At 40.4% G+C, this 72,089-nt stretch overlaps 2 protein-coding genes across 5 annotated transcripts in view; both read right to left on the bottom strand.

The window, feature by feature from the left end:
• sin3b (SIN3 transcription regulator family member B) overlaps positions 1 to 11,791 on the bottom strand; it is a 67,335-nt gene extending 55,544 nt beyond the window's left edge. For 2 of the 4 annotated variants that reach the window (XM_061883173.1, XM_061883174.1), the window contains exons 1-3: positions 11,311 to 11,791; positions 7,678 to 7,784; positions 1,298 to 1,354 (exon numbers count right to left, since the gene is read on the bottom strand). In XM_061883173.1, the coding sequence (XP_061739157.1) occupies positions 1,298 to 1,354; positions 7,678 to 7,784; positions 11,311 to 11,421 (275 nt within the window). In that variant the 5' untranslated portion in view covers positions 11,422 to 11,791. Of the gene's footprint in view, positions 1 to 1,100; positions 1,232 to 1,297; positions 1,355 to 7,677; positions 7,785 to 11,310 lie in introns of those variants that run through there. The other 2 variants (XM_061883175.1, XM_061883176.1) reach the window with 2 other exon arrangements.
• A 14,245-nt stretch (positions 11,792 to 26,036) lies between these two features.
• haus5 (HAUS augmin-like complex, subunit 5) lies at positions 26,037 to 64,029 on the bottom strand. The gene is made up of 19 exons (XM_061883172.1): positions 63,696 to 64,029; positions 63,558 to 63,620; positions 58,973 to 59,005; positions 56,890 to 56,914; positions 56,685 to 56,817; positions 56,445 to 56,604; positions 53,057 to 53,153; positions 50,284 to 50,375; positions 50,128 to 50,182; positions 46,805 to 46,929; positions 46,651 to 46,732; positions 46,430 to 46,584; positions 39,507 to 39,669; positions 39,362 to 39,442; positions 39,151 to 39,296; positions 35,617 to 35,713; positions 35,268 to 35,406; positions 29,400 to 29,532; positions 26,037 to 26,272 (listed from the first exon to the last, which is right to left on the bottom strand). The coding sequence occupies exons 1-19, from the start codon at positions 63,797 to 63,799 to the stop codon at positions 26,173 to 26,175; spliced, it is 1,983 nt and encodes a 660-aa protein (XP_061739156.1). The 5' UTR covers positions 63,800 to 64,029; the 3' UTR covers positions 26,037 to 26,172.
• Positions 64,030 to 72,089: the final 8,060 nt, after the last annotated feature.

Below are 72,089 nucleotides of genomic sequence, written 5' to 3'. Positions count from 1 at the left end.
ACACATTATGCAGTAACACATTATGTTCTATTATTTTGTATAAAATTATGAGGGACAAGCAGTAGAAAATTGACGACAAGGATTATTAATCTACTTGTTCATTTACTGTTAATATCTGGTTATTTTCTGTTTTAACATGTTCTATCTACACTTCTGTTCAAATGTATTAAACACTTATTCTTCTGTTGTTGGGATACTTTAAATTAGTTTTGAGTGATACCAAAAACCTGGGTAAGGATCCGATACAAAGTAGTTACAGGATCAGACACTGGTCGTACTTAAAGTCCTCATGTGTCCTGGGACATAGTTCATGGGTTTATAAACAAGAACAGAAAAGGCAAAATATTTTGTCACTGCAGTATCGACTATATACGGCTCTTGTACTTGGTATCGGTACAGCCGATGTCTGTATAGATCCACCCTTTTGTTTACATTAAGGAGCGCTAACTTGTTATCCGTGAGCTATTGTATCCTCCTTCGGTGTGTAGTGAAGCATGTTTTGCTATTCCTCGTCCTGCATTGACAATGGTACTTGTAAGAATTGTAGTTAATTTTTTCGCCATGGAGGTGAGGATTAGTAGCTAAAACACTGTGGATGGACGTTAGCCGCTAAGACTCTGCAGTGTATCGCTTCACCTTTATCGTTAGTTACAAGTCAAAGTACGTCCATTCTCACTCTTCCGTCTACAGCTGTTGCTGCTTGTAAGTGCTCCGTGTTTGTGTTGACTCACACGCCCCCCCTGCTTATATTAGCAAAAATGTCACCACGGTGCGACCATTATGTCCGTGGAAAAAAAGTACTGGTATTCTTTAAAGGCATTTTAGTAACTTGTTTAAATCATTAGTATTGGGCTACAGCTTGTATGGCAGTATACATTTAATACCCACTGAAAATTAGTCAACAAATGGTCTAAATAGCTAAACAACCCAAGATAACAGTGTCAAGCGTAATGGTGGCAGCATCATGGTGTGGGGCTGTATGAGTGCTGTGAGCACAGCGAAGCTGTAGTTCATATGAAATTTAACACGTTTTGTGACATTCTAAAGATCTTTTGGGAAAATACGACGTTTTGCAACATTAATAACCAGCCTAAACACACCTTTGAGAAGACAAGTGCCTTGCTGAGGAAGCTGAAGGTGTGGCCAAGAATGAGCACCTGTGGGGTATCCCCAGGCGGAAGGAAGGTGGATGTCCAGTGTCCACACAAACACACATTCTTTACAAAGTCATACAGTACTTGTCTATCCGTTTTGGCCTCTTGTCTACACGCAAAATTAATAACGAGCCTAAACACACCTTTGAGAAGACATGTGCCTTGCTGAGGAAGCTGAAGGTGAGGCCAAGAATGAGCACCTGTTGGGTGGAAGGAAGGTAGATGTCCAGTGTCCACACAAACACACATTCTTTACAAAGTCATACTTGTCAATGCGCTTTCGGCCTCTTGTCCACACACAAACGCATACTTTAGTCCTTACAAGATGCACATTTTTGAAAACGTTGGACAGGTAGAAGGGTTTCAAAACTTTGTCCTCAGCTCATGGTCGGGTTAAACTGAGAGTTATGTCTTGTCTTTGCCTGATAGTCATTTTTGTAGTACAATGGTAAAAAGACACTGGCTTGCTGTCTTTCAACACACTAGAGCAGTGGTTCTCAACCTTTTTTCATTGATGTACCCCCTTGTAAATATTTTTTTAATTCAAGTACCCCTTAATCAGAGCAAAGCATTTATGGTTGGGGAAAAAAGAGATAAAGAAGTAAAATACATGTCATCAGTTTCTGATTTATTAAATTGTATAACAGTGTAAAAATAATTAAAAACATGTTAAAAAATAAACAAGTGAATCAATTATAAATAAAGATTTCTACACATAGAAGTAATCATCAACTTAAAGTGTCCTCTTTGGGGATTGTACCGGTAATAGAGATCCTTCTGGATTCATCAACTTATTTCAAACCATTTCTTCACAATAAAAGAAAACTTTAACACCAATATTAATGGAACATGTCCACAAAAAAATCTAGCTGTCAACACTGAATATTGCATTGTTGCATTTCTTTTCACAGTTTATGAACTTACATTCATATTTTCTTGAAGTATTATTCCAACCATCCATCCATTTTCTACCGCTTATTCCCCTTTTTTCAGGGTTGCGGGGGCGCTGGCGCCTATCTCAGCTACAATCGGGCGGAAGGCGGGTTACACCCTGGACAAGTCGCAGGGCCAACACAGATAGACAGACAACATTCACACTCACATTCACACACTAGGGCCAATTTAGTGTTGCCAATCAACCTATCCCCAGGTGCATGTCTTTGGAGGTGGGAGGAAGCCGGAGTACCCGGAGGGAACCCACGCATTCACGGGGAGAACATGCAAACTCCACACAGAAAGATCCCGAGCCTGGATTTGAACCCAGGACTGCAGGAGCTTCGTATTGTGAGGCAGACGCACTAACCCCTCTTCCACCGTGAAGCCCGAAGTATTATTCAATAAATATATTTATAAAGGATTTTTGAATTGTTGCTATTTTTAAAATATTTTTAAAAAAATCTCACATACCCCTTGGGATACCTTCAAGTACCCCCAGGGGTACGCGTACCCCCATTTGAGAACCACTGCACTAGAGGACGCGTCGCACATTTAAACATAAACACACTGCGACTTTCACTATATATTGACAAAACTAGTCATCAAATTGAGCTTTGAAGGACATTTGCTGAAGGACACACTGTTGGAGAAGATGGACTTCCAGCAGACGGGAGTCATGTGGAAGGAGCTCACTTTAATACATCGCCAGTGCGCCTAATAATCCGGTGTGCCCTCTGCTCAGGAAAATACAGTATTGTTAAAATGTTGGTGACTGTTCTATTCAGTATCCAGTAGGGCTGGGCGACAGATCGATATACTCGCTTTATCGCAGGTTTGTCTCTGAGCGATATAGAAAATGACTATATTGTGATATTGGAGTCTACGTTCTCACACAGTTGCTTTTAGCTGCGGGCATTAAACTGAATGCATTTCTCCCTCTCTTGTGTCTCCTTCTCACAGAGACTGAAAACAAGCGCACCTTCTTACATGTGTCACGCGTGCAACGTCACACGCCCTCCCCGAGCAGAGAGGTAGCGACATGGGTGACATTAGCTGTGATGCTAGCGGTGTGTTGCGAGTGGTAATAAGAGAGAAAGAAAGCGCGAATCTGGTAGAAAATGGAGGAAAAATTAATTCCCAAGAAAAAACAGCAGGCGGTGCATCGTCTGGCGGTGGTTTGGCTTCAAGCGGGAAGATGCTCAACAGTTATCCGGCAGAAGCGTTGCTACAAAAAGTAGTAACACTGCTAATTTGTAACATCATTTGAAAAGTCACCCGCTAGAGAATGAAGAGTGCTTCACACTGTGCATGTCAACATCTCCGTTCGGTGCCACACCCACAAAATGCCAAAGCAACTATTTCCACATCCACACTGTAGGACATATACTATATCTTCCGAGGATGTCGTAGTCGTAATGGTTTGTACAGTCCTTTGAGACATTTGTGATTTAGGGCTATACAAATAAACATTGATTGATTGATTGATTTGCTATGCAGCTCATTTTTATGTGACACTTATTGAAATATCTGGTGACATCATGCACAAAAGTGCACTTTATTTGTGTTTAAACTATTGTAGTGGCGTTCTGTACAAAAAGTGCACTTGAATTTAGTGTTGTTTTGATATGTCAGCTTGGTGACATCATGCACAAAAGTGCACTTTATTTGTGTTTAAACTATTGTAGTGGCGTTCTGCACAAAAAGTGCACTTTATTTAGTGTTGTTTTGATATGTCAGCTTGGTGACATCATGCACAAAAGTGCACTTTATTTGTGTTAAACTATTATAGTGGCGTTCTGTACAAAAAGTGCACTTTTATTTAGTGTTGTTTTGATATGTCAGCTTGGTGATATCATGCAAAAAAGTGCACACATAGCTTGTTTTAAAATGTCTCTGACAATCTTGCACTTTCTGTTTTGGAAATGACATGAATGTTTGTGCCACTGCTTAATAATTGTTTAATAAATAGACTTTTAGTTGTGATTTCCCTCTCTGCATGAAAGTTTAAAAGTAGCATATACAAACCCTGTTTCCATATGTTTTGGGAAAATTGTGTTAAATGTAAATATAAATGGATTACAATTATTTGCAAATTATTTTCAACCCATATTCAGTTGAATATGCTTCACGGTGGCAGAGGGGTTAGTGCGTCTGCCTCACAATACGAAGGTCCTGCAGTCCTGGGTTCAAATCCAGCCTCGGGATCTTTCTGTGTGGAGTTTGCATGTTCTCCCCGTGACTGCGTGGGTTCCCTCCGGGTACTCCGGCTTCCTCCCACTTCCAAAGACATGCACCTGGGGATAGGTTGATTGGCAACACTAAATTGGCCCTAGTGTGTGAATGTGAGTGTGAATGTTGTCTGTCTATCTCTGTTGGCCCTGCGATGAGGTGGCGACTTGTCCAGGGTGTACCCCGCCTTCCGCCCGATTGTAGCTGAGATAGGCGCCAGCGCCCCCCGCGACCCCGAAAGGGAATAAGCGGTAGAAAATGGATGGATGGATGGATGCTACAAAGAAAACATATTTGAAGTTAAAACTGAGAAACATTTATTTTTTCTTCAAATAGTCATTAACTTTAGATTTTGATGCCAGCAACACGTGACAAAGAAGTTGGTAAAGGTGGCAATAAATACTGATAAAGTTGAGAAACGCTCATCAAACACTTATTTGGAACATCCCACAGGTATTCAGGCTAATTGGGAACAGGTGGGTGCCATGATTGGGTATAAAAGCAGCTTCCATGAAATGCTAAGTAATTCACAAACAAGGATGGGGCGAGGGTCACCAATTTGTAAGCAAATTGTCAAACAGTTTTAGAACAACATTTCTCAACGAGCTATTGCAAGGAATTTAGGGATTTTACCATCTACGGTCCGTAAAATCATCAAAAGGTTCAGAGAATATGGAGAAATCACTGCACGTAAGCGATGATATTACGGACCTTTGACGCCCTCAGGCGGTACTGCATCACAAACCCACATAAGTGTGTAAAGAATATCACAACATGGGTTCAGGAACACTTCATAAAACCACTGTCAGTAACTACAGTTGGTTGCTACATCTGTAAGTGCAAGTTAAAACTCTACTATGCAAAGCCAAACCCATTTATCAACAATATCCTGAAACGCTGCCGGCTTTGCTGGGCCCGAGCTCATCTAAAATGGACTGATGCAAAGTGGTAAAGTGTTTTGTGGTCTGACGAGTCCACATTTCAAATTATATTTGGAAACTGTGGACGTGGTGTCCTCCGGAACAAAGAGGAAAATAACCATCCGGATTGTTATAGGCGCAAAGTTCAAAAGCCATGATGGTATGGGGGTGTATTAGTGCCCAAGGCATGGGTAACTTACACATCTGTGAAAGCACCATTAATGCTGAAAGGTCCATACAGGTTTTAGAGCAAAATATGCTGCCATCCAAGCAACATTATCATGGACGCCCCTGCTTATTTCAGCAAAACAATGCCAAGCCACGTGTTACAACAGCGTGGATTTGTAGTAAAAGAGTGCGGGTACTTTCCTGGCCCGCCTGCAGTCAAGACATGTCTCCTATCGAAAATTTGTGGCGCATTATGAAGCGTAAAATACAACAGCGAAGACCCCGGACTGTTGAACGACTGAAGCTCTACATAAAACAAGAATGGGAAAGAATTCCACTTTCAAAGCTTCAACAATTAGTTTCCTCAGTTCCCAAACATTTATTGAGTGTTAAAATAAAATGTGATGTAACACAGTGGTGAACATGCCCTTTCCCAACTACTTTGGCACGTGTTGCAGCCATGAAATTCTAAGTTAATTATTATTTGCAAAAAAAAAATAAAGTTTATGAGTTTGAACATTAAATATCTTGTCTTTGTAGTGCATTCAATTGATTTTGGGTTGAAAGGGATTTGCAAATCATTGTATTCCGTTTATATTTACATCCAACACAATTTACCAACTCATATGGAAACGGGGTTTGTATTAATGCAGTATGAAGAAGAATGTTTTAATGTAGACACATAGAATCATCATACTGCTGTGATTATATGCATCAAGTGTTCATTCAAGGCTAAGACAAAATATCCACATATATATCGTGCATCGCAATATGGCCTAAAAATATCGAGATATTAAGAAAAAGACCATATCGCCCAGCCCTACTATTCAGTATTATTTAACTTTTTTGGGCGAAAAAAAATAAAAGAACTGAATCGATTTCAAATCACTGAATTGTTTTGGAATATAAAATTGAAATTATGATTCGCATCGCGTCATTGTTCAAACCAGTAGTATTGTCTCTTGTGAGGGAATGCTGTCATAAAAAGGGTTGCTTAATTTTTTGGTGGAAGCCCCCTGTAACGTTAAAGGGGAACATTATCACAATTTCAAAAGGGTTAAAAACAATAAAAATCAGTTCCCAGTGGCTTGTTGTATTTTTTGAAGTTTTTTTCAAAATTTTACCGGTCTCGGAATATCCCTAAATAAAGCTTTAAAGTGCCTTATTTTCGGCTCTCTGCGAAGACACTGGCCATCTCCCTGTGACGTCACACATTGCTGCCAATGTAAACAAACAATGGGACTACCACAGCAAGATATAGTGACATTAGCCCGGATTCAAACTCGGATTTCAGCGACTTAAGCGATTCAACAGATTACGCATGTATTGAAACAGATGGTTGGAGTATGAAAATATTGAAGAAGAAACTGAAGCTATTGAGCGAATAGCTATTGACGCTATTCATAGCCATAGCATGGCCAAATAGCTGCGTTAGCATCGCCGGTAAAATGTGCGGACCAAACGATCAGGACTTTCGCATCTTTTGACACTGGAGCAACTTAAAACTGTCGATCGGTAAGTGTTTTTTTCGCATTAAATGTGGGTCGAAAGAAACGTAATATAGTTGCAAATGCATCTACAGGTTATCTATACATCTCTGTGCCATGTCTGCTTTAGCACCGCCGGTAAATAGCATGTTAGCATCGATTAGCGTAGCATGTTAGCATCGATTAGCTGGCAGTCAACATCAACAAAACTCACCTTTGTGATTTTGTTGACTATCGTTGCAAATGCATTTGCAGGTTATCCATACATCTCTGTGCCATGTCTGTCTTAGCATCGCCAGTAAAATGTGGAGACACTCCAGCACATTCAGTGGGGGTCTGGTGGCAGACACTTTGGCATCTTCGGGCCAGTGGTGCAACTTGAATCCCTCCCTGTTAGTGTTGTTACACCCTCCGACAACACACTGTCGAGGCATGATGTCTCCAAGGTTCCAAAAAATAGTCAAAAAAACGGAAAATAACAGAGCTGAGAGCCGGTGTTTGTAATGTGTTGAAAATGAAAATGGTGGGTGTGTTACCTCGGCGACGTCACATTCTGACGTCATCGCTTCCAGCGCGATAAACAGAAAGGCGTTTAATTCGACAAAATTCACCCACTTAGAGTTCGGAAATCGGTTTAAAGAAAATAGATGGTCTTTTTTCTGCACCATCAAGGTATATATTGACGCTTACATAGGTCTGGTGATAATGTTCCCCTTTAAGCGAGGTGCAATCGTCTGTTTTTAGCTCAAGCATCTGCAACACAGTTAGCACATAAAGAAATACCTCTGCGACTTGAACTCCTTCATGATGTCGAGGAACTTGTTGTATATGCCGGGGTCGTTGGCGAAGCGGATCTTGACCTGGTCCAGGTATGACAAGGCATCTTCCACCTGCAAGGGCAAACATGTGGAGCATGAAAAGCCTGCATGCAGAGGATGCTGAATCAGCCGTGGTGTCGTTCAAAAGCACACATTCTCAGCTAACCGCGTCCATTGTCCCCCACTTAATAGCTCTGTCAACAAACGCTCAAGTTAGCAGCTGTGTACCGTTAGTAAATACGTCAACAAATGCGTGGGGATTGAGAGACGCTCACTGCTCTTTTTTGGCCACACATTGGGGATGGGTGAGAGTAATGCAGTGTTCTTCAACCTTTTTTGCATTGAAAAATCCGGAGGAACACCACCAGCAGAAATCACTAAAAAACGAAACTCAGTTGACAAAAAGGCGTTGTTTCAATTTTTGGATATGATTTTAAAGCTTAATCAAACATGCATCACTATAGCTCTTGTCTCAAACTAGGTGTAATGTCACCACCTGTCACATCACACCCTGACTTATTTTCACTTTTTTTGCGGTTTTCCTGTGTGTAGTGTTTTACATCTTGTCTTGCGCTCCTAAATTGGTGGCTTTTTCTCTTTTTTTGGTATTTTCCTGTAGCAGTTTCATGTCTTCCTTTTAGCGATGCCTTCTTTGCTCCACAGTAAGTCTTTGCTGTAGTCCAGCATTCTGTTTTTGTTGACTTTGCAGCCAGTTCAGTTTTAGTTTTGTCCTGCATAACCTTCCCTAAGCTTCAATGCCTTTTGTTAGGGGCACTTACCTTTTGTCTATTTTTTGTTTGAGCATTAGATACCTTTTTGCCTCCACCCTGCCTCCGACATCTACGAAGCAATTATCTACCGGCCACCACCTACTGATATGGAAGAGAATTACAGGGTTGCTCTGCCAAGCTCTAGAGCAGTGTTTTTCAACCTTTTTTGAGCCAAGGCACATTTTTTGCATTGGAAAAACCCAGAGGCACACTACCAGCAGAAATCACTAAAAAACGAAACTCAGTTGTAAGTAAAAAGTCGTCGTCGCAATTGTTGGATATGACTTTAAAGCATAACCATGCATGCATCACTATAGCTCTTGTCTCAAAGTAGGTGTACTGTCACCACCTGTCAAATCACGCACTAACTTATTTTGTATTTTCTGCGTTTTTCCTGTGTTTAGTGTTTTACTTCTTGTCTTGCGCTCCTATTTTTTGGGATATTTTCCTGTAGCAGTTTTATGTCTTCCTTTGAGCGATATTTCCCGTATCTACTTTGTTTTAGCAATCAAGAACATTTCAGTTGTATTTACCCTGTGATGAGGTGGCGACTTGTCCAGGGTGTACACCGCTTCCGCCCGATTGTAGCTGAGATAGGCTCCAGCACCCCCCGTGACCCCAAAGGGAATAACCGGTAGAAAATGGATGGATTATCCTTCTTTGTGGGGACATTGTTGATGGTCATGTACGGATGTACTTTGTGGACGCCGTCTTTGCTCCGCAGTAAGTCTTTGCTGTCGTCCAGCATTGTGGTTTTGTTTACTTTGTAGTTCAGTTTTAGTTTTGTTCCGCATTGCCTTCCCTAAGCTTCAATGCCCTTTCTTAGGGGCACTCACCTTTTGTTTATTTTTTTGTTTGGTGGTGTGCTTCTGGGTTTTTCCAATGCAAAAAATGTGCCTTGGCTCAATAAAGGTTGAAAAACACTGTTCTAGACAACACCGACACTCAACAACACATCATTTGCAGACTACAATTACTGGTTTGCAAAAAAACATGTTTTACCCCAAATAGGTGAAATTAGATCTCCCACGGCACAACAGATCGTATCTCACGGTATACTAGTGTGCCGCGGCCCAGTGGTTGAAAAACACTGCGTTACGTACTTTGACATGTACTTCGGTATCAGGGAGGTGTAGCGGATTTTATAGACTAGGTTCAGTGCAAGTTGTTATACTCTGTCCTCCACCCTGAGCCAGCCCACTTTGGAGAAGTGGGTTGGAGTGAGGTGTGATCTGGGGTGTAGGTCTAAAAGTAACCGGACTAGCTTGTTTTGGGATGTTTGGGGTCTAGATTTGAGGGTTTTGGAGGTGCTGCCGTACCAGGAGGTGCAAGCGTAATGGAAAAAGGGTTGAATGAGAGTTCCCGCTAGAATCTTCAAGTTGCTTTTGTTGACCGCAGAGGAGATACTGGTTTGCAAAAAACATTTTTTACCCCAAATAGGTGAAATTAGATCATCTCCCTCGGCACACCAGATTGTATCTCACGACACTACCGCGGCACAGTGGGTGAAAAACACTGCGTTAAGGAAGTAGTTTGACATGTACTTCGGTATCAGGGAGGTGTAGCGGATTTTATAGACTAGGCTCAGTGCAAGTTGTTTGACTCTGTCCTCCACCCTGAGCCAGCCCACTTTGGAGAAGTGGGTTGGAGTGAGGTGTGATCCGGGGTGGAGGTCTAAAAGTAACCGGACTAGCTTGTTTTGGGATGTTTGGAGTCTAGATTTGAGGGTTTTGGAGGTGCTAGGGTACCAGGAGGTGCAAGCGTAATGGAAAAAGGGTTGAATGAGAGTTGCCGCTAGAATTTTCAAGGTGCTTTAGTTGACGAGAGAGGAGATACTGGTTTGCAAAAAACATTTTTAACGCCAAATAGGTGAAATTAGACCATCTCCCTTGGCACACCAGATCGTATCTCACGACACTGGGTGAAAAACACTGCGTTAAGGAAGTAGTTTGACATGTACTTCAGTATCAGGGAGGTGTAACGGATTTTATAGACTAGGCTCAGTGAAAGTTGTTTTACTCTGTCCTCCAGCCTGAGCCAGCCCACAAGTGGGTTGGAGTGAGGTGTGATCTGGGGTGGAGGTCTAAAAGTAACCGGACTAGCTTGTTTTGGGATGCTTGGAGTCTAGATTTGAGGGTTTTGGAGGTGCTAGGGTACCAAAAAGTGCAAGCGTAATGGAAAAAGGGTTGAATGAGAGTTGCCGCTAGAATTTTCAAGGTGCTTTAGTTGACGAGAGAGGAGATATTGGTTTGCCAAAACATTTATTTAACCCAAATAGGTGAAATTAGATCATCTCTCACGGCACACTAGCGTGCCGCGGCACAGTGGTTGAAAAACACTGGAGTAATTTGTGCACACAAAGCATTGTCACATATCTCTGCAGGGCTAGTTAGCATTAGCCAGTCAACTGACGACAAAAACACGCTTTTTCCCCCTCCACACTGGCTTTCGACGTCGCCCATTTTAACCAGCTTGAAGGGTGTAAAAGAAGCCAAGTTGGAGCCTCTCTCCCTCGGCTGACGTGCACCACTTTGTTCGGGGTGGCTGAGAGAGGGGGAAAAAAGGAGGAACTTCCCACCAGCGAGCTGTTTTTTTTTTTTGTTGTTTTTTTTTTTGAGTTTGCTGTGCGCAATGACACCGTCCCTGGCAAAAATGCACTTTATGCGGTGCTGTCAAGCAGGGGATGACTTTGAATAGGCAGGCCGAGCTCGGGTTAGCTCACACGGCTTTCACTCCTCCAACACAGCCGGTGGAATGAAACAAAATGGTTGAGGGCACTTTTTCCTCCCCCTTTTTTTTTTTTTTTTTTTCCGCCGTTGTGTTCTTACCTTCAGCTTCTGGAAGTGCTGCTGCTGCACTTGCTTCTGGGTTATAACGTAAGGCTTGTCCGGGATTTGGTTGATTTGCTTGGCCGCGCTGTGCGCCTGGATCTTCGCCATCGAGCCACACGAGAGCGGGGCGTGCGGGAGAGAGTTTAGGCTGCGGTGTAGCTCCGGTGCTCGGCTAGCCGACAAAGCGTCCTCTCGGTCGGGGGAGCCAGCCTGCCAGTCGGAGCCCAGCCTGGCTCGTCGCTAACGGAACCGCGGGGAAGTGGACAGCCGGAGGGCGAGACGAGCTGCTGCTGCTGCTGCTTCACTCGACGAGACTTTGGGGGAACATCGTCGAAACGTACGAGTCGAGACGCATCGGAAGAGGGGGGGGACAATGGTTGCCGTTTATCGTGTTTTAAATAACTATCGCCTGTCTCTTTAAATTCGGCGGCGGCGCTGCTTCTCCGCGTCCGGAAGCTTGGAGTCGGATTGAAAAAAAAAAAAAAAAAAAAAAAAAAGGGAGTGAAGATTTGAGGTGCGCATGCGCGACAAGGGGAGGAGCCGAGTTTACAAAATAACCCCAGCAGGGCCGATACTGCCAATATGGTATCACCTTGATACCGAGTACATTCTGTACTGCTGTGGTTCTCAACCCCTGTGAACATTTTTTTTTTAATTCAAGTACCCCCTAATCCAGGGGTCGGGAACCTTTTTGGCTGAAATGTATTTCCGTGAGAGCCAAATCATATTTTTTTTAACACAGAATACAACTAAATGTGTGCATTTTTAAGTAAGACCAACATTTTTAGAGTATAATAAGTATTTTATTCTTTTTAATAACATTGTTATTCTGAAGCTAACCAATAATAAACAAAATGTCATGTCTGTTGATCATGTTTTTGTTTCAATCAATCAATGTTTACTTATATAGCCCTAAATCACTAGTGTCTCAAAGGGCTGCACAAACCACTACGACATCCTTGGTAGGCCCACATAAGGGCAAGCAAAACTCACACCCAGTGGGACGTCGGTGACAATGATGACTATGAGAACCTTGGAGAGGAGGAAAGCAATGGATGTCGAGCGGGTCTAACATGATACTGTGAAAGTTCAATCCATAATGGATCCAACACAGTCGCTAGAGTCCAGTCCAAAGCGGATCCAACACAGCAGCGAGAGTCCCGTTCACAGCGGAGCCAGCAGGAAAACATCCCAAGCGGAGGCGGATCAGCAGCACAGAGATGTCCCCAGCCGATACACGTTTGGCCATGTGCTGTTTGTCCTTTGGACTCTTTAAGTTCCTGTTTTTTTCCACTCCCTTGTCTGGTTTCCTTGGTTACTCATTTTGTCCACCTGTCTCTGGTGGACAAAATGCCAGCTCACCTGCTTCCCGAGCACTAATCAGAGGCAGGATTTAAGCTCGTCTTTGCCAGTCAGTCGCCCTGGCGACAATGTGATCTTTTCCTGCTCTGTGCTGACTTGTTTCATGCCTTGCCATAATTTCGTGCTTCATGCCATGCCAAGTACGTTTTGTTTGATTTATGTTCACAGTCTGTTTATGCGTTAGCTTTGTTCCTTAGCCCAAGTTGTGCCTCCACTGTGAGCGATTTTTGTTTGTCTCTTTTTTTAGTTTAAATTAAATCATGTTTTTACCTAAATGCCATGTCCCGAGTAGTCCGTCTGCCTTCCTGAGGGAAAGACCCTGCAGCAAGCTGCGACCCCCCCCCCCCCATCGTGACATAAAATACTTCTTACCATTAATGCGACTTCTTGAACAGGTGCGGTAGAAAACGGATGGATGGATTTAAATGCATGAGAATGTTTTATATTTTGCACGTTATTTTTAGCACTGTGATTACCAGCGAAATTATTCATAATTATCCCGTTAAGCAATGTCAGCTAAGATTTATCAGAGAGCCAGATGCAGTCATCAAAAGAGCCACATCTGGCTCTAGAGCCATAGGTTCCCTACCCCTGCCCTAATCAGAGCTAAGTATTTTTTGTTGAAAACAAGACATAAAGAAGTAAAATACAGCACTATTTCATCAGTTTCGGATTTATTAAATTGTATAACAGTGCAAAATATTGCTCATTTCTAATGGTCTTTCGTAACTATTGGGAAAAAAAGATAAAAAAATAACTAAAAACTCGTTGAAAAATTATAAATAAAGATTTCTACACATAGAAGTAATCATCAACTTAAAGTGCCCTCTTTGGGGATTGTACAAACCCGGTTTCCATATGAGTTGGGAAATTGTGTTAGATGTAAATATAAACGAAATACAATGATTTGCAAATCCTTTTCAACCCATATTCAGTTGAATGCACTACAAAGACAAGATATTTGATGTACAAACTCATAAACTTTTTTTTTTTTTTGTAAATAATAATTAACTTAAAATTTCATGGCAGCAACACGTGCCAAAGTAGTTGGGAAAGGGCATGTTCACTGGTGTGTTACTCTATTAACGTTTCGGAACTGAGGAAACTAATTGTTGAAGCTTTGAAAGTGGAATTCTTTCCCATTTTTGTTTTATGTAAAGCTTCAGTCGTTCAACAGTCCGGGGTCTCCGCTGTCGTATTTTATGCTTCATAATGCACCACACATTTTCCATGGGAGACAGGTCTAGAGTGCAGGCGGGCCGGGAATGTACCCGCACTCTTTTTTTACAAAGCCACGCTGTTGTTGTGTGTGTGTGTGTGTATATATATATATATATATATATATATATATATATATATATATATATATATATATATATATATATAGACTGGTTGGGCAAACTCCCATGCACCCTCAAGAACCCTGCCGAGAGTATAGAGCTGTTCCACAGTTCCACGACCAGGACGAAAACCACACTGTTCCTCCTGAATCCGAGGTTCGACTATCCGACGTAGCCTCCTCTCCAGTACACCTGAATAAACCTTACCGGGAAGGCTGAGGAGTGTGATCCCACGATAGTTGGAACACACCCTCCGGTCCCCCTTCTTAAAGAGAGGAACCACCACCCCGGTCTGCCAATCCAGAGGTACCGCCCCCGATGTCCACGCGATGCTGCAAAGTCTTGTCAACCAAGACAGCCCCACAGCATCCAGAGCCCTAAGGAACTCCGGGCGGATCTCGTCCACCCCTGGGGCCTTGCCACCAAGGAGCTTTTTAACTACCTCAGCGACCTCAGCCCCAGAAATAGGAGAGTCCACCACGGATTCCCCAGGCACTGCTTCCTCATAGGAAGACGTGTTGGTGGGATTGAGGAGGTCTTCGAAGTATTCCTTCCACCTATCAACAACATCCGCAGTCGAGGTCAGCAGAACACCATCCGCACCATACACGGTGTTGATAGTGCACTGCTTCCCCTTCCTGAGGCGGCGGACGGTGCCCAACCAGTCTACATGTGCTTTGTGGACTTGGAGAAGGCATTCGACCGTGTCCCTCGGGAAGTCCTGTGGGGAGTGCTCATGGGGTATCGGACTGTCTTATTGTGGCGGTCCGTTCCCTGTACGATCAGTGCCAGAGCTTGGTTCGCATTGCCGGCAGTAAGTCGAACACATTTCCAGTGAGGGTTGGACTCCGCCAAGGCTGTCCTTTGTCACCGATTCTGTTCATAACTTTTATGGACAGAATTTCTAGGCGCAGTCAAGGCGTTGAGGGGTTCCGGTTTGGTAACCGCAGGATTAGGTCTCTGCTTTTTGCAGATGATGTGGTCCTGATGGCTTCATCTGACCGGGATCTTCAGCTCTCGCTGGATCGGTTCGCAGCCGAGTGTGAAGCGACCGGAATGAGAATCAGCACCTCCAAGTCCGAGTCCATGGTTCTCGCCCGGAAAAGGGTGGAGTGCCATCTCCGGGTTGGGGAGGAGACCCTGCCCCAAGTGGAGGAGTTCAAGTACCTAGGAGTCTTGTTCACGAGTGAGGGAAGAGTGGATCGTGAGATCGACAGGCGGATCGGTGCGGCGTCTTCAGTAATGCGGACGTTGTACCGATCCGTTGTGGTGAAGAAGGAGCTGAGCCGGAAGGCAAAGCTCTCAATTTACCGGTCGATCTACGTTCCCATCCTCACCTATGGTCATGAGCTTTGGGTCATGACCGAAAGGATAAGATCACGGGTACAAGCGGCCGAAATGAGTTTCCTCCGCCGGGTGGCGGGGCTCTCCCTTAGAGATAGGGTGAGAAGCTCTGCCATCCGGGAGGGACTCAAAGTAAAGCCGCTGCTCCTCCACATCGAGAGGAGCCAGATGAGGTGGTTCGGGCATCTGGTCAGGATGCCACCCGAACGCCTCCCTAGGGAGGTGTTTAGGGCACGTCCAACCGGTAGGAGGCCACGGGGAAGACCCAGGACACGTTGGGAAGACTATGTCTCCCGGCTGGCCTGGGAACGCCTCGGGATCCCCCGGGAAGAGCTAGACGAAGTGGCTGGGGAGAGGGAAGTCTGGGTTTCCCTGCTTAGGCTGTTGCCCCCGCGACCCGACCTCGGATAAGCGGAAGATGATGGATGGATGATGGATGGATATATATATATATATATCTCCATCCATTTTCTACCGCTTGTCGCTCTTGGTGTCGCTGGAGCCTATCTTTAAGTATTAATTGGAACAAAAAAATGTTTGGAAAGTATGATATAACATTTGTTGCAATATTGAATAATATTAAAGTTCAAAATGTATGCAAATTAATGCAGCACATATATTTTTTCCGTCAAAACGGAAGGAACTAAAACATTTAGTAAGAAGAGATAAGGTACTTGATTGAAGGATATTTTTGTTCACGGGCCACATAAAATAATTTGCCTTAAATGTGACACCCTGATGTACACAGTTTGATACATGAAAAGGAGTGAAGAATTGAAGTGCGCATGCGCGACAAGGGGAGGAGCCCAGTTCACAAAATAACCCCAGCAGGGGCGATACTGCCAATATGGTATCGCCTTCATACCGAGTACATTCTGTACTGTACTGTTTTTATTGAGGGCCACATTGCTTGTAACAGCGAATAATAAATGAACTTACCTATGCATTGATTGTATACTTTTATGTAAGATGTAAAAAAACAAGAAAACAATTTAGATTTAAGGGTAAAAAACGCAAAAGCAACTCAGTCACAAGAATTTTGCTAAAAAAATATATCAATCAATCAATGTTTATTTATTCAGCCCTAAATCACCAGTGTCTCAAAGGGCTGCAAAAACCACATCACAAACCACAACGACATCCTCGGTAGAGCCCACATAAGGGCAAGGAAAACTTACCCCAGTGGGACGTCGGTGACAGTGACAATGATGACTATGAGAAACCTTGGAGAGGACCGCATATGTGGGCAACCCCTCCGCCCCTAGGGGACCGAAAGCAATGGATGTCGAGCATGTCTAACATAATACTGTGAAAGTTTCATCTATTGTGGATCCAACACAACCGTGAGAGTCCAGTCCAAAGTGGATCCAACACAGTAGCGAGACTCCCAATATATATATATATACATATATATATATATATATATCTATATATCCATCCATTTTCTACCGCTTGTCGCTCTTGGTGTTGCTGGAGCCTATCTTTAAGTATTAATTGGAACAAAAAAGTTTGGGGAAAGTATGATATAACATTTGTTGCAATATTGGATAATATTAAAGTTTAAAATGTATGCAAATTAATGCAGCACATGTATTTTTTTCCGTCAAAACGGAAGGAACTAAAACATTTAGTAAGAAGAGATAAGGTACTTGATTGAAGGATATTTTTGTTTACGGGCCACATAAAATAATTTGCCTTAAGTGTGACACCCTGATGCATACAGTTTGATACATGAGTGAAGAATTGAAGTGCGCATGCGCGACAAGGGGCGGAGCCGAGTTTACAAAAAACCCCAGCAGTGGCGATACTGCCAATATGGTATCACCTTGATACCGAGTACATTATGTACTGTACTGTTTTTGAGGGCCACATTACTTGTAACAGCGAACTTGCCTATGCATTAATTATATATTTTTTATGTACGCTGTAAAAAAAAAACAAAAAAAAAAATTTTTACTGAAAACCTTAAAATAAACTTGTTTTGAAATCATAGGTCAAGCAAATATCCATCCATTTTCTACTGCATGTCCCTCTCGGGGTTGCTGGAGCCATTTCTAAGTCTTAATTGGAAAAAATGTTTGGAAAGTATGATACATTTGTTGCAATATTAAATAATATTAAAGTTGAAAATGTATGCAACTTAATGCAGTAAATATACTTGTTTCTGTCAAAATGGAAGGAACGAATACATTTCATAAGAAGAGATAAGGTACTTGCTTGAAGGACATTTTGTTCACGGGCCATATAAGTTCAAGTTCAAGTAGCAATGATTGTCACACACACACTAGGTGTGGTGAAATGTGTCCTCTGCATTTGACCCATCTCCTTATTCACCCCCTGGGAGGTGAGGGGAGCAGTGAGCAGCAGTGGTGGCCGCGCCCGGGTATCATTTTTGGTGATTTAACCCCCAATTCCAACCCTTGATGCTGAGTGCTAAGCAGGAAGGTAATGGCTCCTATTTTTATAGTCTTTGGTATGACTCGGCCGGGGGTTTGAACTCACAACCTAGGTGAACACTTTAACCTAGTGTTTTTCAACTACTGTGCCGTGAGATACAATCTGGTGTGCCGTGGGAGTTGATTTAATTTCACCTATTTGGGGTAAAAAATGTTTTTTGCAAACCAGTAATTGTAGTCTGCAAATGATGTGTTGTTGTTGAGTGTCGGTGTTGTCTAGAGTAACCGTGTAATACTCTCCCATATCAGTAGGTGGCAGCCGGTAGCTAATTGCTTTGTAGATGTTGGAAACAGCGGAAGGCAGGGTGCAGGTAAAAAGGTGTCTAATGCTTAAACCAAAAATAAACAAAAGGTAAGTGCCCCTAAGAAAAGGCATTGAAGCTTAGGGAAGGTTATGCAGAACAAAACTAAAACTGAACTACAAAGTAAACAAAACCAGAATGCTGGACGACAGCAAAGACTTACTGCGGAGCGAAGACGGCGTCCACAATGTACATGACATGACAATCAACAATGTCCCCACAAAGAAGGACAATCCATCCATTTTCTAGCGGTTATTCCCTTCGGGGTCACGAGGGGCACTGGAGCCTATCTCAGCTACAATCGGGCAGAAGCGGGGTACACCCTGGACAAGTCACCACCTCATCACAGGGTAAATACAACTGAAATATTCTCGATTGCTAAAACAAAGTTGAAACGGGAAATATCGCTCAAAGGAAGACATGAAATTGCTACAGGAAAATACCCAAAAAATAGGAGAGCAAGACAAGAAATAAAACACTACACACAGGAAAACCGCAAAAAATACAAAATAAGTCAGGGTGTGATGTGACAAGTGGTGACAGTACACCTACTTTGAGATAAGAGCTAAAGTGATAAATGCTTGGTTATGCTTTAAAGTCATATCCAACAATTGCCACAACGACTTATTACTGTCAACTGAGTTTCATTTTTTTAATGATTTCTGCTGGTGGTCTGCCTTCAGCTTTTTCCAACGCAAAAAATGTGCCTTGGCTCAAAAAAGGTTGAAAAACACTGCTCTAACCACTAGGCCACTGACTGGAGCCTATCTCTAAGTATTAATTGGAAGAAAAAAAAAGTTTGGAAAGTTTGATATAACATTTGTTGCAATATTTAATAATATTAACGTTAAAAATGTCTGCAATTTAATGCAGTACATATATTTTTTCTGTCAAAATGGAGGGAACGAATACATTTTGTAAGAAGAGATAAGGTACTTGATTGAAGGATATTTTGTTCACGGGATATATAAAATTACGTGGCGGGCCAGTTCGGGCCCCTGTGCCTAAAGTTTGACACAGGACACAAGACTTTGGGGAAACATGGTCGAAATGTACGAGTTGAGTGGAGACACATCGGATGGGGGGGACCATGGTTGCTGTTTATCGTGTTTGAAATCAGTGGTCCCCAACCTTTTTTGCACCAGGGACCATTTTAATGAAGGCATTATTTTCAGGGACCGGCTTTCCACTTGTGCCAGATCGATACAACAAAAATACAAGTCACTATAACGCTGAATTAGTGGGAGCCCTGGGCTTGTTTCTTTGCAATGAGATGCAGATGGATATCAGCCTTTTGCTACAATCTGCGGGCTATAGAGCGTTTTCCGTTCGGGCTCCAGTACTCTGGAACAGTTCGAGATGCTACCTCAGTAGAAGCATTTAAGTCTCACCTTAAAACTCATCTGTATACTCTAGCCTTTAAATAGACCTCCTTTTTAGACCAGTTGATCTGCCGCTTCTTTTCTTTTTTCTCCTATGTCCCCCCTTCCCTTGTGGAGGGGGTCCGGTCCGATGACCATGGATGAAGTAATGGCTGTCCAGAGTCGAGACCCAGGATGGACCGCTCGCCTGTGTATCGGTTGGGGACATCTCTACGCTGCTGATCCGCCTCTGCTTGGGATGGTTTCCTGTGGACGGGACTCTCGCAGCTGTCTTGGATCCGCTTTGAACTGAACTCTCGTGGCTGTGTTGGAGCCACTATGGATTGAACTTTCACAGTATCATGTTAGACCCGCTCGACATCCATTGCTTTCGGTCCCCTAGAGGGGGGGGGGTTTGCCCACATCTGAGATCCTCTCCAAGGTTTCTCGTAGTCAGCATTGTCACTGGCGTCCCACTGGATGTGAATTCTCCCTGCCCACTGGGTGTGAGTTTTCCTTGCTCTTTTGTGGGTTCTTCTGAGGATGTCGTAGTCGTAATGGTTTGTGCAGTCCTTTGAGACATTTGTGATTTAGGGCTATATAAATAAACATTGATTGATTGATTGAATCTGTCACATATATACTTGACATCTTCATGAATGTGCATTGTATCATGTCACAATACAAATATAACAAATGGCAACTTCCTATGAGGAGTTTTATTGTACACCTATAAGCACGTTTATAGGTGTGTCTAGTCCAGGGGTGTCCAAAGTGCGGCCCGCAGCTAATCGTTTACCGGCCCGCCACACATTCTGCAAAAATTGCAAAATTGATAGTATTTCAAAACTTTAAAAAAAACATTTAAAAAAAAGTGGAATGAGGTGAAATCTAATGAGAAAAAGTGGCAATGTTGACACAAAGCTGCCATGCAGGCAGTTTTTTTTCCTTTTGTCTTTATTTTCTTTTTTTCCTTTGCTCAAAAAAAATCTATGTTATAATGAATTATTACTTAAAAATTATCACTTTAAAATGTTTTATGTGGAAAAAATATTGCATATGTTGTGTGGTTGCCATATAAAAACCTCAAAGTTTTGACAAAAGAGCATAAAATAAACAAAATAAAAGCTCAAACGTAAAATTGACAGATATATCGGAAGTTGATCTTGAAATTTAAATGTTAAAAGTAAAAAAAATGTTTTAATAAAAGTGAAGTGAAGTGAATTATATTTATTTAGTGCTTTTCTCCAGTGACTCAAAGCGCTTTACATAGTGAAACCCAATATCTAAGTTACATTTAAACCAGTGTGGGTGGCAGTGGGAGCAGGTGGGTAAAGTGTCTTGCCAAAGGATGGCGGAAGCGGGAATCGAACCTGCAATGCTGAAGTTGCTGGCAGGGCCACTCTACCGACCGAGCTATACCACGCCAAAATGCATCACTTTATGAGTGGGGAACCTTTTGGATCTCAAATATATTTAGTAGGATTTTATTCAACTTTTCACTGTGATTACTCAAAAATATCAAATAATTAAAATCAATGGTGTCCTGCATTATTGATCTTTGAGGACTTTATTTGCTAAATAAAGGAAATCTCCTGAAGGAATCAATAAAGTACTATCTATCTATCTATCTAAATACTGCATATTTCAGTTTTACTATAAAAAACAAAGTTGTCTTTGACAGAAAAGGCATAAAACCTTATTTGTTTTACTTTATATCAACCTCAAGTGGATATAGAGATTTACTGTAAGCATTAAATAAAAAAATATATAATAAATTTGACTTATTTTTTAACATTTTAGTGACTGAAACCCTCTATGCTCCCCAGGAGCCATAATGATTTAAAAAAAAAAAAAATCCATATATTTTGTTATGGTTTGAAAATGAAAATTATCAAAATAGCCCCCCCGCATGCATGAATTTTTCCGTGTTCGGCCCTCTGTGGATAAAATTATGACACCTAGTCTAGTTGGTCAGGCCAAAGTTAAGTCGGAGAAAACGCAGTCATTTATAAATTATTAAATGTTTCTCTGCGGCCCGGTAGGAAATGCGCCATGGACCGGTACCAGTCCCCGGACCGGTGGTTGGGGACCACTTTCTTAAATAACAATCGCCTATCTCTTTAATGGCGACTTGTCCAGGATGTACCCCGCCTTCCGCCCGATTGTAGCTGAGATAGGCGCCAGCACCCCCCGCGATCCCAAAAGGGAATAAGCGGTAGAAAATGGATGGATGTCTCTTTAAATTTGGCGGCAGCTCTGCTTCTCTGTGTCCGGAAGCTTGGAGTCGTTTGAAAAAAAAAAAAAAAAAAAAAAGGGGGAGTGAAGAATTGAAGTGCGCATGCTCGATAATGGGAGGAGCCGAGTTTACAAAATAACCCCAGTTGGGGCGATACTGCCAATATGGTATCGCCTTCATACAGAGTACATTCTGTACTGTACTGATTTTATTGAGGGACACATCGCTTGTAACAGCAAATAATAAATGAACTTACCAATGCATTGATTATATATTTGTATGTACAATGTAAAAAAAAAACGCAAAATGCAACTGTTATAAGAAATTTACTAAGAAAATAAAAGTAAACTTGATCTGAAATAATAGGTCAAGCAGATATCCATCCATTTTCTACCGCTTGTCCCTCTCGGTGTCACTGGAGCCTATCTTTAAGTAATTATTGGAACGAAAAAATGCTTGGAAAGTATGATGTAACATTTGTTGCATTATTGAATAATATTAAAGTTGAAAATGTATGCAAATTAATGCAGGAGAAATGTTTTTTTCTGTCAAAATGGAATGAACTTTTACATTTAGTAAGAAGAGATAAGGTACTTGATTGAAGGATATTTTTGTTCACGGGCCACATTAAAAAATGTGCCTTAAATTTGACACCCTGATGTTTACATTTTGATACATGATACTTTACATACTTTCCATTTCTCTTTACAGCAAGCCCAAAAAAGGAGTATGTAGAAGCAAAGCTTATCTAATCTTACCACTTTTCCATTTCACAGCAATTACTAACACATATATTTATTTCTTGTACTCAATTTACAACATAATTTACATCAAGGATGTAAGTACTTCACTCAATGAGATGAATGATATTTTATTTTCAATAAGTTCAATATGTTTATCATATTTCCTCTTCCTTGTTCTTCCTAAACACTTTTTAAATAGCCTGTTAAACTGGATAACAGTACATTCTTTAACTACATTGCTTTACTTGTTCCATCATTTAATTCCACATAGTGACGTGCTAAAGGGCTAAATCAGGGGTAAGGAACCTATGGCTCTAGAGCCAGATGTGGCTCTTTTGATGACTGCAGCTGGCTCTAAGATACATTTTAGCTGGCATTGCTTAACACGATAAGTAATGAATAAATCCACTGGTAATCACAGTATCAAAAATAACGTTCAAAATATAAAACATTCTCATGCATTTTCATCCATCCATCCGGTTTCTACCGCACCTGTTCAAGAAGTCCCATTAATGGTAAGAAGTATTTTATTTATTTTTGGCTAGCCTCAGAATAACAATGTTATTACAAAGAATAAGAGACTTATTATACTCTAAAAATGTTGTTTTTTCTTAAAAATGCACGCATATAGTTGTATTCACTGTTTAAAAAAAAAAAAAAAAAGTTGTATGGCTCTCACGGAAATACTTTTTAAAATATTTGGCTTGTATGGCTCTCTCAGCCAAAAAAGTTCCCGACCCCTGGTCTAAAGTGTTGCACGTGCATACACACGTTTTAAATAGGATTTTTTTTCTCTTATTTTGAAAAGAATCGTTGTCCAATCTTGAATAGCAGGATCAAGTTTGCTTTTTGTATTACACACGGTGAATGACATAAGATTATAAATTGCCTTAAGTTATTTTTACACAATTATTAAGTAGACATATTGTAACGTAAAAAAAAATTTCTGTCGATTTTACAGTAAAACAACACAACACGGACAACTCAGTTGCAAAATTGTTGCCGTAATATTTTTACAGAATTTAAAAAACTTCCTAAAAATTCTACGGTTGTTGTGTTTATGGAATATTACTCTAAATGGATAAAATCACCAGTTTTTTTTACTAACATTTTTACAATGCACAATTTTATAGATAACTCATTGGCAATTTAAGCATTTACTTTTATTTTAACAACAAACCTTTTAGAATAAATGACAATATAATATGAGCTGAAATATTAGATAAAGTTATAAAGATACGAAATTGCATGCAGTACATGTCTTTTTTCTGTCAAAATGGAAAGTTGAATGCAGCATTTTAATTCCAATGCTCCGTGGGCCGCACTTTGGACACCTGTGCTGTCGGTCAATATTGCCGATACAGACACTTTTTACTTGGTTTTAGAGATCGTTAAATGAGTTTTCTTATCATTTGTTGATCACGATTAAGATCAGAATGAATCACAGCACAAGTGTTTTTACAAACCCCGTTTCCATATGAGTTGGGAAATTGTGTTAGATGTAAATATAAACGGAATACAATGATTTGCAAATCCTTTTCAACCCATATTCAGTTGAATATGCTACAAAGACAACATATTTGATGTTCAAACTGATAAACATTTTTTTTTTTTGTAAATAAACATTAACTTTAGAATTTGATGCCAGCAACACGTGACAAAGAAGTTGCGAAAAGTGGCAATAAATACAGATAAAGTTGAGGAATGCTCATCAAACACTTATTTGGAACATCCCACAGGTGTGCAGGCTAATTGGGAACAGGTGGGTGCCATGATTGGGTATAAAAACAGCTCCCCAAAAATTGCTCAGTCTTTCACAAGAAAGGATGGGGCGAGGTACACCCCTTTGTCCACTTCTGCGTGAGCAAATAGTCAAACAGTATAAGAAGAACGTTTCTCAAAGTGCAATCGCAAGAAATTTAGGGATTTCAACATCTACGGTCCATAATATCATCAAAAGGTTCAGAGAATCTGGAGAAATCACTCCACGTAAGCGGCATGGCCGGAAACCAACATTGAATGACCGTGACCTTTGATCCCTCAGACGGCACTGTATCAAAAACCGACATCAATCTCTAAAGGATATCGCCACATGGGCTCAGGAACACTTCAGAAAACCACTGTCATTAAATACAGTTGGTCGCTACATCTGTAAGTGCAAGTTAAAGCTCAACTATGCAAAGCGAAAGCCACTTATCAACAACATCCAAAAACGCCGCCAGCTTCTTTGGGCACGAGATCATCCGAGATGGACTGATGTAAAGTGGGAGAGTGTTCTGTGGTCTGACGAGTCCACATTTCAAGTTATTTTTGGAAATATTCGACATTGTGTCATCCGGACCAAAGGGGAAGCGAACCATCCGGACTGTTATCAAAGCAAAGTTCAAAAGCCAGCATCTGTGATGGTATGGGGGTGCATTAGTGCCCAAGGCGTGGGTAGCTTACACATCTGTGAAGGCACCATTAATGCTGAAAAGTACATACAGGTTTTGGAACAACATATGCTGCAGTCTAAGCGCCGTTTTTTCAAGGACGCCCCTGCTTATTTCAGCAAGACAATGCCAAGCCACATTCAGCACGTGTTACAACAGCGTGGATTCGTAAAAAAAGAGTGTGGGTACTTTCCTGGCCTGCCTGCAGTCCAGACCTGTCTCCCATCAAAAATGTGTGGCGCATTATGAAGCGCAAAATACGACAGCTACTGAAGCTATACATAAAACAAGAATGGGAAAGAATTCCACTTTCAAAGCTTCGACAAATAGTTTCCTCAGTTCCCAAACGTTTATTGATTGTTGTTAAAAGAAAAGGTGATGTAACACAGTGGTGAACATGCCCTTTCCCAACTACTTTGGCACGTGTTGCAGCCATTAAATTCTAAGTTAATTATTATTTTCAAAGAAAAAATAAAGTTTATGAGTTTGAACATCAAATATGTTGTCTTTGTAGTGCATTCAACTGAATATGGGTTGAAAAGGATTTGCAAATCATTGTATTGCGTTTATATTTACATCTAACACAATTTCCCAACTCATATGGAAACGGGGTTTGTAGATAAACACGTTTCGTATCGTGCATTTATGGGAACACGATACAACTATTAAACAAGTCCCATTTTATTACATGCAATTATTTGAGCAAAATAAATCAATATTGCTAAATAATTACAGAAAACAAACTACTAGTTTTTCATTTCCTTTGATTTTATGCCCCCAAAGCCATCCTGTGGCCATTATCTTAACAATATTTATCAGTTTTTTATCTTGCCAAAATGTATTAATTTTATAACAGGAGAAAAAACAACATTTGTGGAACAAAAAATTAGCAACGTGTCAACCGATACCGTCTTTGGTATCGACGTGATCGATTTATGTATAGGCCTGTCCACCCCAAAGCTCCACCCCCTGAATTGCTACAAAGGAGTGATTACTTCATGAAAAACCTAATAATCCATCCATCCATTTTCTACCACTAGTCCCTTTTGGGGTCGCTGGAGCCTATAAGCCGTGTCTGTGCTTTCAAAGAAGACTGTGGAGGACCGAGTCCCAGTGAGCTCATTCCTGGAAGGACAAGGACAGATCACTGGACTATATTTATTAGTAAACAGAAGACGGTAAAACAGAAACAATTCGTGATGAGGAAATAACCTGCGAGAATTTGGACTGTTTTCTTGACAGTTTTGTTACATTAAAATGCTAAAAGTAATCTCCTTTACTTAGACTTTGGCAGCCAGTTTCCACCTCTGGAGCCACTGTTGAAAAGTCATTCCTCCATGGCGGACTTCAGAGAGGACATGTTGTGCTGGTTGATCCCACCTGAATGAACACACACACACACATTTTCCCCTGTGACAAGTAAACATATGACATCACACCAATGAAGTGAAGTGAATTATATTTATTTAGCGCTTTTCTCTAGTGACTCAAAGCGCTTTACATAGTGAAACCCAATATCTAAGTTACATTTGAAGCAGTGTGAATGGCACTGGGAGCAGGTGGGTAAAGTGTCTTGCCCAAGGACACAACGGCAGTGACTAGGAAGACGGAAGCGGGAATTGAACCAGCAACCCTCAAGTTGCTGGCACGGCCGCTCTACCAACCGAGCTATGCCGCCCCAATCTGAAATTACACAACTTTCCAATATAATGGTCAATGATACGAAGTTTCACTCTATTACGGATTCAATATATATATTTTTTTAACCCGGTTTGTTTTGACGGTTCGTTTTGTACCCTGGACACGGTTCGGCTCTTTTTGGGTACGGTAAGGGAACAAAATGCAACATATAAACATTGAGTTAACACTGTTAAATGAATAATATAAAAACAAACACCTGTGGCTTCTCCCTCACACAATCACTAGCCTTGACTACGTTAGCCAAAGGTTGGAGGAGTCTGTGAAATGAGTCTGCTCTGGCATTTTTTCCCCAGAAAAGTCTGGTCTCCATCCATCCATTTTCTACCGCTTATTCCCTTTGGGGCCACGGGGGGAGCTGGTGCCTATCTCAGCTACAATCGGGCAGAAGGCGGTGTACACCCTGGACAAGTCGCCACCTAATCGCAGGGCCAACACTGATAGACAGAACACATTCACACACTAGGGCCAATTTAGTGTTGCCAATCAACCTATCCCCAGGTGCATGTCTTTGGAGGCAGGGTATCTGCAGGTTTCAGCAAGTCAAATTTAAGACTTTTTAAGACCTTTTTAATGCCACCTTGAATGAAATTTAAGACCGAAAAAAAATAATAAAAAAATCTCTAAATATAAGTGATGGTTGGGGATCCCACTGTACTACAACCTCAATGACAATCAGTCAAGTTTACTTTTTGTATGTTTATTAATAAACAAACTGATAAGCACCACTCTGCCAAACAGCTTATCAAAAATCTTGAGAGATCCAAAAACTTTGACATCCAAAACAAACAAACCAACACCAAGGCCAGTAAAAACATAATAACCGAGGTGAGGGTAAAAATAAAGTACATTTGGTCAATAATAGTGCAGTAATAGTGCAAAACAGTATTGTAACAACAACAAAACATGGACATCCAGTTGTTTCTTCTTCGTGCTGTGATTCAGTGTTTTATCGAACATTAACACATACCGAGACCCGTTGACTTGGTCGAAGAGCAGGTTTTGGATGTGAGGTGCTAATCCGTGTCTCGTAATATATGCTGTTTTATCCTTTCCGCAGGAAAATGTATTAGCAACCTGAGAATCAAGAAACATCACACGAAAATGAGCGCCAATCCCGTCATTTGAGGTGTAGGATTGATGTTTCACCACAGTGTGCAAGATCCATAACACCTCGGATTTTAATGTTGCTGTCCCGCCGAAGATTAGTGTCAGGTCAGTGCTGCTAGCGGCAGTTGTTGCTACCTGGGGGGGGGTTGGACCCATGCAGAACTGAGAGATGCCCGGTGTTTGTTTTTGGCTCTCTGCCGCGATTTTATGCTTACCGCACTGCATGTGCGATTCGACCGCTCTAATTCCCATGGTGCCAAGTTTGAAATCCCTCTTACAAAGTATGCACCTGGCCTCCTCGGGATTGGCAACAGGCTTAAGCCAGCTTTTAAAACGGCTGTCCTCCAGCCAACGCTCGCAAAACTTGCATTTCCCCATGCTGACTGAAAGGCGGGACGCGAGGAAGGAGTCTGTGCGCGACCCGACTATGCGCGCGACTGACACTGAAATCATTCACTTTTACTCAAAGACGTGCCGTAACTTTTACTCAAAGACGTGCCTCGAAAAAAAAACAAAAAAAAACTGGCCCGACAATTTAAGACTATTGAGTACTGAATTTAAGACCATCTTAGGAATTTTTAATAAATGTAATACTTTTTAAGGCATTAATTTTAGACACATGGATTTAACACTTTTTAAGACTTTTTAAGGATCCGCGGATACCCTCCGAGGGAACCTACGCAGTCACGGGGAGAACATGCAAACTCCACACAGAAAGATCCTGAACCCGAGATTGAACCCAGGACTACTCAAAACCTTCATATTGTGAGGCAGACACACTAACCCCTCTTCCACTGTGCTGCGCCAAGTCCAGTCTCATCACAATTAAAACTTGCTAAGGTATGAAGACCGCTTCGTCAATTGTTCTACACTTGTGAGCGCCAATAAAGTACTCTGCGTAAATAGTCTAATTTAACCCCATAACGATTCCCTACTTTTCTCACGCTGGTCTGTTTGTGGGACTCACTGAGTTAGCAAAAGTGAGAAAAAGGCACACAGGCTGAAGCAGTGAGAACGGACAAGTAGCGTACTGCAATGTGCAGTGAGTGATGCGGAGGGCTATGCCTCCCCAAAAATGCTGTGCCCTGCTTTGTCTGCATTTGGAACACAAAACAAATCAAGGATGTCCTCAGACGGTATAGCTCGGTTGGTAGAGTGGCCGTGCCAGCAACTTGAGGGTTGCAGGTTTGATTCCCGCTTCCGCCATCCTAGTCACTGCCGTTGTGTCCTTGGGCAAGACACTTTACCCACCTGCTCCCAGTGCCGCCCACACTGGTTTAAATGTAACTTAGATATTGGGTTTCACTATGTAAAGCGCTTTGAGTCACTAGAGAAAAGCGCTATATAAATATAATTCAGTTCAGTTCAGACACGGAGACATGGTTACGCAAATAGAGGGGTCCGTAAATCAAGGTTTAATTATACTCTATTGCAACGCCAAATGTACACTTCCTGTCCCTCATATTTAATGTGTATCGTATGGGAAAGCAATATGCTAATGTACCGAAAAATACATTTACATCTACTGTTACACCCATAAGAGAGACACAATAAGACAACATAATCTGTATGTAGCTGCCTTTTGTAGTTAAACCAAAGTTATAGACAAATAGTCATCTTTGATTTACGTTCATTCGCAGTGAACTGCCTAAATGAATGTTGCATTTCACAGGAGAGTATTCCGTAGATTGTGTCTCACCAGTAAGATAAGGCCCTTTTGCCTTGTTCTCCGTAAGTAACACCTTGTGCACATCTGTGGGTGAGGGCTCGAACTCTCGGGACCAGAGATTGCAGCAACTTTGCATCTTCCTCTTTAACTCTGGAGAGCAAGGCTTGAAAACATAAAAACATAACGGGGTCAAAATAAGCAAAAGGTGTCCTCTTCAGAATCACTCAGTGATTTTCCTCATCAACATGCAGCAGAATAATACAACGCTGAGGTTTCATCATAAATAGTCAGACATGTTAAACTTGGTTTCCTTAAATTCTATTAAAAAAAATTTCTTATGATATGTGTGACTTTGGCATGTTTGTAAAAGTGGTTCAATGGTATAAAATCCCTTTTATTTTCCACCACCACTTCTATGATAAAATGAGTCATTTTGACCTTTTGTTCTTAGTACATAAACATTTTGCATGTATCCCTGGATCTGATGTCCACCCTGGTATGATGGGATATTTAAGAAATCCTCTCGTGTTTTTTTATGACATTATCAGCATTTTTGGTGTTGCCATTGGAGGCTGAAACAGTGGCTAGAAGTCATATTTTGTCATTTTTATCATGTGTGCAGTTGGATGTTGTCAGGCTTGACATGTCCACTCTGTCTTTGTGAATCCATCCATCCATCCATCATCTTCCGCTTATCCGAGGTCGGGTCGCGGGGGCAACAGCCTAAGCAGGGAAACCCAAACTTCCCTCTCCCCAGCCACTTCGTCTAGCTCTTCCCGGGGGATCCCGAGGCGTTCCCAGGCCAGACGGGAGACATAGTCTTCCCAACGTGTCCTGGGTCTTCCCCGTGGCCTCCTACCTCCTACTTTGTGAATCCATTATTGTAAAAGATTTTCAGGATATATAAAATATACTTGTTAAACATATGGCAATCCACTTGCTAACTGAATTATGTTGCGAACTCAAAGTCCATCATAGCCTCCTTAATTGCAAAGAAATATCCACCCTGTGCAGCACGCATCCCAAGACAGGGTGGACACGTCGAACTTCAATCAGTGGGCGCATGCAGGTAGACTGGAACAAAACCAGTCTCTAACTGGTCATTTCCTTCTATATGAGAAAATGATAACGGATTTGTTTGTTTTTTTACATAATCTCCTTGATATAAATTGCATTTACAAGGTTATTATGTTGATGTTTGATGACAATAAACTACTTTCTCAATTTAGTCAAGCTTTTTGTGTAGTTCCTTTGTAAACAAACGAGAGACAAGGAGTACTGTTTAAAAGTTTGACCAGATATGTATGGGTTTTTTTTTAGATTTTATTCAGAAAACTAAGTGCTACTGTATCATATGTAGTCTTTATTTGAAGGGACAATGCACGAAAACATTAAGCTCAAAGACGGATAGGTTCTGTAGCTTAATAGCTCATTTCCATCTGCAGTCCCTAACTACCTAAATTAAAGGTATACAAAAATCATGCAATAAATTCATACCATAGCATGTAATGAAATCAAGAAAAGTCATATGATGCCCTTTTATGGACACATACTTAATATACAATAGAACCATACCCCATTTACATTATCACATCTTGTTCACATCTGTCATCATGTGTAAAAACAACTATGATTTTAACAGACACACCTCACAATTTACAACACAAATGCTGTCATGGATAAATATAATACACATTAAGTTGATCTGTCAAACATAGTGCCCACCTTAGTGACCGCGTGAGCAGCTTTGATTGCTCCAAAGCCACTTTTTAACTTCAATTGTGAATGAGGAGTCATCTGTTAGACTTTTCAGGTTTGTTGTGAGGTCGTTCCATTCCTTTATGGCTTTATATGAAAAGGCTGATTGTGCAAAAGATGTTTTACATCTGGGTACGCTACACTGCCCCCTGGTGGAGGCTCGTGTGTTTCTAGTTGTCACAGCAGATGTAAACTGGACAAAGTGCTTAAGTGGCGCTGGTGCAGTCTTATTTAGGATTCGATGGGCCATTCGTATTGATGCTAATCTTTGAATGTTAGCTAAGTTTAACAATCTATATTTTTGGAGAACTAAACTGTGATGGTGGTGTTGTGGTTTTCGGTCAAGGATTTTGAGCGATTGTTTGTGCATTTAATTGAGAAACAAGTAGTATTACCTACTTCTATCGTTATGATCTGAATACTTTCCATTTAGCTTATATGTTTTGTTGAGAAAAGGACATTTATTTCTAAAAATGTACATTTCTAAATCACTCTATTACAATCTAATTTGAATATGTCCCTGACAGGGTAAACATACAGGTGAAACAAACAAAAAAAAGAATTATTGTGCAAAAGTTCATTCGTGTCCGCAATTCACTTTAAATGTGAAACTATATGACATAAACTCATTACATGCAAAAGTAAGTTTTCAAAAACTTGAGATTTTTAATTCAAGGTTTTCATAAACTCCAAGCCCAAAGCTTCAAAATGATATCAAAAGAAGGCTTGAAATTAGAGTAACCAATTATCGGCACCGATATCTGCCTTTTTTTTTTACTGAAGTTGGACAAATATCGGATTCTTCTTTTTTTTTTTTTTACAACTACAACAGAACTACATCAACAGACAAAATGGTTCTTAAATGTTTTTTTAAACCATTTAAGAAAACAAATTACTCTCATTGTCGATAATTTCCCCCAAATGTTTTGATATCTGACGGGGCATTTCTTCGAGCTCTTGTGAGAAATCTTTTTGGTCTGCTTTCACTATGGCGCTCACGTGGCCACGCCCCTTTCTCTTCCCCCTGCAATAGGTCTCCTCTGCTTACATGTACCTTCCATTTTTTGCCGTGAAATCAATTTTTTTTAAACTCTCTTTCCTGGCATCCTCGCGACTGCAGCGATGGAGTCGTTGGACAACTTTACGTCTGCAACACTCAAAAGTGTGGGCTTATTAACAGAGCCGCAAGTTTCATGTTCCATGATTCAATCAAATAATGTGACAGAAATGGATGACAAACAGGAGGCTTATGTATTAAACATAAATTATAAAAAGCATATTGGTCCATCTTGAGTTGCATGGTATGAGCCTGTGTCATATAATAATTTCATCTTGTAAATCAAACTGATTGAATAAACGAACCTTTGCAGGATTTTCTAATTTTTGGTGTTTCACCTTCATTCTGCAGTTTGCATGTCCTTTCCTAAGTTGTTTTTTTCCCAAGTGTGGGAGCTGTGGGAGCATCATATCTACTTAGTCAATATGAAGTTTGATGGAAAATCGCAGATTTTTGGTGGATAATTGGGAATTCTTAAAGGCGCCGTTTGTTGCTGAAAATGAATATGTATTACACAGATACAGTACATCACAAAAACTGTACAATCTTTTTCGGACTATAAGGCGCACTTAAAATCCTTTCATTTCCTCAAAACTCGACAGTGCGCCTTATAACTCGGTGTGCCTAATGTACGGAATAATTCTGGTTGTGCTTACCGACTTTGAAACAATTTTATTTGGTACATGGTGTTATGATAAGTGTGACCAGTAGATCAGTGGTTCTCAAATGGGGGTACTTGAAGGTATGCCAAGGGGTACGTGAGATTTTTTTTTAAATATTGTAAAAATAGCAACAATTCAAAAATCCTTAATAAACATAATTATTGAGTAATACTTCAACAAAATATCAATGGAAGTTCATAAACTGTGGAAAGAAATGCAGCAATGCAATATTCAGTGTTGACAAATGGATTTTTTTGTGGACATGTTCCATTAATATTGATGTTAAAGATTTATTTTTTTGTGAAGAAATGTTTAGAATTTAGTTGATGAATCCAGAAAAGAAATACAGCAATGCAATATTCAGTGTTGGCAGCTAGATTTTTTTGTGGACATGTTCCATAAATATTGATGTTAAAGATTAATTTTTTTGTGAAGAAATGTTTAGAATTAAGTTGATGAATCCAGATGGATCTCTATTACAATCCCCGAAGAGGGCACTTTAAGTTGATGATTACTTCTATGTGTAGAAATCTTTATTTATAATTGAATCACTTGTTTATTTTTCAACAAATTTTTAGTTATTTTTATATCTTTCTTTCCAAATAGTTCAAGAAAGACCAGTACAAATGAGCAATATTTTGCACTGTTATACAATATATTAAAATCAGAAACTGATGACATGCTGTAATTTACTTCTTTATCTCTTTTTTTCAACCAAGAATGCTTTGCTCTGATTGGTGGGTACTTGAATTTAAAAAATGTTCACAGGGGGTACATTAATGAAAAAAGGTTGAGAACCGCTGCAGTAGATGGTAGACACACATAAGAGATATGTGTACACTGCAATATGACACTAATAAACATCAAAACTTTAAAAGATCCATTGAAAATAAAAACCATTACACACGGTGCTCAGAAATCATTCAAAATATTTTAGTACGACTTTGAAGTAGCACCGCTTGATGGATTGCCAGCGCATTATGGCTACCGTAGTCAGAGGTACGAGCATTATTATGGTGTGTGTATAATGACCGCGCAAAATGGCACCCATTAGTGGACACAATACCTGGCGTTTTGTTTTGCAATATTATGCAAAACCAACTTTTATTACCTTCTGGTACCTACTGCTCTGTTTTTGAGATCTGCATAAATCCTGAACATTTGCGCATGTCCGCTATTGTAGTCCGTGCTGACAACGTAGTCGATAAACTTTTTATTTTTCTCTATCTTCTTGTTAAGGGGCATTTTTTCTATAAAGAAGCGTAAAGTTCTTACTTATATCTGTTAGTAAACTTGCCATGAAAGCACTAAAACATAACGGTGTAGTGAGTTGACATTATTCACCAAAGGAACTTTATAGTTATTAGAGAGTTCCAGTAGAACGTTTTTACACGGAATACATTTCAGGCGTTGTTGTTGCACTAGTGAGCCACGGATGAGGAGATGCTGCTCCGTTATTGATTGAAATAAAGTCTGACTGTCATTAAAACAGTTAGCGCCATCTTTTGACACTTCTTCCACTCTCGTCCTTGCACGCTACACCGCTACAACAAAGATGACGGGGAGAAGATGCTGTCCAAGTGGAGGCACGTAAATAAGAGCGCCCACAAAACAGTGCATCCTGAAGTGACTGCCAGAAAGCGACTTGAAGATGATGTGTAAAGCATCATGTAAGCAACATTTTGAGCAAAGAACCACCATCACATATTATGTAGACCAGTGGTTCTCAACCTTTTTTCAGTGATGTACCCCCTGTGAACAATTTTTTAATTCAAGTACCCCCTAATCAGAGAAAAGCATTTTTGGTTGGAAAAAAAAGAGATGAAGTAAAATACAACACTATGTCATCAGTTTCTGATTTATTGTAAATAAAGATTTCTACACATATAAGTAATCATCAACTTAAAGTGCCCTATTTGGGGATTGTAATAGAGATCCATCTGGATTCATGAACTTAATTCTAAACATTTCTTCACAAAAAACGAAATCTTTAACATCAATATTTATGGAACATGTCCACCAAAAATCGATCTGTCAACACTGAATTGTTGCATTTCTTTTCACAGTTTATAAACTTACATTCATATTTTGTTGAAGTATTATTCAATAAATATATTTATAAAGGATTTTTGAATTGTTGCTATTGTTAGAGTATTTTTTTAAATATCTCACGTACCCCTCGGCATACCTTCAAGTACCCCCAGGGGTACGCGTACCCCCATTTGAGAACCACTGATGTAGACCACAAGGAAGTCTTTTACAATTAGAAAAATATACTAATATGACCCCTTTAATGCACCTTATGATCTGGTACGCCTTATGTATGAAAATAGACCTGAATAGACCCCTCATCAGCAGTGCGCCTTATTATACGGTGCGCCCTATGGTCCGGAAAATACGGGGTAGTCTGATTTCAATTACCTTTATGATCGGATGCAAGCAATAGTTCCGCCCCCTTCGCTGATTTCCGCAAAGTGGCAGAGTGAAGTTGGAGTAGTTGACGGAGAAAACGCAACTCCAGCTGGTCCCTGCGCGCTTTGGAGCACAACTCCTCTGGAGCCTTAGGGGGGCAAATCAGTGCAAGTAGCATTAATTGTCACGGATGAACCAAAGTCAACAAATATGATTACATTCAAGAATCGGAACAAACTAGTCAGGAGGGCTTTTTGAGTCAGGTTGCTGACTCATGTCTCAAACTCACAGAGCGCTGTGTGGCAGCGTGCGAGAATAAATCGTTTGATCACCACAGATGGTAGTGTTACGCGCTCACCCTGTAGAGAGGGAACGCCATGTTTCCACACAGCTTGCTGAAGGTCGGAGACTGCAGGCGATGGATGGACAGCCGCGATGCTGGGATTCTTTGCGTTCTGAGAAGACAAGCTTGACTGTTTTTTTCTGTCAATAACAGTCATTGTTTACAACGTCTCAGTGAGATAATGATGCAGCCCAAGCCAGTAAAAAAAAAGCCTTCCTCGCAGCATACCAAAACACAAAGTGTGAACAGAAGTGTTCATGAGTGATTAGGGATGGGTACCATTCACCTTTGAACCAATACAGTACCAACTTATTCATATCGGTACTCGACAGTACTGATTTTTCGTACTTTTGTGTGTGTTAATCAAAGTTGATGGTTTAATAATAACATAAAGTATTTTAATCCATCCATCCAATTTCTTCGTCTTATCTGAGGTGGAGTCGCGGGGGTAGCAGCCTAAGCAGGGAAGCCCAGACTTCCCTCTCCCCAGCCACTTCGTCCAGCTCCACCCGGGGGATCCCGAGGCTTTCCCAGGCCAGCCGGGAGACATAGTCTTCCAAACGTGTCCTGGGTCTTCCCCATAGCCTCCTGGTCGGACGTGCCCTAATCACCTCCCTTGAGAGGCGTTCGGGTGCCCGAACCACCTCATCTTGCTCCTCTCTATGTGGAGGAGCAGCGGCTTTATTCGGAGTTCCTCCCGGATGACAGTGCTTCTCACCGAGAGTCCCGCCACTCGGCGGAGGAAACTAATTTTTGCCGCTTGAACCCGTGATCTTGTCCTTTCGGTCATAACCCAAAGCTCACGATCATAGGTGAGGATGGGAACGTAGATCGACCGATAAATTGAGAGCTTTGCCTTCCGGCTCAACTCCTTCTTCACCACAACGGATCGATACAGCGTCCGCATTACTGTAGACGCCGCACCGATCCGCCTGTCGATCTCACCATCCACTGTTCCCTCACTCCTTAACAAGACTCCGAGGTACTTGAACTCCTCCACTTGGGGCAAAATTTGTAATAGAACATTTCAAAATTAGCTGGTTATGTTTTCACCAGAGTCTCATTTGCAATGCAGGTGCACTTCCTAGAAATTAGATGGCAGTACTGTGTAAGCTATGTTGTAGAAGTAGAAATATATCTTTTTCCCAGATCAAAATGCGTTGTGTTGCGCAGTACAAAGTGTTGATACTGTAAGTATTAAGCTTTTTGCACACCAGCTGTTTGAATCTGACATTCAAGCTAGTTGCGGGTTTGATTACTAAATTTGGAGGTGTTGAAATCGCCATGTACAATCGCGAGTATCCTGTGTAAAGCAAATCCAATGTAAATTAGCATCAAGCTAGCCCATTTTGAAAGAGTGAAGCCTTACTTTACATTGGAGTGTTTTCTACAAAGCACAGTTGCTTTGTTGGTGTTGAAGTAGGGCTGGGCAATATATCGATATACGATATATCGCGGGTTTGTCTCTGTGCGACATAGAAAATGACTATATCGTAATAATTCGAGTAGACCAGGGGTGTCAAACTCAAATACAGAGTGGGTCAAAATTTAAAACGTAACAAAGCCGTGGGCCAAGGTTGAACAAATTAACCTTTTAATGGGGATCCAAACAAGTTTTGCATTGAATATTGAACAAGTAAGGCTTATATAACTTTATTGTGACATGCAAAGTCGAGTTTAAAATTATCCATCCATCCATCCATTTTCTACCGCTTGTCCCTTCTGGGGTCGCTGGAGCTTATCTCAGCTGCATTCAGGCGGAAGGCAGCGTAGACCATGGACAAGTCACAACCTCATCACAGGGCCAACAGAGATAGAGAGACAACATTCACACTCACATTCACACACTAAGGCCAATTTTGTGTTGCCAATCACCCTATCAATAATAATTTAAAAATATTAATGGCATATCAAAAAAAATGTAAATAAAAATTGGGGGGCGGGCCGGGTTTGGTGGTAGCAGGGGTGTATATTGTAGCGTCCGGAAGAGTTAGAACTGCAAGGGGTTCTGGGTATTACGTGTGTTAAGGTGCGGATGTTCTCCCGAAACGTGTTTGTCATTCTTGTTTGGTGTGGCGCATATATTTGTAAGTGTTAAAGTCGTTTATACGGCCACCCTCAGTGTGACCTGTATGGCTGTTGACCAAGTAAGCATGCATTCATTCGTGTGTGTTAAAGCCGCAGATATTATGTGACTGGGCCGGCACGTTGTTTCTATGGCGGAAAAGCGGACGTGACAACAGGTTGTAGAGGACGCCAGAGGCCGTGCCTTCGAGGCACACCCCCAATATTGTTGTCCGAGTGGAAATCAGGAGAAATTCGAAAGAATTGTTGCGATTTACGGGAGGGGCAGTGAAATTCGGGAGGGTTAGCAAATGCGTTGTTACAGCGGCACCGCCCCTGTATAATACCGGCGGGCCAGCTCTAATCTTAATTTGATATTACCTCAAGGGCCAAATGAAATTACACGGCGGGCCAAATTTGGCCCACGGGCCAGAGTTTGACACCCATGGAGTAGACGTTCTTACGCAGGACTTTTAACTGCAGGCGTATACTTCAGGCTCTCCTCGCTCTTTCCTGTCTCTCCTTCTCGCAGACAAGCAGGCGCACATTCGTCACAAACTGTCACGTCACACGTCATATACACGCCCTCGCAGGGCAGCGAGGTAGCGTCGTGGCTAACGCTAGCTGCTAACATAGCCGTACGAGAGAAAGATGCTGCAGATCTGGTAACAAATGAAGGAAGACTTAATTCCCAATAAAAAACAGCAGGGTTTCCATCGTCTGGCGGTGGTTCGGCTTCAAGTGGGAATATGTCGAACAGACAACCGTAATTTGTCAAGTGTGGGGGAAAAAACGTTGCTATAAAAAGTAGCATTACTGCTAATATGTAGCATCGTTTGAAAAGTCACTCGCTAAAGAATGAAGAGAATTTCATAACCTTAGTAACACACCACATAGTGAAGGATGAATACTATTTGATTTCGTATAATGCAGCTCATTTTTATTTGAGACTTAAAATGTCTCTGACAATCTTGCAATTTATGTTTTGGAAATGACTTGAATGTTTGTGCCGTTGCTTAATAACTTTAATAAATACACTTTTGGTCAATTGACTTAGTTGTGATTTCCCTCTCTGCATGAAAGTTTAAAAGTAGCCCATATGAATGCAGTATGAAGAAGAATATTTTAATGTAGACAAATAGAATCATCATACTGCTGTGATTATATGCATCAAGTATTCATTCAAGGCCAAGGCAAAATATCGTAATATATCTCGTATATCGCGATATGGCATAAAAATATCGCCCAGCCCTATGTTGAAGATTGCAACATTACTCAGAGGGAGTTTGGCTGAGTGGTTGTTTACGTGAGCCATTGTATAGTCTGACACCGGACGTGACGTCACGTGCAATAAACGTATCAAATTATGGCAATGTTTGATTTTATGTGACTCGATGCCCCAATGGTACTGACAGAATTCAGTCGGTGCCTATAAAAGTATCAAATTCGGTACCCATCCCTATGGGTGATGCTGTATGTTTTTACCCTTCGACAGTCCTCCGGTCCAGAGCCTGAAGTGAAATGGTGCCCAACTGTTTAACCTCCTTGGAGATAGAGTTCCTTAGACTCTTGGCAGCAGCGGTGACCTCTTTGAACTGCGGCAACACTTCGCTTTTTAAAAAGTCCTGCAGCTAAAACAAAAACAGTCAAAATGTTTCCAGATACAATTCTCCGAAATATACAAGACGATACACACCTCTTGGTGCGTCCGGATCAGCTCAGCTTTAGCTGATGAGTTTCCCTTGATCAGATTCCTTAATTGATCCTGTCTGAGGAGCTGACAAGACAACATCATGTGTGGAAAAACATCTAGAAGTAAAGAACTCGCCGCTGAGCCTCACCACTTGTTGTCTGAAGTCCATAACGCTCTGCCACTGGCCGCGAAGCTTCTGCAGTGCCTCCTGCCGGCTTCTGGCGTGCTGGTCGAGCTGGATGCACCAGTCTCTGATATGATCTCTGGCTGCTGCCTTCATCACACACTGGAGTTCCAGATCCAAAGCTGACCTAACAACATTATTGAGTAAAGGAATTGTGAATAAACCAGCGTGGCACTCATCAATGACTTTTGCCTATCGTTCACAATCTTTATGAGACAAGAAAACAAAAGTTTTTTTTTTTTCCCGCTTTCTAATTTATAAAAATAAGCTCGTCCTTGGTGGCCAGCAATGCAGATAATGGGAGTAATCAATTCGATCACTAAATTACTTTAAAAATGCATTCACAAACCGTCAAAAATACATCACTTACGTTCCGTAACCTGTACAATAACAAAACTGTAGCGACATTGTTTTGTAGGAGCGAACACGGAGGAACTCTTTTTCTAGCATAGTAACACATCGGCACGCTTTGCTGTTAGCCGTAAATGCTAGCTACGGCAAGAGATAAGTTAGCTTTAATGTCAACACAAATCGTGTTTGAATTTGTAAAGACACCAATCTGTACTGACTGAAAAACATGAACAATCATTATACAGCAGGGGTCACCAACCTTTTTGAAACCAAGAGCTACTTCTTGGGTACTGATTAATGCAAAAGGGCTACCAGTTTGATAAACACTTAAAAAAATTGCCAAATATAGCCAATTTGCTCAATTTACCTTTAATAAATATATCTATATATTTTAAAAAAATGGGTATTTCTGTGTCATTCCGTCGTGCATTTTTTTTCCTTTTACAGAAGGTTTTTTTGTAGTGAATAAATGATGGAGAAAACACTTAATTGAACGGTTTAAAATAGGAAAAAACACAAAAAAAATGATAATAAAATTTTGAAACAGTTTATCTCCAATTTCCACTCTTTAAAATTCAAAATTCAACCGAAAAATATGAAGAGAAAAACTAGCTAGTTTTAATCTTTTTGAAAAAAAAAAAAAATTATTTCTGGAACATCATTAATAATTTTTCCTGATTAAGATTAATTTTAGAATTTTGAAGACATGTTTTAAAAGAGGTTAAAATCCAATCTGCACTTTGTTAGAATATATAACAAATGGGACCAAGCTATATTTCTAACAAAGACAAATCATTATTTCTTCTAGATTTTCCAGAAATTTTTTTTTAAAAGAAATTCAAAAGACTTTGAAATAAGATTTAAATTTGATTTTACAGATTTTCTAGATTTGCCAAAATAATATTTTTGAATTTGAATCATAATTAGTTTGAAGAAATATTTCACAAATATTCTTCGTCAAAAAAACAGAAGCTAAAATGAAGAATCAGATTAAAATGTATTTATTATTATTTACAATAAAGAAAATACATTTACTTGAACATTGATTTAAATTGTCAGGAAAGAAGAGGAAGGAATATAAAAGGTAAAAAGGTATATGTGTTTAAAAATCCTAAAATCATTTTTAAGGTTGTATTTTTTCTCTAAAATTGTCTTTCTGAAAGTTATAAGAAGCAAAGTATAAAAATAAATGAATTTATTTAAACAAGCGAAGATCAAGTCTTTAAAATATTTTCTTGGATTTTCAAATTCTATTTGAGTTTTGTCTCTCTTAGAAATAAAAATGTCGACCAAAGCGAGACCAGCTTGCTAGTAGATAAATACAATTTAAAAAATAGAGGCAGCTCACTGGTAAGTGCTGCTATTTGAGCTATTTTTAGAAAAGGCCAGCGGGCGACTCATCTGGTCCTTACGGGCTACCTGGTGCCCGCGGTCACCGCGTTGGTGACCTCTGTTATACAGTGTCTGTAAAGTATTATTTCATGTTTTGTTTGTTGCTGAAGAGCAGGCCTGGGCAATTATTTTGACAAGGGGGGGGGGCAAATTTGGAGAAAAAAATGTGACGGGGGGAGGTTGTATCAGATTTTTAGGAACACTAATACAAAACCTTACAATGTCTGAATGCTAAAAACGTTAAGACAGACTGCCTTAAAAATGGAATGGAATTTTTATTTTTTTTTACTGAATGAGTACATAAAAATAAAGAATGTTGCATTTACAGTATTACCGTATTTTTCGGACAATAAGTCGCAGGTTTTTCCATAGTTTGGCCAGGAGTGCGACTTATTCTCAGGAGCAACTTATGTGTGAAATTATTAACACATTACCTTAAAATATCAAATAATATTATTTAGCTCATTCACGTAAGAAACTAGATGTATAAGATTTCATGGGATTTAGCGATTAGGAGTGACAGATTGTTTGGTAAACGTATAGCATGTTCTATATGTTATAGTTATTTGAATGACTCTTACCATAATATGTTACGTTAACATACCAGGCACCGTCTCAGTTGGTTATGTATGCCTCATATAATGTACACTTATTCGGCCTGTTGTTCACTATTCTTTATTTATTTTAAATTGCCTTTCAAATGTCTATTCTTGGCATTGGGTTTTATCAAATTAATTTCGCCAAAAAATGCGGCCTTTATACCAGTGCGACCTATATATGTTTTTTCCCTTCTTTATTATGCATATTCGGCAGGTGCGACTTATACTCCGGAGCGACTTATACTCCGAAAAATACGGTAGCTATGAACGATAAAAGACAGAATATTGACAACATATGAACGTCACAAACCCTCTCGATTGACATATTTTACAATTAATCGAAATGCAACAAACAGCAAAATATAAACACAAAGGGTAAAAAATAAACCCACCTACAATCTGATATATCTGAAATATCACCAAGCTTTGGAACTTTGTTTTAAAAATCTCCTTCCGCATCTGTCCCTGACACCCACATTTCAGGCTGGCCGCTCTGGAAACACTTTGTGGAAACGCTCCCCACCCACACTGCTTGGTGCCTCGTCTAAGCTGTTGTGACTTAGATAACAATAGTAACTAATTACATTACCATAGTAACTAGTATATCGTGCAAAAGCGCAGATTCCAACCATTGAAATACTTAGGGTCATTTGAAAACATCACTGCACATCATAATGGCAGCTACAATTTCCATCTTAAAGATCTAAAAAAATATTTGGGAATGTCCAGCGGGCCAATTTGAAAAGCCTAACGGGCCGCATTTGGCCCCCGGGCCCTAATTTGCCCAGGTCTCCTATAGAGCGTATACGGTCTGTCATCATAGACGCATGACGTGCTGCGTGTATCATGATCAATATAAAGTAACTCACTCGGCGGACAGTTTGGTCCAGCTGGCCAGAGATGTTTTTTCCAGTTAATTATGGGTAAGCACTCCATTTATGTCAAAATAGCTGCACACAACAACATTTTAATAATCCTAAATAAATAGCCAAGCAATAGAAATAAGACAGACTCCCAATCTATGTTAGCAAAAATTGCACTTCTAAGTATTGAACATCTTGAAGAACAGTTTTCTTCTCTGTTTGGAAAACTTATTTTTTCGCCCGTCTGGCACCGTAAATTCAGCATACTGGCTTATCGAGTCGAATCTTGCTCATTCAGTTTAAAGTCTAAATATTCCCACATCGGAACATTTGGATTTGCGATAATTTTACATCCTCCTGATTTGTGTTATCTTGCAGTGCTTCTCACGAGCGACGAGAAAGCCTGTGGCACTGTCAGCAACCAGCGATGCCGCCTCCACTCAGAGACACAAAATGTATAGATGATTGACTAGAGCCTATGTGTCAAAGTCAAAAATGAGTGATCTGTGGCCCCCGGGATGATACCTGATTAGTAGGGGTGTAACGGTACGTGTATTTGTATTGAACCGTTTCGGTACGGGGGTTTTGGTTCAGAGGTGTACCGAACGAGTTTCCACACGGACATATTAAGTAGCGCACCGCACGTTGTGTAAACAATGCACACCTAAACAATGCAATCTACTACTAAAAGTTTCAATCAATCAAAAAACAACAACAACACACGGCATGCTAGCAGTGACCGGGCTACGATAGACTGACCATACCTCCTCTTTTCAACGGATATGTCCTCTTTTGCGGGGCTGTCAGGGTGGAGTTTCTTAAATGCCTCAAATGTCCGGCATTTTAAGTTAGGGTTGCGTGTATTTTCAATGTACGCTCAGGGTTAAGAAGGGGTTAAAAACAAAACAAAAAATTGTGTGCGCAGCAACATTCATGAGGGAGGGACAGAGACCGAGAGAGTTATGATAAACGCGCATGCGTCGCCAGGCTCTGCCTTTTACCCATGGATTTATCAGATTTTATTTTTTATTATCTATAGCAGGGGTATCAAAAGTCTGCCCCGGAAGCCATTTGCGGCCCACAGCTAAAGTTTTAAAGACACACGGCACATTCTAAAAATACTATTAAAATAAACAGAAACAAAAGTGAAATAAAAAAGCTGAAAGGCTAAATGTAATTTAGAAAAACTTGCAACGTTGATGTGCTAAATGTGCTATATAAATAAGGTGGCTTGGATTTATGTAATTTAGAAAAACTTGCAAAGTTGACTAAGTAAAACAAAGCTTTTTTTTTCTTTCAAACTGTCATAGCTCAAAACATAATATTGAATCACAATCAATGTTATTATGAATAATTGACCTCTCCAAGGTTCCCATTACTTCACATAAAATATTTCACTAAGAAAAATTTTTTTGTCGGAAGATTTAGCAAATGTGTTAAATAAATAACCAAAACATTTTTTATATTTTGTTGTTTTCTTACTGTACCGAAAACAAACCGGACCGTGACCTCTGAAGCGAGGTACGTACCGAACCGAAATTTTTGTGCAGCGTTACACCCCTACTGATTAGTATTAGAAACGGCCCACAGGCCACAGCCGCCTACTGCTGTTTTGCACGCACCAATACTCCATCAGTGTTAGCGCTAGGCTTTTTCAAAAAGGGGTCCCAGGGAGCCCATGAAGTCATAAAAATGGGGTCCCACTTTTTTGTGAGCGTTTTGAAAACAAATGATAAATGTATGCATCAACCTGTTATATCTCACATTCTATATTGTGTTTTGGAAAAGGGTTGTCATAAACATTATTTGATTCATTAAAAAACACATACAAAAGACAGCACATTTTTATGCATACGTAAATTTATTCAGTTATAAAAATTCATTCATTTTCTTGTTTCCTTCATGAATCTAAACTTTACCGATGCCGGTACTTTTTTTCTTTATTTTTATTGTAATCTTTTCAGAATGTGTTTGATCGATTTTTGGCCAGAATAAAACAAAGAATATAATCTGAAGCTGTCTTAATTTTTTAGTTTTAAAGGCCTACCGAAACCACTACTACCGACCACGCAGTCTGATAGTTTATATATCAATGATGAAATATTAACATTGCAACACATGCCAATACGGCCTTTTTAGTTTACTAAATTGCAATTTTAAATTTCCTGCGAAGTGTCGTGTTAAAAACGTCGCGGTATGATGACGTGTATGATGACGCGTGCGTTTGACGTCACCGGTTGTAGCGGACATTATTTTCCAGCCCGATCCAAGCTATAAGTAGTCTGCTTTAATCGCATAATTACACAGTATTCTGGACATCTGTGTTGCTTAATCTTTTGCAATTTGTTCAATTAATAATGGAGAATTCAAAGTAGAAATATGGAGGTGGGAAGCTTTTAGCCTTTAGCCACACAAACAGCCGGTATTTCCTTGTTTAAACTTCCCGAAGTTGGAGCTTTACTATGGAACAGAGCAGTCAAGCAAATATGTGTCCCGACCACATGTCAACCGGCAGTTTTCGGTGAGAAAATTGTGGTAATAAATCTGCTTTTACCGGAGACATTAGCGGAGCCAGCGTCCTCCTGCAGCTGCCGTGACTTCCCTCAGAGACTCTGGCGTCAACACACACGTGGCCACACCTGTCCGACTTTCAGGTACTATTTAATCTCACTAAAACACTAGCAACACAATAGGCAGATAAGGGATTTTCCAGAATTATCCTAGTAAATGTGTCTAATAACATCTGAATCGCTCCCACTGCAATCGCCATTTTTTTTCCCTAGTCCTTCACTCTAAATTTCCTCATCCACGAATCTTTCATCCTTGCTCAAATTAATGGGGAAATTGTCGCTTTCTCGGTCCGAATAGCTCTTGCTGCTGGAGGCTATGATTATAAACAATGTGAGGATGTGAGGAGCCCTACAACCCGTGACGTCACGTGCACATCGTCTGCTACTTCCAGTAAAGGCAAGGCTTTTTTATTAGCGACCAAAAGTTGCAAACTTTATCGTTGATGTTCTCTCCTAAATCCTTTCTGCAAAAATATGGCAATATCGCAAAATGATCAAGTATGACACATAGAATGGACCTGCTATACCTGTTTAAATAAGAAAATCTCATTTCAGTAGGGCTTTAAAGCCATGATTTCGATAGTACCTCCTGCATGTGCACAGATTCTCCTCCAGGCGGCCCCTGAACCAAAATGAGTTGGACACCCCTGGACTAGAGGGTTCACTCCTGCTATTGAACGGACGCACGGAGACGCTGAGAGCGATGCCGAGGGAAACCACTTACACGCCGTTTGGAAGCAAGAGACAAAGAAAACAAACTTGAACATGGCTTACTTACTTAGGTCATCAAGTTTATTTTACTGTAATTCATCCTTCGTTCAAGTGCAGCACTTTGGAAACATTTTGTTGTTTAAATGTGCTATATAAATAAGGTGGCTTGGATTGATTGGATAATTGACCTATTATCAGCGAAGGCGTAGTTGGAAAAGGGAAAATTTGGTACAAAAACATCTATTCATCCATCCATTTTCTAACGCTTGTCACTGTTGGAGTCGTTGGCGGAGCCTATCTTAGCTGCATTCGCCCAAATGGCTTTATTATTGTATAAGGTTTCAAGTGAGCAGAAACCTCTTGACCTATTTTGGTGAAGGTTTTGTGCAGAGTGGACTTACAGTGCCAGAGTATCGTTGTGAGGATCATCACCCAACCCAGAAACTGCCTGCTCCGCCTCTTTCCTGCGAGCCAGCAGCTGGTTCTGGAGTTGTTGGACTCTGGAGCGAGTCTGCGATAACTCAACCAGACTCTCCTCCACTTTCTGCCACGCAGCCTGGAACAATACATTCAGCATACAGTATGTGTCAACATCTTCCCACACTGTGTTCATACACAGCACCTGCAAGAGAGCATCAATGGATGGCAAGACGTTCTCCTCTTCTCCTGATATGTCCAGCAGAAGACGACTTTCGTGACAAAATCTACAATGAAAACATGAAGCGCACGTCACAAAATTAGCATCCGTTTTAAAATGAAGGTATTGCTTTGCTTACCCAAGAGCAGCCACATCTCGGGTGACATCCTGAGATACTTTCTCCTCTAACTCCTTCTGCTCTCTGACAGCCAAATGTTGCAAAGCAGAGAGGATGTGGTTTGGAGGATACGCACCCAACAGGTTCTAAACACACGGCAAAAGGGGAATAGTGGAACCCGCTAAAGTTGCCAACGCATTTATGCCAAACTCATTTCCTGTTTATACCTTCACCAGGACATTAATCACCAGGGTTTTTTTGTTTGTCTGTCTAACTGTTAGTTGGCAAAAAAACTCAATACTCAGTATTTGTTTTCACCTTATTTGCAGTACTTACTTTATTGTAATTGATATGATTACTTTTTTATTTGAATTTCTCAGTTCTTTTGTTTTGTGTTCATGTTTACAACTTTGTTCAATAACTAGAGTTTTGTTATTTACCTTAAGTGTTTGTGTGTTTTGAGGCGACAAGCCAGGTTCAGTAGTTGTTCGCACCTTATTTGCATTACTTTATTGCTATTGATATTACTTTTGTAATAAATATTTAATTTTTCGACTTAAATCGTTGTCCTGTGTTGTATTATTAACATAATCAATTAATAAAGGAAAAAGTACAAATTTTTTTTTCAAAAATATCGATACCCCGAAGCCCCCCCCTCATCAGATGACGACACTTCCGGTATCGGTATTGGTATCGGCTATAGAGCGTTTTCCGTTCGGGCTCCAGTACTCTGGAATGCCCTCCCGGTAACAGTTCCAGATGTTACCTCAGTAGAAGCATTTAAGTCTCACCTTAAAACTAATTTGTATACTCTAGCCTTTAAATAGACCTCCTTTTTAGACCAGTTAATCTGCCGCTTCTTTTCTTTTTCTCCTATGTCCCCCCTCCCTTGTGGAGGGGGTCCGGTCCAATGACCATGGATGAAGTACTGGCTGTCCAGAATCGAGACCCAGGATGGGCCGCTCGCATGTGTATCGGTTAGGGACATCTCTACGCTGCTGATCCGCCTCCGCTTGGGATGGTTTCCTGTGGACGGGACTCTCGCTGCTGTCTTGGATCCGCTTTGAACTGAACTCTCGCGGCTGTGTTGGAGCCACTATGGATTGAACTTTCAAAGTATCATGTTAGACCCGCTCGACATCCATTGCTTTCGGTCCCCTAGAGGGGGGGGGGGGGGGGGGGGGATTGGGGGGGTGCCCATATATGAGGTCCTCTCTAAGGTTTTTTCATAGTCAGCATTGTCACTGGCGTCCCACTGGGTGTGAATTCTCCCTGCCCACTGGGTGTGAGTTTTCCTTGCCCTTATGTGGGTTTTTCCGAGGATGTCGTAGTCGTAATGGTTTGTACAGTCCTTTGAGACATTTGTGATTTAGGGCTATATAAATAAAAATTGATTGATTGAAATAAATTCTACTCTGTTACCTTGCGCTTATGTTCCGCAGCCCAATTCCACTACGTGTACCAACAGCCCTGCCTCAAGTCCAAGAGTAAATAATGGTTTATTTTAATCCGCAAAGAGCGAACCCTCTTTCAGCCTGTATGGAAGTGTCAGATGAACAAAACAAAAAAAGCCCAGACCTGGCAATTTCATTTATCCTTCAATTACTTAACTCTGCCAGTAAGTTATGTATTCCTCGAGGTTTGTTTGTCTCTCAGTAAGCAACATAGAAATGGATACTGTTCACATTTGAACGCGTACCATAACAATTCCTGCTACCTGAGAATTAATACACGACACTCAACTGTACCAATTTTTGGCACTTTTGTATAAATTAATGTATCTTGTTTTTGACAATAAATTCTCATTGTTATTGCAACGTTTAAAAATGAGCTGATTATGATAACTGCTGTCCAATTGTTATATCTTCTTCCGTAATTTATTACAGTATGCCATTTGCAAGTATGATATTAACTTGCAAGTCCAAGACATTAGATGGCAGTAATGTATAGTATTTGGTGGGTGGTTTTTTTTTGCTTGAAGTTGCGTCATAAAAAGTTAATACTATAAGTTTACACACCAGCTCTTTGATTGCTAAATGCATCTTAGTTGTAGTTTTCATTAACGCATTTGGAGGTGTAGAAATCGCCATGTAAAATTGCTAATGGTAAATGGTAGTACTTGTATAGCGCTTTTCTGCCCCTTTTTAAGGAGCCCAAAGCGCTTTGACAGTATTTCCACATTCACCCATTCACACACTGATGGCGGGAGCTGCCATGCAAGGCGCTAACCAGGACCCATCAGGAGCAAGGGTGAAGTGTCTTGCCCAAGGACACAACGGACGTGACTAGGATGGTAGAAGGTGGGGATTGAACCAGTAACCCTCAGATTGCCGGCACGGCCACTCTCCCACCTTCGCCACGCCGTCCCGTAATGCTAATCAGTAGCACATCAATAGCAAAGCCAATATAGATTAGCATCAAGCTAGCACATTTTTGGAAAAGTGGAACATTACTTTACTTGCATTGGCGCGGTTTTTGAGTCACTTTCTTTGTTGGCATTGAAAATTGCAATATATCCTAGTTGTAGTTTGGCTGAGTCCGCTCTCAGTGCTGCTGGAGTGATCGCCAAGTCCTTACATTTTAGACAGAGCTTTCAACCAAAAGTACGATTGCCGTTCCGTCTTTTCGCCGTCCATAGCGTGCGTACTTGTACAAATTCTTATTCATCACTTCAAGCAACATTTTTAAGTTTTACAATATAACTATAACTAGTCTTACTTACTAAACCGTCCCATCTGTAGGAGTGTTTCTATGCATATCATATTTGTATGTAATGCAATAAAGCTAGCGTCCTTAGCAATAGCCAATGTGCTAACAATTTTATGAGTGTCTGTGTTAGTATTATAAACTTACAATTACATTTTTTTAGTTTCGTAAATTCAGCATAATGTCACCGTGGAGTTTTTGAAACCGTTTAGCTGATTGGTGAGCTAGCTTCCGCAGTGAGTGGGTCCATGACCATGGCTTCTGTTTTGTTTTATCAGCCGTTTACTGCCATGTTACAGACACCGTTTGGAAACAATTAAGGCGTATAAATAAAAATTTACAAAACATTTCCGAGTAAATAACTCATTTTACAACGTATATAAATCTACGGCTTATAGTCTGGTGTGGTTAGTATATGGAAAATGTGTTTTTCTTCTAAAATTTTGTGGATGCGCGCTATAGTCTGGAAAATAAGGTCCTCGCAGTGGTTGCAAAAAGCTTAAGATTTCAGCTGGTGACAACTGCTTATGTCCACGTCACTCGGTCAGTCAGAGGGATGTCGAGATATGCGGATTCCGCTGTAGTACATGGACTGAAAATATGATACAAGCAAAAATACTTAGTTTTCAATGACCAACCTCCACTGCACTTAACCAGTAGTGAAACAATGCAGTCCTGTTCTCAGCCGTCATACTGCGACAGAAGAGGAGACAATTACCAATGTGGTAAAAAGCAGTATGACTGAAATATATATATATATTTTTTTAACAAGCCTTATTAAGCCAGGCTCTTACCGTGTGGATGCGGACTTTGCCGTTTTCAATTCACTCTCTTGCAAGGACTGATAGAAGTGGACCCTGTCGTTACACAGCTTTCTCACTTCAACCTGGTGAAAGACATCCTTTCATGAGTTCATAAGTTGCCAGGTTTTTATGAACACAGTTTAGATCACATTGAATTTTAGCAATTGACAAAATAAATGCAATTCATGAGCTTTAAACTACACAAATAAACAGACAGGATGTCCTCGGTCAATCAAGTTTTTTATATAAAAAAATACAGAAATTAAAACATGAATTACAACACATACAAATAAATCAGTTCCTTATTCTTATCCTTGTGGTTGTGTCACACATTGTGAGAAAGGAGGCAGCGATTACTACAATGCTCCCATGAATTGATTAACGTGGACTTAAACAAGTTGAAAAACTTATTCGGGTGTTACCATTCAGTGGTCAATTGTACGGAATATGTACTGAACTGTGCAATCTACTAATAAAAGTTTTAATAAATCAATCAATCAATGCTTAGTTATCAATGACGATTTCCTTGAAGCATATCATTTTACATTTTTAAAGATACCATCATTATTAGAGGTGTGCCATTCAATTTGGGGTGCTACGATTCAAATAGCAAACAAATAATACAATATCATTTTTTGACGCATCTTTTGCTCACACAAGATTTATTTTAAATAGGGATGTAATGGTAAGAACATTTCATACCAAGGTTATTCTCACCAAAATAATCAAGGTTATTATCACAGTATTGATGAATGTGCTCAAGAAGTACTAATACACACTTAACAAAGTTTTATTTATTAAAAATAATACAAAAAATTGCCACACAGTATACTTTGTTGGCACAATAAACATGTTATAATAGAACATTTTTCTGCCTATTTTTATTTACAAATGTTTATCTTATTCGGTTTAAATTTGTACATCCATCTATCCATTTTCTACCGCTTATTCTCCTTTGGTGCCTATCTCAGCTACAATCGGGGGGAAGGCTGCGTACACCCTGGACAAGTCGCCACCTCATTGCAGGGCCAACACAGATAGACAGACAACATTCACACTCACATTCACACACTAGGGCCAATTTAGTGTTGCCAATCAACCTATCCCCAGGTGCATGTCTTTGGAAGTGGGAGGAAGCCGGAGTACCCGGAGGGAACCCACGCATTCACGGGGAGAACATGCAAACTCCACACAGAAAGATGCCGAGCCTGGGATTGAACCCTGACTACTCAGGACCTTCGTATTATGAGGCAGACGCACTAACCCCTCTTCCACCGTGAAGCCCTAAATTTGTATATTTTTTTTTAATAAAAAAAAAAAAAAAAACGTGTTGGATGTATGATACACTATATATGGAGAAGATGACGCATGGTTTCATTTGCAATCTGTAAACGCCTTCAGATCGAGAATCAGCTTTATTAGCCAGGTAGGTTTAACACACAATGAATTTGAATTGGTAGACTGTGCTTTCGTTGTTTAACGTAAACTATAAATATTAACAATTAATTAAAATTTTTAAAAGTACTTAAATAAGTAATATTTCAGTACTGATTAATATCAAAAGTTTGCATGTTCTCCCCGTGAATGCGTGGGTTCCCTCCGGGTACTCCGGCTTCCTCCCACTTCCAAAGACATGCACCTGGGGATAGGTTGATTGGCAACACTAAATTGTCCCTAGTGTGTGAATTTGAGTGTGAATGTTGTCTGTCTATCTGTGTTGGCCCTGCGATGAGATGGCGACTTGTCCAGGGTGTACACCGCCTTCCGCCAGATTGTAGCTGAGATAGGCGCCAGCGCCCCCCGCGACCCCAAAAGGGAATAAGCGGTAGAAAATGGATGGATATACATTAATTTCTTAATAAAAATAAACAAAATAAAATAAATCATAATTAAAATAAAAAATAGATAAATTAATTCATAGTTAAATGTCATACCTTGAAAACAGATTATAAAAGCGACTGTGGAGTAAAATTCAAAACAACGCATATCTAATACATATCATCTAGACCAGTGGTCCCCAACCACCGGGCCCTCGATTGGTAGCGGGCCGCAGAATAATTTTTTATCTTTATTTTTCTAATATTAAATCAACATAAAAAAACATAAGATACTCTTAAAATTAGTGTACCAACCCAAAAAAACCTAAATTTTTCATGACAAAAAAACAAAAACAAAAAAAAGAAGTCCCCCATCCCTCCACTCCTCCGCGGGACAAATTATCAAGCGTTGACCTGTCCACAGCTACAAAAAGGTTAGGTAACACTGATCAAGACCACAAAGAAGTGTTTTCAACGCGGATTCAAATCATCACGGGTCCCCTTCAAGCCATGCGGGCAGTTATTTTAGATCTGGCAAACTTCTGGATGCTGTGGTTGTGTTTATGTGTTTTTGTGCTCATGGAAATTAACACATTTTTTGGAACAATTGCTAATCGATATCCATCCTCATGTGCTGTATCGCGATGTATCACAAAATCGGTGTATGGCCACATCTCTAATCTTTATCCTATATGATGGTTTCCCAAAATATAACATCACTTGTGTTTTATGACGCATGTTTGTGGGAGACATGATAAAGGGCAAAAAGTTAACGTGAACAAAAGTCAAGTTGTTCATCATGAGCGTAGTGATTCGCCACTGCGTATTCTTTTGCCATGCACACTAGTTTTCTTTTTGTACAGTATGAAATGGATCTCATCAAATTGTGTAGGTGTCTAATGAAGAGCCAAGTGCATATATTTGATTTACTGATCAAAGATCCTTACCAGGACTTGTGCTTCTACTGCAGGTTTAGAGTGGAGTGTTTTCCTGTCACAGTTGCCAGGAAGCTGACTACCAAACAGCACATCAACCTCTGCTTTCCTGCAAAAACGAAAACTCTTGTTAAAGTTTTAAAAAGAAGCTATTGATTATGTGGGTGCACATTGGAGATCGACCAAAAATTGGCACCGATATTTAGCTTTATTGGAATTAGCCTACCGCTTATTCCCTTTCGGGGTCGCGGGGGGCGCTGGCGCCTATCTCAGCTACAATCGGGCGGAAGGCAGGGTACACCCTGGACAAGTCGCGGGAATAAGCGGTAGAAAATGGATGGATGGATGGATGGATGGAATTAGCCTTTTTTTTTTAAACTACAACATAACAACATACAATATACTGTATACACATACAATACCAACATTAGGCATTTAAAAACAAATAATAGTAATAATAATAATATAAGTATATAGTAAGAAGCACTGCTCAATCACCAGCCCATTTGCTCAGCTTCAGAAAAGTTCTCTTTTTGCTGGAGCCCAATTTATTTATTTTTAAATTCACTTAAAAATAAAAAAAATACTTTCATTGTCCATAACTCTCCTTAAATATGTTTTCATATCTGACAGGGCATTTATTTGAGTTCTTGTGAGAATTCTTCTACCATCCGCTTTCACTTTCCATGCTCCTACCTCTGCTTACCTGTACCTGTCAAAACTTCAATTTTTTTTGCCGAGAACTCCAGTTTTTGTCCTCCCCAGTCCTGTTTTGTTTGTTTTTGCTACTGCACAGATGGAGTTGCTCGACAAGCCTCCATCGGCAAAACTTGAAGCGTGGGCTCAATAAATGGAACACAGCGACTTTAATGTTCCGTGATAAAATCAAATACAGGTACCAACGCGACAGATATAGATGACAAATGGGAGACTTATTGTATAAGTAAAGAAAAGCAGGCAGCAGCTCATACATTATCACACTTTCTGTTAGAGCTGGACGATTATGGCAAAAATAATAATCACGATAATTCTGATTGCTATTGTAATCACGATTACCGCAATTACACAGTTGCTCATTCATTTGAAAACATGAGAACTTATTGTATCACCAAAACTCAACTTTAAAAATAGTAGAAAAAATCTGCATATAAATTAGAAACAAATAAACCACAACAATTAAAATACTAATTATAGTAGTCTGCGGAACCTCACCCTGACCACCTGAGGGTACTGCAGACTGTGGATGCTTTTAATAAAGGCTTAAAAACCCTTCTTTTTAAAAAAGCCTTTTTTTTAGATATATGCGTGCTAGCTCTGGTTTTAATTTTTATTATCTTTTTATTATTTTTTTTAATACACTGTAGCACTTTGAGGTTGATTGCTCAATGGAAAGTGCTTTTTAAAAATGAATATTATAATATAGTTATTATAACAATAAATGTCAGCGATGAGGTGGCAACTTGTCCAGGGTGTATACCGCCTTCCACCCGACTGTAGCTGATATAGGCACCAGCGCCTCCCGCAACCCCAAAGGGAATAAGCGGTAGGAAATGGATGGATGGATGCATGGATGGATAACAATAAATGTAAATAACAATACAATTCTGTCTTTCCTTTTTTAGTTGCTTTTTTTTTTAACCCTTTACACTTATTTTACCACCATATAGTGTATGCTTGCTGAGTAAAAGCAAATGTAATAAATGGTTTGTTAATTAAGTGCAAAAATCCTCACAATTATTGGTACAATACATCTATGGACAATTTTCACCAGTATTTTAGGTTAAAGCATAATCATTTTGTAAACGCATCAACAAGTGATTTAAGTACATTAGAGTTGTGCAAGGTACTTTTGGGAAATCTTTATTTTGTTAGTGAAGTCAGACTAGATGTGGCTCACCGCGCTATTATTGTGAAGGGGGAAGTGCTGTTGTCCTCAGCTTAAAGAGTAAAATGGCGCCCCACTTGAGGCTGTTTAAAAAAAAAAAAGCACGCCTCTCAAAATGCGACCATTGTCTGTAAATTAATGTTACATCAAGGATGTCGTTCACCACAACACAAGCAGATGAGATGTGTTGTGGGTGTATGGATAGTTCTCGCTCGCTTTATTTTCATAGTTTAGTTGCTGTTTCAAGTGGCCGTATCAACATTGTTCAGCACGGAGCAGGCGCAGTATGCCAGGGATGAATGAGTGGTATCGGACTCGTTATTTACCCAAACAAATGTTTCTTCTCCTCACAATGACAACATTTCACATACATTTATGTCAGTTTCCCTGATATTTTGAATTAACAGCGGATTCCGTTTTATTGGCCAATTATGTGACTTCGTCAAAGCGGAAATCAAATGTGCCTTACTTTTTCGTTGACTTAAGTGAATATTGATCAGGCATACTGGCGCTGTGTCAAATAAAAAGTAGTAACCATGATTAGATCCTAAACGTCTGATAGACGTGCTCCTTTTTCACACTCATTTGCTACTCATCTGTTTCATGGCCACATAGCTCCGGAATTCGCATACACGTTGTGTGGCCCATTCTTTGTTTTTTGTCGATTGTTATGTTTTCATAATCTTAAGAAGCCATAATCGAAATTAAAATGTGATTAATTGTCCAGCCCTGCTTTCTGTAACAACCGGACGGAAAAAAAGTCAGCCAGCTTGAAAAAAGTATCAACGGACTAGATCTGACCAATCCAAGTCTAAGAGCACGAACTGATGAAGCCTACTTAGATGAGCGGCGAAACATTGTCCAAGACAAACCAAGCAGTCCAGTTGAGATCGTTTGAATGCCCTGAGATGACAAAGACCTTGACGAAGGAGAACTTTCATAAACAGGTCTCAACTATAATCTATGTGAAGGAACCCAGGAGTCCTCCCTAGGAAATCTGAAAATGTATTAAATTCATAAACTGCTATAAAAATGTAAACAATTGAGTAGATGAGTTATTGTGATGTAGAGAAATCACATTTTAAACATTTTTTTAGGGGATTTTTCATAATTTGAAATTCAAAAATGTTGATGCGCTTCTTAGACCCACGTAATAAAGTTGTTTGTAAATTCCCCTGATTTTTTTTTAAATATTATATGAGAGGGCGACTTGTCCTGGGTGTACCCCGCCTTGCGCCCGAATGAAGCTGACGTAGGCGAAAGGGACAAGCGGTAGACAATGGATGGTCCGACACTTCCTAGAAAAGTAATGTAAACAATAACAATTTTAAGCCTAGTCCATCTATTTACTGACGTATACTATTCATGTTTTGCTAACTTTTACTTCAAATGAATATTGGCTCCAAATATCACTCATCAGCCTCCTTGACTACCAATAATCAGTATCGGCCCCGAAAAAGCCACAGCGGTCAATCTCTTGTGCAAAAGGTTAAACTCGAGACTGTTCTCCCTGACCTGGCCATCTGCTCCAGAGATCTGCAGTACCCGCTGATCTCTTGAACGTCACTGGACAGCAATGTGCGATTCGAGACACAGTTTTGTCTGAAGGCCTGGAGGAGCAACTTCCTGCGTTGACTGTCCTCCACCTGGGCCCAAGTGGAGGCAATAGACCGCTCTGTAGAATGAGGATAGCAACTTTTGGCCTTCTTTTTGTCCGAAACAACATCCCATATTTGCTATCCGATGTATTGAGACCTTGGGTGGCAAGCTGATCCTCAGTGGCGCTGATCTCAGAGTCCAGGTGGCTGATCTCGGACCGGAGCTGCTTTATGGTCTCTTGAAGCTCACTCTGCTTCAAGGCCATGCTCTGGTGCTCGCTCTGCTTCATCTAAACACACACGAAAAGGACAAGAAATTGAAGGAAATTGGACGAAAATTAATTAACCTGATTGTGGCTTACCTCTTTGTCTTGAAGCCCTTTGTACCTTTATAATAAGGTCAAGGAAAAATCCGAAGCCAGATGAAAGCAGGTGTGGTTTATTTCAGTGGCACAGCGCCTGCCTCCATTCTTTTATCCGTCCATCTTCTTACGCTTATTCGAATTGGGCTTCGCTCTCCCCAGCCACCTCATCCAGCTCTTCGCAGGGGATACAGCTAGGATACAATGTGTGTCCACTGTGTCCTAGGGAGGCGTTCGAGGGGCACTCTGACCAGAGGCCCAAGTCACCTCATCTGGCTCCGTTCGATGTCTCCTTAAATTTTTTGTGTTCCGTTTACTCTGTAGTCTCTCCAAGGAACTAAAGATTTGTTTATTTTTGCATTACTGAAGATTGCTAAATGTTATCTCTCAAGCTGCTGCGCATTCCCTGAAGTCTAAGTCTATTTAGGATTTGAGAGCGGTGAACTACAGAGGAAAAGACAAAGCAACGCCCAACACAGAAATGATCCAAAAGCACCATGAAAACAAATGCAACCAGAAACTGCTGCTAAGAAAAACAGTATCTCTATATTGTAAAATATTTCGACCATGCATTTTGATTTTGCTCTTGCAATTTTTATGTGATTGCATATTCATAATTAAAATATGTAAAAAAGCTGCAGTACATCCAGAATGCTGCTGCTCGAGTCCTGACTATAACTAAGAAATGCGACCACATTAGTCACTGCAGTGGCTTATTGTTGCTCAAAGAATAGACTTTAAAACAGCTCCCTTTGTGTACAAGTCTTTTCATGGTCTTGTGCCAAAGTTAGAACCATATGAACCATCTCCAGCTCTGAGAACCTCGGGGAGTGGTCTCCTGCTGGTGCCCAGAGTCAGGACCAAGCATGGTCAAACTGTGTTGCAGTTTTATGCTCCCAAAATCTGGAATAGTCTTCCTGAAGATGTGATCAAATCAAGCCTGAAAACACTTGTATTTAATTGTGCATATGACAACTGAAACCATTGCATCTACAGCATTTGATTGATGTTTAATTAATTATGATTGTATTTCCTGATTTGAATTGGAATTATTTTTCCTTCTTTTAGTTTTCTAGAAAGCACGGTGGCACAGGGGTTAGTGCATATGCCTCACCATACGAAGGTCCTGAGTTCAATCCCGGGCTCGGGATCTTTCTGTGCGGAATTTGCATGTTCTCCCTGTGACTGTGTGGGTTCCCTCTGGGTACTCCGGCTTTCTCCCACCTCTGAAGACATGCACTTGGGGATAGGCCCCTCCCACCTCCAAAGACATGCACCTGATTGGCAACACTAAATTGGCCCGAGTGTGTGAACGTTGTCTAACTGTATTGGCCCTGCAATGAGGTGGCGACTCGTCCAGGGTGTACCCTGCTTTCTGCCCAAATGCAGTTGAGATAGGCTCCAGCGCCCCCCGCGACCCCGAAAGGGACAAGCGGTAGAAAATGGATGGATGGTTGGATGGAAACACTTTGAATTGCCTTGTGTTTGAATTGTGCTCTATAAATACAATTGCTTTGCCCTATAATTTTGAACATTCCCTTGATATTCTAGTAAAAAAAGGTTAAAGACACACTTTTTTAAACAGGCTTTTTACATGTTAAACTTTTCTTAGGTACTTTTTTATTTTTATTCTGTTATTTTCTATTTTATTTATTGCTATTATTACTATTGTTGTTCTTTCAATGTTGTTTTTTAATCTATATTTATGTATTATAATCATTTAAATGTTGCATATATTTTCAAATGATTTATACTATTTTTAGATGGGGTTAGTTGTATTTATTCTCTAGTGTAGACACCTTAAAGGTGGTGTTTATTCTCAATCCACGGTGCCATGTTTTGTTTTGTTATTGTCAATGTGTTTTCTTCTCTTATTTCTTTCCTTTTTTGGTGTAAAGCACTTTGTGTTGCCGTTTCCCTGTGTATTAAAAGTGCTGCGTAAATTAAGTTTAATTTAATTTGTGTTTTTGCATCATTTCTGTGTTTGGATGTTGCTGCATGTTTCCCACTGTCTATCAGAGATAATAGCTTTTTTTTAATGTGGATAAACCATATACTTACATTTTAAGAGGCAAAAGGATACCACTGAAGATTCCCTCGCATGATCCTCACATTTCTAGAAAAGACAAAACAGGACATGACAAGTTGCACACCATCAAAAAAAACTTGAAATATGAACTGGGCTGTGCGATAAAACGAAATTAATCGCAATATTAAAAAATATGTTTCATGAAATGTTTGATCGTTTTTTTTCTATCGGCAGAACAAACGAGGACTTGCTAGGCAAGGTTTATTGCATGGTAACCAAGCAACTCAGGAAGTGGGAGTGACACACAAACAGCCAATCAGGTAACCGTATCAACTATCACGTTTGATTGCGCCAACTGGTTGTCTAGTGGTTGATTCTTTGCATGGAGAGAGAAAATAAATCAAACATAAGTACTGCAGATTGCAAAGAAATTATCAATAAAACAAGCAAAGTCACATCGACCCTATGGCTGATTTTTTTTTTTTTTTGTAATCGACCACAGTCAGACCAAGGCGCTTGTAATCGGTAATACGCGCTCACACTTGAAATAGTTTATATCTGGTTTCTTTAAGTTTACATCATCACACTTTGCACTATTTAGTTACACTTACTTAAGCCATACTTGCCAAACCTTTCAGTGCCCCTGCCGAAAATTTCCCAAGGTTACCATTCTCACCAATTTCTCCCGATTTCCACCCGGACCACAATATTGCTACACCATCCTTCACTGGGCGCCGTTTCCGGTCAGACAATAATAACCACCTCGAAGTCAAGCGTGGCAATCAGAACAGAAGAAGGAGATGATGTAGAAGAAAAGACATGGGACGACGAGTAAGAAGAAGAAGTACGCTTGCAAGTTTCAAAATGATTGGAAAAAATAATTTCAGTTCATTCAGTACAGCTCAAAGGAGAAGGCGTATGCTGCCTGCAAATTTTGTAGATCAGACTTCTCCATTGAACACGGCGGACGAACGGATATTGTCACTCATGAACGGTCAGAGAAGCACAAGGCTGGTCACAGCCCAGTATTATGGGCCACCTTGCTAAATGGAGACCCGTGAGTGAAACTTATAAACTTATGCCGAGACAAAGATGGCTATGCAGATAGATACAAGCAACATCCAGTTCTCATTTGCGGCTGTTTTCAACAAATCCATGAAGGATACGTTCCTGGATTAAGAGATCGCTCGCCAGTACGCAAATGGCAGAACAAAAGCTACTCAAATAGTGAAAGGTGAGTGTATAGGCTTGCCACCCATCCCGTATAATACACAGTATTACAATACAGTTAGCAGAAAAACTGTGTTTTCATTAGTGTATTTGATAGGTGGCATTGCCCCGGAATTGGACAAGGGAGCGATCGAACTATGCCAAAACCAACCTTCAAATACAACCACATGTAGAGGAGTGTTATGTGTGTAGATGTGTAAATAAATGAACACTGAAATTCAAGTATTTATTTTTTTCTTTTTGTGTGTGTGTATGTATGTATGTATGTATATATATATATATATATATATATATATATATATATATATATATATATATATAAACGTATATATTTTTACACATATATAAGTATATATTTTTACACATATACATATATATTTTTTTCTTTTACCCATATACATATATATACACACACACACATTTATATATTTGTACACATAGATATATATATAAATAAATATGTATGTGTATATATGTGTATATACGTATATATTTTTACACATATACGTATATATTTTTACACATATATATATATCTTTTTACACATATACATATATATACACACACACACATTTATATATTTTTACACATATATAGATAGATATATATATATATATATATATATAAATAAATATGTATGTGTATATATGTGTATATACGTATATATTTTTACACATATATACGTATATATTTTTTCACATATACATATATATTTTTACACATACATATATATATTTTTTTTACACATATACATATATATATACACACACACGTATATATTTTTACACATATATAGATATATGTATTTTTTTTTTTTTACACACACATATACACATATATATATATATCCATCCATCCATCCATCATGTGACCCCCAGCGGGCCTTTCAAATATCTCCCTAAGTCTAAGGTCTGAAGGTTGGCAAGTATGAATTAAGCAGCTTCCTTATTTTTTTAACCTTAATTTTAAGGTTAATGTTAAGTGTTTGATGTTAACTTTAGAATTGTGATTCTAGTCTTTTCCAAGATTGTGTTGACATTTATTTTCCTTTCTGTCCTGATAGCTGAGGGGATTATAATCACAGGAATGTTGCATTTAAAATAAAAATGTTTGCATCAAATATATTTTTCTCCTGATCATTTTTACAATGGGTCATTAAAAAAAATGTCGATATCGACTGTTCAGCCTTATCGCCCAGACCTAAATATTACTCGTAAATTGAACTTGGGGCTTCACGGTGTCAGAGGGGTTAGTGCAGCGTTTTTCTCAAAGTGTGGGGCGGGCCCCAGCTGTGGGGAATAGAGACATGACAGGTGGGGCGCGAGGAACGGGGGGGAATTTCACTTAAAAATATTTTTTTATTATTATATTCTTGCGGCGGCAATGACCAAGAACGCGGAGTTGGAATATACTTACAACACTTTATGTACATATTTATATCCTAGTTACATATTTATATAATATGTAACTACAAGCTCCATTCACAGACAGAGTCCCACTACTTTTATGAGCGGTCGAGCGAGTCAAAAGCCGAAAAAAAAAAAAAAAAAATTTATTTGTGGCGGCCGTAATTCTTTCGTGGCGAGCCGCCACAAATAAATGAATGTGTGGGGAAACCCTTACTTGAATGTTACTTGATGTTCAATAAATTTGAAAATGTTAAGCGTGGCATTAGCGTTCTGTTGTGGCGATGGGGGCAGGTGGGGCTTGAAAACTCCCCCTTGTCCAAAGTGGGGGATGACAAAAAAAGTTTGAGAACCACTGGGTTAGTGCATCTGCCTCACAATACGAAGGTCCTGAGTAGTCAGGGTTCAATCCCGGGCTCGGGATCTTTCTGTGTAGAGTTTGCATGTCCTCCCCGTGAATGCGTGGGTTCCCTCCGGGTACTCCGGCTTCCTCCCACTTCCAAAGACATGCACCTCGGGATAGGTTGATTGGTAGGGATGTCCCGATACAACTTTTTCACTTCCGATACGATACCGATATTGTAGCCTTGAGTATTTGCCAATACCGATATCAATACGATACGATATAGGCACGAATCATACATATATTTATTCTTTATTTTGTTTTGTAGAATGTTAGAAAAGGCTTGATAAAGTGATGTTACTGTTACTGATGTTGTAGTGTTAAAACAGAAAACAATAGTCAGCAAGAGTAGGTATAGGAAAAACTGACCCATTTATTATTAACCAATTGGTTACATAAATTTTAACCTTCAACATAAGAGTATCACCTCAACAAATCCAATAAAAACAAAATGTTATATTTAAAGTGCAAAATAACCACTAATACCAACATAGTTATACAATTGAATAAAATAAATTAAAAATAAATTAGAAAACCCTGAAAAATAACCTAAATAAATCCAATAAAAAAAACAAAAAACATTTTAAAGTGCAAACAATTCAAGTTCACTTCAGTTATTTTTTTTACTGTCAGTATATGTTGGAAACAACTGTGGGCAGGGACAAAAACCACAAAAACAACACAATACTGTCCACTGTCCAACTGCTCTAAATTAAGAGTTCACAGCTCCAGTTTCACTGACTGACTATGCCCAAAACAATGTAGTAATTACTCTTAGTCTTCACTGAAGTATAGTGTAAACACAATAAACATATCACTCTAATAACAAGAGCATAAAACAAATAATAATCAGTCAGTGCTGACTACCCTTATTACTCCTCCTCCTCCTTCTCCACTTTCTGCAGTCCGAGCATAATGTGGAGATTTTTTTTTAAGAAGATAAGCATTTCGGCATGCTGTGAGTTAAAATACTTTCACACAGCCGACATCACTACACTTTGCTGAGCACAAGCGTTGTCGTTGTTGTGATCACGTGGGCTGTGCATGCTGGATCAGAGACGCTCTTCTTCCGCGGCCGCCACCAACGTTATTTAAGGGGCATTGCCGCCACCTACTGTGTTGGAGTGTGATCACACCAGTCACCTATTATAGAAGTGCTGCAGCGGCAAATGGACAGCTTATATCGGAGCGCTTATATCGGAGCGCTTATATCGGAGTTTTTAGATTCAGTCCGATAAAATCCGATATTCACTTTTTTGGCTAATATCGGACCGATTTCCGATATCAATATCGGATCGGGACATCAATGATTTAATCAATGATTGGCAACACTAAATTGACCCTAGTGTGTGAATGTGAGTGTGAATGTTGTCTGTCTATCTGTGTTGGCCCTGTGATTGGATAGCGACTTGTCCAGGGTGTACCCCGCCTTCCGCCCGATTGTAGCTGAGATAGGCACCAACGCCCTCTGCTACCCCAGAGGGAATAAGCGGTAGGGAATGGATGGAAATTGAACTTGCACGTTGATGACAACATACTGCATATATTTAGTTTTCGAACAACTTTTTGGCAATAATGTCAACATGTTGTAAAGACGAACCTTTCCTGGAAGACGTGCTGGATGACAAACTTCCATATTGACTTCCCTGCGCCAACACACAGCCTGGAAAGCAAGTGGACGACAGCGAGTGTTACATTTTCGCTGCGACAAGACGCTCCGAGTGACGTTGTTACCCACGTTTTGAAGTAGCTCTCATTCGGCAGGCTCTCCGGGGGAAGATTGAACTCTTCTTTCGCCCAACGCTTCAAGTCCTGCGAGAGCGTCCTGTCCGCCATTGGCATGTCGAGCACAAAGACCGCGAAATATCTGGCTCGTGGTGCCGCGGCAAGTTTATCGTAGTAGTCCACACAATCTGCTTGATTGCAAAGTTTGTGCCCACTTAACACACATAAACATACAACACTATGAAAAACCAGATGGAGTTTTCGTTTTTTTTTAAAAATCGCTTGAACTTTCGACTTCCCGCTCGTTCACAGTGCTTCCGGGTTACATGTAAATGATGGTCACATGACTAGAACCATAGACATGTTGTAAGGGGAGGCAGCATGGAGCGCTACTGCCTACTGGCGCTGACGAGACGCCGGGCCGCCATCTTGGAGTGGTGATCCGCTCCACTCAGTGCAATTCATTTAGCAGGAGCATTGATTGATTGATTGATACTTTTATTAGTAGATTGCACAGTACAGTACATATTCCGTACAATTGACCACTAAATGGTAACACCCGAATAAGTTTTTCAACTTCTTTAAGTCGGGGTCCACGTTAATCAATTCATGGTACAAATATATACTATCAACATAATACAGTCATCACACAAGTTAATCATCATAGTATGTACATTGAATTATTTACATTATTTACAATCCGGGGGGTGGGATGAGGAGCTTTGGTTGATATCAGTACTTCAGTCATTAACAATTGCATCAACAGAGAAATATGGACATTGAAACAGTGTAGGTCTTATTTAGTAGGATATGTACAGCCAGCAGAGAACATAGTGAGTTCACATAGCATAAGAACAAGTATATACATTAGAAGTACATTTGAGTTGTTTATAATCCGGGGAGATGGGATGTGAATGGAGGAGGGTATTAGTAAAGTGTTGATGTTGCCTGGAGGTGTTGTTTTAGAGCGGTTTTGAAGAAATATAGAGATGCACTTACTTTTATACCTGTTGGGAGTGCATTCCACATTGATGTGGCATAGAAAGAGAATGAGTTAAGACCTTTGTTAGATCGAAAACTGGGTTTAACGTGGTTTGTGGAGCTCCCCCTGGTGTTGTGGTTATGGCGGTCATTTACGTTAAGGAAGTAATTTGCCATGTACTTCGGTATCAAAGAGGTGTAGCGGATTTTATAGACTAGGCTCAGTGCAAGTTGTTTGACTCTGTCCTCCACCCAGCAATGAACTGTCGGAGCATTTAATTCATCTTACCTCACTGACTACCACTGATTTTCACCCCCTTTTTTGTCATACGTGTAGCTATGATAAAGGACACGTTTTATTATTCAAAGTTTGCTTAACAGTAATAGAATATTCTTATATCAATCAATCAATCAATCAATGTTTACTTATATAGCCCTAAATCACTAGTGTCTCAAAGGGCTGCACAAACCACTACGACATCCTCGGTAGGCCCACATAAGGGCAAGAAAAACTCACACCCAGTGGGACGTCGGTGACAATGATGACTATGAGAACCTTGGAGAGGACGAAAGCAATGGATGTCGAGCGGGTCTAACATGATATTGTGAAAGTTCAATCCATAGTGGATCCAACACAGCCGCGAGAGTCCAGTCCAAAGCGGATCCAACACAGCAGCGAGATATGTTATAAGTGACCCGATGTCCCAGATCAAAACTGGAAATATAATCCCAGAGAAGAGGGAAAATCAACAGTCAGCTATTTTTAAATTGATGAAACAATATGATTAGGTTATATATACATGTGTATATACTACACAAAAAAATGTATGAATACATTATATATATATATATCCATCCATCTTCTTCCGCTTTTCCGAGGTCGGGTCGCGGGGGCAGCAGCCTAAGCAGGGAAGCCCAGACTTTCCTCTCCCAAACCACTTCGTCCAGCTCCTCCCGGTGGATCCCGAGGTGTTCCCAGGCCAGCTGGGAGACATAGTCTTCCCAACATGTCCTGGGTCTCCTACCGGTTGGAAGTGCCCTAAACACCTACAATAAATAAATAAATGGGTTGTACTTGTATAGCGCTTTTCTACCTTCAAGGTACTCAAAGCGTCCCTTGGGAGGCGTTTGGGTGGCATCCTGACCAGATGCCCGAACCACCTCATCTGGCTCCTCTCCATGAGGAGGAGCAGCTCCTCCCGGATGGCAGAGCTTCTCACCCTATCTCTAAGGGAGGGACCCGCCACCCGACGGAGGAAACTCATTTCGGCCGCTTTTACCCGTGATATTTTCCTTTCAGTCATGACCCAAAGCTTATGACCATAGGTGAGGATGGGAACGTAGATCGACCGGTAAATTGAGAGCTTTGCCTTCCGGCTCAACTCCTTCTTCACCACAACGGATCGATACAGCGTCCGCATTACTATAGACGCCGCACCGATCCGCCAGTCGATCTCACGATCCACCCTTCCCTCACTCGTGAACAAGACTCCTAGGTACTTGAACTCCTCCACTTGGGGCAGGGTCTCCTCCCCAACCCGGAGATGGCATTCCACCCTTTTCCGGGCGTGAACCATGGACTCTGACTTGGAGGTGCTGGTTCTCATTCCGGTCGCTTCACACTCGGCTGCGAACCGATCCAGTGAGAGATGAAGATCATTTTATATATATATATATATATATATATATATATAATAGACTGTATCTCTGATGCTGCAGTAGCAGAATTTAATCTGTCTTGACACTTTGTATTGATATTTTCTATTACATTCTTTCCTTAAATGATCATGTTTACAGTGATTGTTTTATATGTATTTTTTTATGTATGTCGCTTTGGATAAAAGCGTCTCGGGATGATGTTCGTTGAGAAATTATCGAGTTCGAGCCCAATATCGAATCCTCTTATTGAACCGATTCCTGATTGAATCTCTTATTGATAATTGTGAAGTGAATTATATTTATATAGCGCTTTTCTCTAGTGACTCAAAGCGCTTTACATAGTGAAACCCAATATCTAAGTTACACTTAAACCAGTGTGGGTGGCACTGGGAGCAGGTGGGTAAAGTGTCTTGCCCAAGGACACAACGGCAGTGACTAGGATGGCGGAAGCGGGAATCGAACCTGCAACCCTCAAGTTGCTGGCACGGCCGCTCTACCAACCGGGCTATACTGCCCCAGATACGTTGTTGTGTGTGCACTGAGCTCCAAAAGCCGTATGATAGCCTATGTTTAACAATGCCTGCGCCCAAAAATACGCTGTTCCTTATTTATGCATTAAATACAGAAATAGCACCCGTAACTGACATGGCGCCTTTTAATAAGGTGCGCCCTATGGTCGCAAAAATACGGTATAGTTGCTTCGATAACAAGGATTTGAATCCATGGAATCGGTGTTTTTCTTATCGAACAATCGGAAGAAACGGTTTTGGACATCATCCCTAAAAGCGTCTGCCAAATACTTAAACATATAAACACCTGAAAGTCTTTATATCAGCTAAAACCTATATATATATATATATATTTTTTTTTGCCTTTTGGTCCGGCAGCCTTTGGGACTGTGTGACAAGGGGTGACACTTTCGTGACCTCTGCGGTGCTTTTTTGTGGACTTCTGGATCTGCCTCCCGGGAGCCTTTTGGCCATGGAGACCAGCTGCTGGGTCTCTGCCACACCAGAGTCAGTTTGGAGAGACTGGAGGAGATGCAGATGAAGAGACAGGGCAGCAGAGCTAGCACTGAGCGCCGGGACGGACAAGCTTCACAGTGGCTGAATGAGCAGGTATTGGACGCCTCAGTCTCCTTGGACGTATCCTCGCTCATCCATGCGGACTGGACACTGGCCGAGAGTTGGTTGGCGGCCGAGAGTGGAGTCGGCTCTCTTGGTTGCTTTGTTGGGTCTGCTCCTGTCTCTGGCCATGCTCCCTCCACCCCAGCAGACGATGGCGTGGAACACCGCAGAGGCCACCGCAGTGTATATGTTTCTTTTACTTTTTATTCATAGCTGTATGTAGAAGTGGCTGTCTTTCATGTCGTTTGTGTTCTTTGATGTCTGATGTTTCCCTCTTACACACATGTAAGAGGGATGTGTGCTATGGCTATGAGTTGTTTTTTTCCCTTGGACTCGGTCTGGACCCCCACTTCAGGGGCCCAGGCTTAGACCGATATATTTAATTTAATTTTATTTTATTTTAATCTTTTTTCCCATTCCCCCCACTTGTTTACCTGTATCTCATCTTTTTTGTAAGGGGCGCTGGAAGTTGGCAGACCCGTCAGCAATCCTGTTCTGTCCCCCTGTAATGTTCTTCTGATCTTGAATGGGACTGTGCTGAAAATGTTAATTTCCCCTTGGGGATTAATAAAGTGTGTCTGATTCTGATTCTGATTATTCCTGGATACAATTATACTGTTAAAGGCCTACTGAAACCCACTACTACCGACCACGCAGTCCGATAGTTTATATATCAATGATGAAATATTAACATTGCAACACATGCCAATACGGCCTTTTTAGTTTACTAAATTGCAATTTTAAATTTCCCGCGAAGTGTCGTGTTGAAAACGTTGCGGTATGATGACACGTATGATGACGCGTGCGTTTGACGTCACCGGTTGTAGCGGACATTATTTTCCAGCCCGATCCAAGCTATAAGTAGTCTGCTTTAATCACATAATTACACAGTATTCTGGACATCTGTGTTGCTGAATCTTTTGCAATTTGTTCAATTAATAATGGAGACGTCAAAGTAGAAAGATGGAGGTGGGAATTTTTTAGCCTTTAGCCACAAAAACACAGCCGGTGTTTCCTTGTTTAAAATTCCCGAAGATGAAGCTTTACAATGGATTAGAGCGCTCAAGCAAACATGGATCCCGAACACATGTCAACCGGCAGTTTTCGGTGAGAAAATTGTGGTAATAAGTCGCCTCTTACCGGAGACATCAGCGGAGCTTCCGTCCTGCTGCAGCTGCCGTGACTTCCCTCAGAGACTCTGGCGTCAACACACCCGTGGCCACACCCCTCCGACTTTCATGTACTATTTAATCTCACTAAAACATTAGCAACACAATAGGCAGATAATGGATTTTCCAGGATTATCCTAGTAAATAAATGGGTTGTACTTGTATAGCGCTTTTCTACCTTGAAGGTACTCAAAGCGCTTTGACACTACTTCCACATTTACCCATTCACACACACATTCACACACTGATGGAGGGAGCTGCCGTGCAAGGCGCCAACCAGCACCCATCAGGAGCAAGGATGAAGTGTCTTGCTCAGGACACAACGGACGTGACGAGGTTGGTACTAGGTGGGATTTGAACCAGGGACTCTCGGGTTGCGCACGGCCACTCTCCCACTGCGCCATGGTGTCCCAAATGTGTCTAATAACATCTGAATCGCTCCCAATGCAATCGTCTTTTTTTTTTCTCGTCCTTCTCTCTAAATTTCCTCATCCACGAATCTTTCATCCTTGCTCAAATAAATGGGGAAATTGTCACTTTCTCGATCCGAATAGCTCTAGCTGCTGCTGGCTATGATTGTAAACAATGTGAGGATGTGAGGAGCTCCACAACCCGTGACATCACGCGCACATCGTCTGCTACTTCCGGTAAAGGCAAGGCTTTTTTATTAGCAACCAAAAGTTGCGAAATTTATCGTCGATGTTCTCTACTAAATCCTTTCAGCACAAATATGGCAATATCGCAAAATGACCAAGAATGGACATAGAATGGACCTTCTATCCCCGTTTGAATAAGAAAATCTAATTTCAGTAGGCTTTAAGAAAGTATTGTCTAAAATGAGAATGCATCATAATCAATGGCGGCTGAGGAATTTTTTTTTAGGTGGGGCTGAAAGTTTGTAAACCAAACCCCCATACATTACCCCATATCCCCCGATTCCTATTTTCAACAGTCCGCCCATTTGAGCAGGAAAACGCTGAACACCATCTTTGTTTTCTACCTGTCAATTGTCAGTTTCGGATTCTCGCCGGCTCTTCATCACCACTTCAAGATGGGGGCCCAATTTCTCGCGTCACAGCAGCCAATGTTGTGCCTACTTATAAGATATCTATGGCTTTAATGGCCCCGCCCTATCCACCAATGAGAAGCTGCTTCCGCACACACAAAGTGATTCGTCCAATTTTTTAGCAATGCTAAATATTATCTGACTCAGCTAGTAGTTAATCTAAACTTCCCACTGCTTATGACAAAAATTACCTTCAAAGGGGATAAATCACTCTCCGAATAACAACAGAGTTTCTTCTTCTGTTCTTGAGGCCTATGGCTCGGACCATTACTCAAAATATGGTTACCGCCACCTACTGAATGGAGGCGTGTATTGGTAGTTCCCGTGCCCACACTTTTTTCTTAAAAATGCTGAGACGTTTCAATATTGAAATTGACGCATTTTGCAGAATTGGCAATTTTTGGAATTCCAGCAAACTATCAAAAAATCTAGCAGACTTTTAGGGATATCATGCATCATTAATAGCTCGTAGACAGTTTTTTTATTGGAGTTTAAATCACATTTTGCCCCCAAGGCCTCCCTATGGCTTAAGGCAGTGGTTCTCAACCTATTTTTTTCAGTGGTGTACCCCCTGTGAACATTTTTTTAATTCAAGTACCCCCTAATCAGAGCATATATTTTTGGTTAAAAAAAAGAGATAAAGAAGTAAAATACAGCATTATGTCATCAGTTTCTGATTTATTAAATTGTATAACAGTGCAAAATATTGCTCATTTGTAGTGGTCTTTCTTGAACTATTTGGACAAAAAGATATACAAACATTTAAACACTTGTTGAAAAATAAACAAGTGATTTAGTTATAAATAAAACATTCTACACATAGAAGTAATCATCAACTTAAAGTGCCCTCTTTGGGGATTGTAGTAGAGGATTCATGAACTTAATTCTAAACATTTCTTCACAAAAGGAGAAATCTTTCACATCAATATTTATGGAACATATCCACAAAAAATGTAGCTGTCAACACTGAATATTGCATTGTTGCATTTCTTTCCACAGTTTATGAACCTACATTCATATTTTCTTGAAGTATTATTCAATCAATATATTTATAACGGATTTTTGAATTGTTGCTATTTTTAGAATATTTAAAAAAAAAATCTCTCGTACCCCTTGGCATACCTTCAAGTACCCCCAGGGGTACACGTACCCCCATTTGAGAACCACTGGCTTAAGGACCTCATGTTTTTCTTAGATTTAGAGAAAATTAAATATAATTATCAATCAATCAATCAATGTTTATTTATATAGCCCCAAATCACAAATGTCTCAAAGGACTGCACAAATCATTACGACTACAACATCCTCGGAAGAACCCACAAAAGGGCAAGGAAAACTCACACCCAGTGGGCAGGGAGAATTCACATCCAGTGGGACGCCAGTGACAATGCTGACTATGAGAAACCTTGGAGAGGTTATGCTGGGATCTTTCTGTCAGACCTGGACAAGGATTGTGTGTGCTCCTTCGACGCAGCGGGATTATAGGACGAGCCAGGCGTGAATTCAGGTACATGTTTTTTTTAATTTATACTCAAAATACAATAAATAAGGCAAAACAAAAAGCGCGCTCGATGGCGGATAATAATTTATACTAAAACTTAGAACAAAAACAGCACAATGGCATGACTATATACAAACAAAACAAAACTAGCACTGTGGCATAAATACACAAACTTACACGGCATGGAACTATGGACGAGGACATGAAGGAGGTGCAGCATGGGTAGGGTGCGTGCACGTGTGAAGATCCCAGAATGATGAACAGAACGAAAATTACTTAAACACTGGCTGTGATAATCAGGAACAGGTGTGGGACTGAGGGCAGGGGCGTGACAAGGTGGGAAGTAATGCGTTGGCATGGAAACAAACAAAACCAGGAAGTGAAAAACGTGACTGAATGTCCAAAAACTAAACATAGCATAACCAAAACATAACTTACAGGCGTGACAAAAACAAGGGACGGCTTAAGTAGAAGGGTTAATCAAAAAGCAGGTGTGTGTGAAAAACCAAAGGCAGGTGACACAAATGGGTTACTATGACAAGGGAAACAAAACAGGAAGTGCCACCAGGAACTAAGGAGTCAAATACTACAAGGATGTGATGCAAAACAGAACAAAAACAGAATATGCTATGATCCGAGTAGCGGATCATGACAAATGCCCTTTCTTAGGGGCACTCACCTTTTGTTTTATTTGTTTGTTTGATTATTAAATACCTTTTTTACCTTCACACTGCCTCCTGCTGTTTCCAACATCTACAAAGCAATTAGCTACCGGCTGCCACCTACTGATATGGGAGAGTATTACACGGTTATTCTAAACACCGACCCTCAACAACAACATATATTTTGCAGACTACAATTACTGGTTTTCAAAAAACATTTTTTAACCCAAATAGGGGAAATT

The sequence above is a fragment of the Nerophis ophidion genome, linkage group LG22, assembly GCF_033978795.1.
Source record: "Nerophis ophidion isolate RoL-2023_Sa linkage group LG22, RoL_Noph_v1.0, whole genome shotgun sequence".
Lineage (NCBI taxonomy): Eukaryota > Metazoa > Chordata > Actinopteri > Syngnathiformes > Syngnathidae > Nerophis > Nerophis ophidion.
This window is presented reverse-complemented; position numbering and strand designations above follow the sequence as displayed.

What these genes read in the sequence shown, in the direction of transcription:
- haus5 (XM_061883172.1), bottom strand. Translation starts at nt 63,799, where the DNA reads ATGCCAATGGCGGACAGGACGCTCTCGCAGGACTTGAAGCGTTGGGCG. An exon ending in ACTGGTTAAGTGCAGTGGAG is followed by an intron (nt 46,930 to 50,127) that starts GTTGGTCATTGA and finishes CCGTGTGTTTAG; the next exon opens with AACCTGTTGGGTGCGTATCC. An exon ending in TGGACTTCAGACAACAAGTG is followed by an intron (nt 39,443 to 39,506) that starts GTGAGGCTCAGC and finishes TTGTCTTGTCAG; the next exon opens with CTCCTCAGACAGGATCAATT.